The sequence below is a fragment of the Pongo abelii genome, chromosome 5, assembly GCF_028885655.2.
Source record: "Pongo abelii isolate AG06213 chromosome 5, NHGRI_mPonAbe1-v2.0_pri, whole genome shotgun sequence".
NCBI classification, from domain to species: Eukaryota; Metazoa; Chordata; class Mammalia; order Primates; family Hominidae; genus Pongo; species Pongo abelii.
The window spans coordinates 32,929,551-33,001,639 of NC_071990.2; the positions used below are offsets into that span (position 1 = coordinate 32,929,551).

At 39.3% G+C, this 72,089-nt stretch overlaps 2 protein-coding genes and 1 long non-coding RNA gene across 5 annotated transcripts; 2 read left to right on the forward strand and 1 right to left on the reverse strand.

Annotated features, from left to right (window-relative positions):
* The first annotated feature begins 14,894 nt into the window (after positions 1 to 14,894).
* LOC129059917 (uncharacterized) lies at positions 14,895 to 22,613 on the forward strand. Its single transcript, XR_008526124.1, has 3 exons — positions 14,895 to 15,071; positions 15,346 to 15,525; positions 22,404 to 22,613. It is a non-coding gene; the product is annotated as an uncharacterized LOC129059917 (long non-coding RNA).
* A 15,518-nt stretch (positions 22,614 to 38,131) lies between these two features.
* On the forward strand, positions 38,132 to 43,961 carry LOC100442956 (HLA class II histocompatibility antigen, DQ alpha 2 chain). Its single transcript, XM_002809117.6, has 5 exons — positions 38,132 to 38,266; positions 41,883 to 42,131; positions 42,545 to 42,826; positions 42,994 to 43,168; positions 43,336 to 43,961. Exons 1-4 carry the CDS (start codon positions 38,185 to 38,187, stop codon positions 43,146 to 43,148), a joined length of 768 nt encoding a protein of 255 aa, XP_002809163.3. The 5' UTR covers positions 38,132 to 38,184; the 3' UTR covers positions 43,149 to 43,168; positions 43,336 to 43,961.
* Positions 43,962 to 52,861: 8,900 nt separating this feature from the next.
* LOC100442586 (HLA class II histocompatibility antigen, DQ beta 2 chain) lies at positions 52,862 to 60,293 on the reverse strand. Of its 3 annotated transcripts, none has more exons than XM_009237098.3 (5): positions 60,135 to 60,293; positions 58,441 to 58,707; positions 55,636 to 55,917; positions 54,058 to 54,081; positions 52,862 to 53,232 (listed from the first exon to the last, which is right to left on the reverse strand). In XM_009237098.3, the coding sequence occupies exons 1-5, from the start codon at positions 60,241 to 60,243 to the stop codon at positions 53,219 to 53,221; spliced, it is 696 nt and encodes a 231-aa protein (XP_009235373.2). In that variant the 5' UTR covers positions 60,244 to 60,293; the 3' UTR covers positions 52,862 to 53,218. The 3 variants fall into 3 exon arrangements, with proteins under 3 accessions (XP_009235373.2, XP_054413343.1, XP_002809162.2); XM_054557368.2 differs by lacking the exon at positions 54,058 to 54,081 and adding an exon at positions 54,550 to 54,660 and having other exon boundaries at positions 52,863 to 53,232; XM_002809116.5 differs by lacking the exon at positions 52,862 to 53,232 and adding an exon at positions 54,550 to 54,660 and having other exon boundaries at positions 54,011 to 54,081; positions 60,135 to 60,246.
* Between the last annotated feature and the right edge of the window lie 11,796 nt (positions 60,294 to 72,089).

Genomic DNA, 72,089 nt, shown 5'->3' on the forward strand with positions numbered 1-72,089 from the left:
TCTTCCATCTCCCTGTACAAACCTCCTCTCTTACACTGCCTTTCCTGCCAACACCCTGCTTCCCCATGTGTTAAGTTGGCAGCCTTTTTTCCCTCTCATTGCCTTCTGGCTTCTGATATTTCAGATAAGAAACCTGATTCCAGTCTGGTTCTTGTCCTTTTATGTGTAAACTGCTTTGTTTCCTTCTTGGAAGCCATTAGATCATTTTTATTAACATTTTATTTTCTGATTGTGTAGTAAAAATTTTCATCCCTACAGCTACAGAACTATTTGTATATTTTCATGATTCCACTTGATTCCTTTAAATTGCATGAATCTTATCTAGCCAGAGACTAAAGTCTTTCTTTCCTTCAGAAAAACATAATCTTTGATTTTTTATTGTATCCTATATTCTTTCTATTTTTCTGGCACACCTATTATACAGCAGTTGGAGATGGCTGTATAGAACTTTCTCAACATATTTTCACAATTTTATGTGTTCCAAGGTAGTTAAAACAGGAATCCGATTTCTTTTATACTCTTTTCCACCCTCCTATTTTTTTTAACACTCAGAACCACTACTTGAACACTCTAATTGATAACTGCTTAGTTATTTTTCACCTGCCTTAAAGCATATTTCTTCATTATGCTCAAGAATGACAGCAATTTAAAATGAAATCATTTTAACCTGTCTCCTCAGAGACAAGTTCTGTTGGCTTCTTTTTTTCCTATGTATTATGTGTTGGTAAAATTTTCCAGTTTCTTTGAATGTCTTGTAATTTTTGTTTAATATTGATATTTTAGATAATGTAATGTATTAACTGAATTCTGATTCCCCAATCCCTAGGAGTAAGTGCTCTTGCTGTTTGTTGTTGGTGTTAGTGACTTGCTTGGGCTACTTCTTCGAAGTCTGTTTCCCCCTAGTATGCAGCTTACGGTGTCTCTGTTTGTTTGATAATTTTTGTTTTCATTATTAAGCCTGATTTCCTACACTCACCCCTGGTCATCATAGCTTAATGTCAGCCTGTGATTGATGAAAGATTCTGCTTAAACACATTGAGTCAGTAAGGCTTCCACACTTCGCCATTGAACTGAATGGGACTTGGGAAATGCTTTCAAAGTTCCTGGACTTTACAGGTATGTCCCAGTTTTTACTTTCTGCCTTCACATGTCCTTATATTCAGCCAGGTCTCTCCTGAGCAGGCTTAACCAAGCTGATGCAGACAGCTTTCCACGCCACTGGGGATAAATGAGATTTTAGCAAGGCTATTTTTTACTATCTCATTCTCTGGATCTCCCTGTTAAAATTCCTGACTGGCCTGCCATCATGACTTCAAGCTAGTTGAGATGTTAGCCTTCCATGATTATTTGCCCTGAGGTCTATGCTGTTTTCTACAAAAAACGCCAAGACATTATTTTGAGGGTGTGTGTGTGTGCGCGCATGCGCGCGCGTGTGTGTGTGTGCGTGCATATGCGCGAGCTCTTTTCCAAACAATGTGTGTGAGCTCCCTCTGGCAGGTTAAGAAGAGCTGTCCAATCCCATGGCCTGTCCTCCCACACAGGTAGAAATTCTGCACCATACGTTGGGGTGAAGGAAGTTGGTGAAAGCATACTCTGGCCAAAATAATACTGATTTTGCTGTTTTTATTAGGATTCAGTTTAGATTCTCTTAACTAAATGCTTCTCAATGTTCGTATCCTTTGGTCAATTTCCAGAGTCTTTAAATGATTGTTTTTGGCAACTTTGTCCAATGTTATCACTGCTTTTTAGATTCGTTGAAATGTTTTAATGTCAATATATGTGGTATATTTTTATGTATGTTCTATGTGAATTTGAAAATAATCTGTATATAGCATTTGGTATATACACACTTAGGATTATGTGTCTTTTTGATGTATTGACTCTTTTTCATTATGAGAAATTTATCTCCAGTAATATTCCTTATTTGTAAAGTTTTCTTTGTCTGATATTAATGTAGCCACTCCAGCTTTCTTGCCCAGTGTGTATTTTTTCATCCTTATATTTTTAACCTGTGTCTTCATACTTAAAATGCATTTCTTATGGACAGTGTATGGTCAAAAGTCTTGCTTATTTATCCAGTTTAGAAATATGCATTTAATGTAATTACTGAAGTACTGGATTTAAGTCTACCACCTTGCTTTTTGTTTTTGGCCCATCTGTTCTTTTTCTTTCATTCCTCTTTACTTGCCTTTCTTAGTACATTTTTCTCCCTCCTAATGGTAACTGAGTAGAGAGATGTCAGAACTTAGGTCTTTAAGATTTGTGGAACTTTAAAACAATTTTTATTTTATTTTATTTGAGACAGAGTCTTGCTCTGTTGCCCAAATTGGAGTGCAGTGGTTCACTATTTGTAGAACTTGAGTGGAAAATCCTAAATAAGAATACCACAAAGGAAAGCCCAAAATTCTGCATTTGAAAGAAATTTGCATGCAGAATAGGGGCCCCTCTTTGAGTTTTCATCTTTTCTGGGGATTTTTCTCCTCAATAGCAACTAATTCTTTCGGCACCAAACTCCAACTTCCGTCTTCTCTTCCTGGTAAGACTGCATCTTTCTGCTTGAGCTTTGTTCTACCATCTACTGCTTTAGACTGAAAAGCACTCTCAGGGGAAACTCACAATAAACATTGAACTCACCTAGTTACTTTCTTTTTCTCAATATTTATCTCCTCTTGTATTCTGCGTGCTTCAAAAGATCTCCAATGATTGCAAATTTTTAAGTCATTTTTATAGATTTCATAATTTTTGTTTCTAGAAAGGCTAGATGTAGGCATATGGTTTTTAATATAAGTAAGTAGCTATAGAAATAAATGTATAGATGTTTATGTGTATGTCCACAAATAGGATCTTAGATTTTTGACATTCCCATAGCAATGAGCACACTTAACACACAGATCTTGATCTAGCTTTTTAACCAGACTCTTCTAAAAGAAACCAGAGCTATGACAGATTCTAGAGCTTGAGAAAAAAATAAAAGAAGATCATAGAAAGTAAGGATATTTAATAATGGTGGATACGGCCGGGCGCAGTGGCTCATGCCTGTAATCCCAGCACTTTGGGAGGCCGAGGCAGGAGGATAACAAGGTCAGGAGATCGAGACCATCCTGGCTAACACGGTGAAACCCTGTCGCTACTAAAAAATACAAAAAAAAATTGCCGGGCTTGGTAGCGGGCGCCTGTAGTCCCAGGTACTTGGGAGGCTGAGGCAGGAGAATGGTGTGAACCCCGGAGGCGGAGTTTGCAGTGAGCCGAGATCGCGCCACTGCACTCCAGCCTGGGCAACAGAGCGAGACTCCGTCTCAAAAAAAAAAAAAAAAAGAATAGTGGATACGTGTCAGGTGTCAGAGATAAGAATATGTTCAAAGAATGGTAGATACGTGCTCTTTACACAGATAGGCAAAAAATAACCGGAAGAAAGAATGCACACCACAAATACCTAAATCACAATAAATTCAGTATGATCATATTAATAACAAACAAAATAATCCTCATTAAAAATATGTTTTACCAGGAATAAAAATAAAACGAGTCATAATGATGGAAAAACCATAAGAAGAACATAACTTTTCTAAATATGTATGCATCTAATAATATGACTTAAACATAAATGATGCAAAAATTGACAGAAATGAAAATATAGATAAATTTGCAATCATAATTAGAGATTTTTAAATGCTTCTTTCAATAATTGGTAAAAGAAATGAACAAAAGATCAGGAAAATATATTAAACAATGGAATAGCACTAATAATTAAATCAACCTAATTGACACTTATAAGACATTAGACTAGAATATGTGATGGCAAAATACATATTATTTCAGGTGTACATGAAATATCCATCAAGATGAACAACATAAGGGATCATAAATTTAGTCTCAAGAAATTCAACAGTATTCAAATTGGGTAGGGTATGTTCTCTGACCAAAAAAGATAAAAATAAAAATACCTCAACCAAATTAGAAAGCGGCACCAAACTGGTAACCTGGAAATCCCCTAAATATACAGAAATTAATCAACATACTAACAAATAAGCCATAGGTCTAAGAGGAAATTACAAAGAGAATTAGAGAATATTTTAAGTGACTGATCATGAAGTTCATTATATCAAAATGTATGAGATAAAGCTGAAAGAGTGCTTGAAGGGAAATTAGTTTCTTTAAATGTATACATCAGAACTGAAGAGAAGTTTAAAATCAATGGTGTGAGCTTCTACCTTAAGAAGGTAGAAAAAGGAAAGCAAACTAAATCTAAAGAAGATAGAAGGTAGAAAGAAGGAATTAAAAAGCGAAGACTTGGAACCAACCCAAATGCCCACCAATGATAGACTGGATAAAGAAAATGTGGCACATATTCACCATGGAATACTATGCAGCCATAAAAAAGAATGAGTTCATGTCCTTTGCAGGGACATGGACGAAGCTGGAAACCATCATCCTCAGCAAACAAACACAGGAACAGAAAATCAAACACCGCATGTTCTCACTCATAAGTGGGAGTTGAACAATGAGAATACATATCCAAGTCTCACATGTCTCAACAATGAGAACACACAAGGAGGGGAACATCACAAACCGGGGCCTGTTGGGGAGTGGAGGGAAAGAGAAGGGTGAGCATTGGACAAATACCTAATGCATGCAGGTCTTAAAACCCAGGTGATGGATTGATAGGTGCAACAAACCACCATAGTGCATATATACCTATGTAACAAACCTGCACGTTCAGCAGCTGTATCCCAGAACTTAAAGTAAAATAAATAAAAAAAAGAAATGATTAAATGTGGCAAAGACAAATAAAAGAAAGAAGGAATTAATAAAAATGAAACCAGACAACAATGAAACAGAAAACCAGCAAACAGAAAAATTAACAAAGCTGGGCTGGGTGTGGTGGCTCATACCTGTAATCCCAGCACTTTGGGAGGATGAAGAGGGACGATCATTTGAAGCAATTCTCCTGCCTCAGCCTTCCCGAGTAGCTGGGATTATAGGCATGCGCCACCATGCCCGGCTAATTTTGTATTTTTAGTAGAGACGGGGTTTCTCCATGTTGGTCAGGCTGGTCTCGAACTCCCAACTTCAGGTGATCTGCCCACCTTGGCCTCCCAAAGTGCTGGGATTACAGGGATGAGCCACCATGCGGGGCCTAAAATGAAATTTTAATTGGCGAGAAGGCAGATGGTGAGAATTGTTGATCCAATAATAACATGAAGTCCGTGAAAGCCTGTGGCTATAAAGAATGTTGAGCCATAGATTCCATCAGAGATAATAAAGGGGGCCTCAAAATATTCTGAGACTTGTAGAAGGGTGAAATAGACTCCTAAGAGGATCGTGGTAAGTACTGCTTGAATTATTTGTTTTTGGTTACCTTCTATTAGGCTGTGATGGGCTCAAGTAATTGAAACTCCGGATGCAAGTAATACGGACGTATTTAGGAGAGGTACTTCTAAAGGGTTCAGGGGAAGAATACCTGTTGGGGGTCAATGTCCTCCTAATTCTGGGGTTGGTGCTAAACTGGAGTGATAGAATGCCCAGAAAAAAACCAGTGAAGAAGAATACTTCTGAGATAATAAATAGGAGCATCCCGTATCAGAGGTCTTTTTGGACAATCGTTGTGTGGTGGCCTTGGAATATACTGTCTCGGACAGTATCACGTCATCATTGATGTATAGTCAGTGTGTTGGTTAGTAGGCCTAAAGTTAAAAGAGTGGTAGAATTAAAGTGAAATCATATGGCCAGGCCAGATGTTATTAGGAGACCCGAGAGAGCTCCTGTTAGTGGTCAAGGGCTAGGTACAGCTATATGGTAGGCATGAGTTTGGTGGGTCATTATGTATTATCATGCAAATAAAGACTTACTAATAGTGCGAAGACATAAGCTTGAATAAGAGCGACAGCGAACTCGAGAATAGTTAGTAGAATTAGAATAATAAGAGATACTGAAGTTGCGGAGACACTAATAATTGATAATATTAGCACTGCACTGCCACTGTGGTCGGCGATTATCCCACTTCCAGGGCCAATCAGGCTAACAAATTATTTCAAACCTATTACAACTCCCTACAATGCTTCAAGCCCCAAGGCCCCCCCGTTGGAGGGCCTATAACTAAACACACCCCCCTTTTACAATAAGCCTCACTTTGCTTTTCAGCCTCTGAAGGAAATTTCCCTGTAGGATCCTTCACACCTAACCACTGCAACCGCACTATCATTATTAAACACCCCTCTGACCATCAGACTAACCAAGCTGACTACCAAGTATCACCTGAAGCAAATGGAAAGTTTCTGCATCTGGCTTGTTTTACAGCCTCTCCCTTAACCAATGCATCTGAACTAACTTGTGCTGTCCTTGGTTCCCACCTTTTTCCATGGCTCAATATCAATAATGCAACATCCAATCACATTAAACGTGTAAAAAATAACTCTTGCTATATCTCTACTACAGTGGATGTCTCCCTGGCCTCCTCCTTGTCCATCTGGAGTAATGAACCGCAGGAAAGAAACAACATCCAATCGTTAACACACTTACTCTTTCCATATCTCTGCCTGTATTTACGACAAAGACTTGTTCTTTTTGTGTGGCACCAGCACATATCTTTGTCTCCCCACCAACCAGACCGGAACCTGTTCTCTGGTTTATCTTTCTCCTTCCATTGGACTAGTTCCTCCTAATCAACTTTTGTCTATCCCATCCATCCAATATGTTAGGAAAATGACAGCCATCCACATCATTCCTTAATGGCCACCTGGGGTATAACCTCTGGACTTAGAGAGGGAGCAGGTGGATTAGCCACATACTTTAAGATTCTTTCAACAGAACTACAGGGATCTCTAGAAGATATAGCCTGAAGCCTTGTAAGAGTCCAAGACCAACTAGGCTCCTTAGCTGGTGTAGTCCTCCAGAACAGACAGAGACTAGATCTTATAATGGTTGAAAAAGAGGGCATCTGCCTCTCACTGGGTGAGGAAAGTTGTTTCTGTCTCAACCAATCGGGCCTAGTAAAAGATGCTGCCGAAAAACTTAAAGAAAGGGCTAAAAAGCTTATATTCTCTTTTTTCCTTTTGAATAATAGCCATCCTAACATGTGTATGCACAACTACACATAAAAAAATGGTGAATCTTGTAAAAGCAATATTTGTCAAAGGAAAGAAACAAATCCAATAAATTATTTTATTTATATAAAATTTAAGACCATGCACACATTTTTAAAAAGTAAATAATTAGCACAAAATCAGAGTAATGTTTTCCTCCAAGGGAAAGATGGTAGGTAGAAGGTGCACACAGAGGGCTTCTGGGAAGCTGGATAAGCTTTTTAGTCTGTGTCATTAATTATTTATTAAACTCTATATACATGTTTATGCAACTCTATGCTTAAGTTATGTGTCAGTCTAAAAGAAATGCTACTATTAAATCCTCAATTATGAAAATCTTACTCTTCAGTCATGAGCTGAAGAATAGCAATACAAGTTGTTGATCGCTCTTCTGGATAGAAATCCAGGATAAGAAATACAAATTGAATTTACTCTGAGAAATGTATCTTTCAAGACATATGAAGTATTTAAATTTAAGAGAGGTGAAGATACTTTTTACTAATATAAATTTAAGATCCAATTCCCTTCAAAGATGTGGACTTTAGGGAAAAAATTAATTGTTATTAAGGATTATGGTGATTATGGTGATTCTGCTCCATAGCAGCTTCATTAAAGGACCTAGTCTAAGTTCAAGATTAAAAGGTTATATGAGGCATATGTGTATGAGCAGGATAGAGAAAAATAGCAAAAATATCTTCTTTTGAACCATGGGACTCTTTGTGAAGAAGTTTCATGGTGGCAAAACCTCAAGAAGAACATCACCAGTGATGTTTTGTGGCAAGTTATATATATCAAAGTTAGTAAAGATCGGAAATTGAATGTGGTAGGCCTCTTGTGTATGACACAAAGCAAGACAATGAGGAAGAAGTAGGTATTTCATGGAAAAATAAAATACCCTGAGAAGAAAAAAAGAGGGAGGGGAAGTGAATCATTGGTATAGTGAGTTACTGAAAATGGCAAAATAGAGAATTAAAAATAATAAATAAGGCTTTTGTATCCTGCAGCTCAGAAGGGTATGTTTGGTCCAGATTTCACCCCTGCAGATAAGCATTGAAAAAGGCATGAGTGTGAAAGTGCAGTTTTGAGTAGCTTAATCAAAATTGTTTTCTCTTGAATTTTACATTGACTAAAACAAATCTGGATCTAAGCAAATTGTTTTATATTGTGTTGTGAAATTGTCAAAGATAAAAACTCGTACACTTGTATAGGGCACTTGAATGGAGCTTGCAGGGCTGGAAGTTGCTCTGGGTGAATCAGCGAGTGAGTGGTGAGTGAATGAAGGTCTAGGCCTTTATTGTACACCATTAAGTATTTCGTAAACACTGTAGACGGCCTACACTAAACTTACAGAAAAAAAAGTCTTTCTTCAATGATGAATTAACCTTAGTTTAGTGTACCCTTTTTACTTTATAAACTTTCTGAATTATTATAAACTTTTTGACTCATGTAATAACACTTAGCTTAAAATACAAACACACTTAGAGTTATACAAATGTATTTTCTTTCTCTATATCTTTATTGTTTAAACTTTTTTCTAAACCTTTTACTTTTTATACTTTTTTTTTCTAAACAGTTAAGGTTCAAACACACACGTTAGCTCAGGCCTACACAGGGTCAGGATCATCAATATCATTGTCTTGCACTTTCCCATTTTGTCCCATTGGAAGGCCTTTAGGGGCAATAACACAAACACACATGGAGCTGTCACTTGCTATGATAACGTTTTCTTCAGGAATACCTCCTGAGGGATCTACCTGAGGCTGTTTTACGGTTAATTGTCTTTTTATAAGGAAGAGTACACTCTAAAATAACAATAGCTTATTTTAGCTTATTAGCTAGTGCAGTCCTCCAAAACAGACAAGGACTAGATCTTATAATGGTTGAAAAAAGAGGGCGTCTATATAGTGTATAGTATACTATATACATAGACCAGTACCGTAGTCATTTGTTGTCGTTATTGAGTATTGTGTACTGTACATAATTGTATCGCTATACTTTCATGTGACTGGCAGCACAGGAGATTTGTTTGCACCAGCGTCACCACAAACGTGTGAGTAATGCATTATGCTACAATGTTACAATGGCTATTATATAGGGATAGGATATTTTCAGCTCCATTATAATCTCGTGATGACCAACCTATATATGTTCCTTCTTTGACTGAACTGTCATTATGTGGTGCATGACTGTATTACACTGTAAGCTCTGGGTCCCATTAAAATTCTAGGAGAAGGTTGAATTTTTTGTTTTAGCAAGAACTAATCACATCAAGTTTAGAATGCAAGCTGTATCTCGCTTTCTGTGTAGTTCTAACGTCATTATAGTTTCCCAAGACTTTGCCATGCTGTTTGTGCCTGCCCTGTGCCTGGGCCTCTCAGCCACTAGTCTGGCACTAGGACTGTGATATTTGTATCATAGTTCAGCTCCTAATGGCTTTGATATGCTGGTGTGAAACTGTCCCCCTCATGTGCGGCTTGGGGAGCCAAAGACCCTGAGAGTTATGATGGTTCATGTATAGAATTAGGGATCCCTTTCTCTCACTCTCTCCTCTGAGATTTTTCCCATACTCTCCAGTTCCCATAGGTCCCTCTTACCAGTTCCTCTGGCCAAAAAGGTTGGTTTCTCTCAAAATATTGTCATGTGATTCTGCACAACTGGGGCTTCCCTTGAGGCAAAGTGGGAAGAGAAAATTGAGGAAAAATATAAAGGGAAATACCTCATATTCCTTAGGCCACAGGGTTCCTTTTCCCTAGTTCTTTTGGGATTTTTCTCTCAGAGTTTTTGATGGTTCCACCACAGCAGCCTTAGTACAGCTTCCTGATTCTGACCACACTAGGGAAGAACTAGAAGTGAAAAAAGAAGTAAAGTTCCAAAAAAGGAATATTGCCCCACACACTCTCTGGAGACCCCCTTTGCAATCTGTACAGAAAGAGGAGGTGTCTCTTGGAGTTTCTTCTGTCTGCTCTCACTGCACACTGCCATGTCTGGAGTTACCTTCAAGTCAAAGCCAGGAGACAAAAGAGGAAAAACCCTAGGAACTCACTCCCTTACTATTATTTCTCCAAGTTCTGACTTCCCTCCCCAATATTCATGCTATTGTGTACTTTTCAAGGTCCACAGATAGCTGCCTTTTATATTCTGCCTGATGTTTCCCATTGTAATTAGTGTAAGATACAGACTATAGTGGGCTTATTCCAACTTGGCCGTCACAGGAAGATCCTCTCAGCTTTGTTACTGAAGGATGTTTTTACTGATTTTAGAATTCTAGGTTTGTGTTGGGGTAGAAGTTTTCTCAGTGTATCTTAAGGTTTCATTCCAATTTCCTCCAGATTCCAAAGTTTCTATTGAAAGTCAGCCTTAACCTTTTTTGTTCTTTTTTTCCAAAGACAAGGCACTTTCGTCTCTGGCTGATTTAAACATTTTCTCTTTATCTTTGGTTTTGAGCAATTTATTATTATTTTTTTTTTACATATGGTTTTATTTCACTAGTCTATGATTGAGGTTGATAAGTTTCTTGAATCTGTGTTTGGACATCTTTAATCAGTTTTGGAAAATTTTCTGCCATTATCTTTTTGTTTTCTCTGCTGCACTCTTTATCCCTTATTTTTATGAACAATTGTAAGTATATTTGACCATTAGATAATGCCTGCATGTCTCTGATGCTGATATCTTTCTTCTTCATTTTATCTTGTGCTATGCTTCAGAGTAGATGCTTTCTATTAAACTGTCTTCAAGTTAACTACTACTGCATTTGCCTGTGACCAGTCTGCTGTGAAATTCACCCATTAAGTTTTAATTTTAGATGATGTACTCTGATTTCTTTTATTTAGATTCCATATCTAAAAGATTCCACATTCATATTCTTTTTTAGATTGTAAATCTTTTTCTTTACTATATATTATTTGATATTTATGAATATATGGTTAAATAGAGTTAATTTAAAGCTCTTTTGTGCTAAGAGATTAAGTCTAGAGAGAGCTTTGTGTCTCCCCAAAAATTGTGGGTTGAGGCTGTTGGCATTCAGAGTATCATGGGATCAAATATATAAAAAACTCACAACGTTTTTTATTCAACTGTATTGGTAAAACTGCCACCAGTCTGAACTGAAAGAGACTGAGGTGGTTTAAAATGTAAAAGGGCAATGTATCTGCAACTCTCTATGTAAAAGAAACAGGCTGAGAAAGTTGTTCAAAGTGCTGATCATCCTATGTGCTCTTTAAAGGTGGCCAAGGAGGGAAACAGAAAAGAAAGTACTTTTCAAAGGAAAGAGCATAGAATTCTGAGGACAGGTAGACTAATGAGAAACTCCCAAGGAAAGGAGTCAGGGGCTAATCAAGGAATATTGTCCACCTCTGGAGGGGATGTGCAAGGCAGCATTTGTTCAGTGGAATTTCAGAATTGCTAGGGATCAGTGACTGTTAAGTCCCCCATTCTTTCGGTTTTTGAATGGGCATGTTTAGTATCATTATCTTGACCCAGTTTCAGCACTGTGTGTTGAGTGCTGATGGAAAGACAACTTTGTTGCTATTGTTGTAGTTTGTATGTCTTAGATTAATGAAAGAGGAGGCCGGTCGCAGTGGCTCAGGCTTGTAATTCCAGCACTTTGGGAGGCTGAGGCAGGTGGATCATGAGGTCAGGAGATGGAGACCATCCTGGCTAACACGGTGAAACCGTGTGTCTCTACTAAAAATACAAAAAATAAGCCGGGTATGGTGGCACACGCCTGTAGTCCCAGCTATTCGGGAGGCTGAGGCAGGAGAATCGCTTGAACCCAGAAGGCAGAAGTTGTGGTGAGCTGAGGTGGCGCCACTGCACTTCAATCGACAGAGTGAGACTCCATCTCAAAACAAACAAACAAACAAACAAAAAAAAAAAAAAAAAAGAAAGGAAGAAAGAAAAAGAAAGAGGAAAGAAACATGAAAAGGTGGCTCACCAGTCACGGCACGCTTATTTTAGAGAAAACAAACCAGAGAGGCACCTTCTGGCCGAGTTAGGTCAGAGGCACGCTCTCTTATAGACTAAGTTTTTTAAGGATTCAGGGTGGGAGAGTTTATCCGAGGCTTGGACTGCATCTGTGTCTCTTTGTTGTGCTTATCTGGGAGGGAGAGTTGTGTGTCTGTTCCCATACATCTTTTTTGCAGCTGCAGGCATATCCCCAGAGTCTGCTTTTAGCTTCCCTATCTTAGTGCACCTGAAGGGAAAGGAATGTGCTTATTAAGGCCCACTGTTTTAGGGCCCGTTGTATGAGGGTGAAGTTTGGCAGTTAACGCAGGAGACCTTCCTCCCCCACCTTTCTCTGTGCCCGAACTGTCTTATCTGTGTTTTACTGTCTGCTCTTTCTGGCTACTTGTAGTTAGAAGAGAAGTGATTTCCTTGAAATGCATGAGGCTAGAAAGGGAGCTGGAATTTAAAGTGGTGGTGTTTGTCCCAGATGACAATGCTCCAGCTCTATCAGTATGTTTCTGGATTAAGGAGAACTGCACTCTGACCTGCATCCTGATTGTGAGATTTTGAACTTGATGGCTGATGCCATGATTGCATGAGACTTCTGGTGATCCCAGATTAGGGGTAAGCATATTTTTCATGTTGGAAGAATATGAAAAATTGTAGCAATAAAAGTGGACTGTAATAGATTATGATGATGATCCTAATTCATCATCCCTCCCTATACCCACGCCCTTTGCAATCTAACTTTACTATGCTTTCCCATTATGGATGGGTGACTTGAAGTGCCTCTCAACATTAGGCCTAACCATGTGTTGCTCTACAGCCAAGGAGTTATTAGCAAATGTCACACACTCTGGGCCTTGAAATTGACATATGTATTGGAGCTAACATTTTGCTTGCTTCTGCATTGCCATAAGGACATTTCTAGGCAAGTCCACCGGCCCTAAGAAGAGGATGAGAGGAATGTGAAGAAGAGTCCACCTTGGATACATAAGTGAGCTTGGCCAAGGTTAGCAGTGCCACCTAGCTTACCCAGACATAGAAGCATACTATTATCTGCCACTGGTGATTTGTGTTGTTTGTAATGCAGCATTGTTGTGACGACAGATGACTAATACACTAACTAATGTACCTTTTAAAAGATTGTCTATGATCTGTTCCTACACCACTAAAATATACGTCCCATGAGGACAGGAATAATTTTTTCTGCCTTATATCTGTTGCATCTTTAGTACCTCCAACACTTTCTGGCACAAAGCAGTTTTCTCAAATATATATACACACACATATGTATATGTATATACATATATACACACATATATGTATATGTATATACATATACACACACATATATGTATATACATATACACACATATATGTATATGTATATACATACACACACATATGTATATGTATATACATACATACACACATATATGTATATGTGTATACATATATGTATATATAGTATATATAGTATATACATATACATATATGTGTATATATACTATACATACACATATATATGTGTATATATACTATATATACACATATATGTGTATATATACTATATATACACATATATATGTGTATACACAATATATATACTATATATATAGAGTCTCATTCTGCTGCCCAGGCTGGAGTGCAGTGGTGCAATCTCATTTCACTGCGACCTCTGCCTCCCAGGTTCAAGTGATTCTCCTGCCTCAGCCTCCCAAGTAGCTGGGATTACAAGCGTACACCACAACACCTGGCTAATTGTTGTATTTTTAGTAGAGACAGGGTTTCACCATGTTGGCCAGGCTGGTCTCGAACTCCTGACCTCAGGTGATCTGCCCACCTGAGCCTCCCCAAGTGCTGGGATTACAGGTGTGAGCCACCACGCCCAGCCAAAAATACTTTTAATGAATAATGAATTTCAAATTTTAAAAATCTTCGTATGAAAAAACCTCTTGGAGAGTTTAATGTACATACATATTCCAGAGTTTGGACAATTCAGTAGATTGGTACCTGGGGTATGCTGAAGAATACTGAAGTCTGAGAGTCAACTTATCTATATGTTTTTGAAACAGAAAAAATTCCATTGTTCCCTTTGCAGGGAGTACGATGTGGCTCTCTTCTCCAGTGCCTGCTGCTGAGACCTCCAGGGGAGCATACAGATGGTCAGGCTGTGAGGCTCTGATCCCACAGCAGTGCCTAGGGGTGAATGTTTACAGCTCCTGAAGCCCCAGTGGGTATGTTCCTCTGCTGATGTGCTCTCTCTCAACGTTCAGCAGCTTCTGTCCCTGCCTTGCTAGGGTCTCAGGTTTTTATAGGCACAGGATGGGGCATGGCAGGCCAGAGTGGTCTTGGGAAATGCAACATTTGGACAGGAAATGCCTGTTCTCACCTAGGTCCGTGGGGGTGGAGCCCTAGCCAGGGACCATACCCTCCTCTACCCAGCACTTCTGTTTCCCGCTTCCCTATCATTTAAAGGGACCACACTCTTGCCTTCCTAGCACTCACGTACCATTTTCAAGCAGAGTAAAGAACAAGTAGCTACACTAGGATTTGCCTGACTTCCAGAAGGAAAGAGATTCATGTTTCCTTGGCAATCAACATAGACCAAAAGTAAGGGAAAGGTCTGGGGTCTGCTTGTCTTAGTATCTCAAGGCAGCCTCCAAGAGAAACAGATCATAGAAGAAAGAGGCTGCTAGTATTCCAGAGTGTCTAGTGACTGAGAATTCCATGAGAATGGAGATGCAGTAGCCCTAACTGGGCTCTGAACTAGAGGAGTGTGGATTCTCAAAGAATTCATGAAAATATTCACAATAGAGTCTTCTTATGCATCTGTTTTCCCTAGAATATTCAATCCAAGCACCTGAAATATCAGGCAAGTAAAAACTATCCTCTTCTGCTCTTCATGCCTCAACTCGCAGGGGTCTGAAACTACATCAAGTAAAAGAAAGAGAAGCACAAGCTGTAGAAACAAAAGAAGCTAATTTTCACCTTCACTGTTTGTGAGCTTCTCATCTGCAACACCCTTGAATAGGCAAGAGTGTGAGGCCTCAGTTTTGAATAAAATATAGAAATTTGACTATTGAATGGGGCTAATTGAATACCTTTCCTTTTTTACTTAAACATTATCAGAGAGGTTACGAAGCCTTCCTGAATGCTCATTCAAGGGAAGGAGTTGGCTAACCCCAAAGAACACATTGAAAAGAAAAAATGGTAATAGGATTAAATTAAATACGTTTTATTACATTGCATCAGTTTAGATGTTCAATATATTCTTTTTTAATAAAGAAAAGTTTATTTGGCTCATGATTTTCAGGTTGTACAAGAAGCATGGCACCAGCATCTGCATCTGATGAGGACCTCAGGGTGCTTCCACTTGTGGCGGAAGAAGGGGAGCCGGCATGTGCAGATATCACATGGAGAGAGATGAAGGAAGAGAAAGAGGAGGAAGCTTCCAGGCTCTTTTTAACAATCAGACCTCACAGGAACTAATAGTGTGAGAAGATGTTTAACATATTCTAATAAAAAAGATATTCATAATAAACTGCCGTGAGATAACTGCTGTATTAGTCTGCTCTCACGCTTCTAATAAAGACATATCCAATACTGGGTAATTTATAAAGGAAAGAGGTTTAATGGACGCATAGTTCCACATGGCTGGAGAGGCCTCACAATCATGGTGGGAGGCAAAAGAGAAACAAAAGCATGTCTTACATGACAGCAGGCAAGAGAGAGCTTGTTCAGCGGAACTCCCATTTACAAAACCATCAGATCTTGTGAGACTATTAAAAGAACAGCATGGGAAAGTCCCACTCCCCTGATTCAATTACTTCTGACTGGATCCCTCCCAAGTCATGTGGGAATTATGGAAACTACAGTTCAAGATGAGATTTGGGTGTGGACACAGCCAAACCATATAAACTGTAGGTTATTTTTTAATTATGACTCATATCATAAAGGAAAAGGGTTGCTCCAGTAATCTGTACCCCATTTCATATTCATAAGGAAAAGATTCTTTTATTGGCTAATTGTTCGTGTTTAAATAAAAATCTTATAATTTTACAAGGCTTTGCCTTTTACACTTGATACTGAAATCAAGAAGTCTTTTAAAAAATAATTTTCTTTTAAACTTTGAGTACAGGTTTTCACTAGGATTGCCAACATGATGAAACGAAGATTTCTCTTATTTAAAGAATATATTAAAGTGTTTATTATTCATTACTCTTTTAATGTGAAGATTTTTGTCTTTTATGGTAATTTGACTTGTTTTGGTTTGGTTTCCATTTGATACTGAGGATGAAGGGAAATTAGAGCAGAATTGCTTATTTACATTATTTCAAACTTCCAACCATGAAAGGAAAAGGTTTGGGATCTTGTTTGTAAAACCAAGTGTGTGTGTGTGTGTGTGTGTGTGTGTGTGTGTATGTGTTTGAAAAGGGCTTATTTACACTGGGTTTTACTTTGCTATGGAGGTAACTCTTATCCAAGTGTGGTTGGTTCAAAGGACAAGTAGGGATGATAAGAGGCTGCTTGGCACTAAGGATTAGGTAGAGTTGGGGCTGAGTCATGGTTGTGTGGAAAGCTAGGATCATGGTTGGGGATGGAAGGAGGCTAAATCTACACAATTTGAAACTAGGGCATGATAGTGTGGCAAAGAAGAGATAGAGCTTGAAATAGAAGTAGTTACTTATTTAGCATGTGTATTAATTACTATATGATTAGCTCAGTGTCATCTGACTAAAATGGAGATTAGTACTAATGATTAATTTATATGGGTTTTGTTTATATTATTATCTAATATAGGCTATGTAATAATCTAAGTTAGAGAGACAATGTTTTATGAGACAAATAAGGTTGCTGCTATCAAAGAAATCAAATAAGTGAAGAATGTTTATCATATAGCAATGAGTGCTCTCAGAGGAGAAAAACAAAAGTAATTGGGAGTGATTTGAGGGAACTTCTTTAGGTTGAGTGACTAGAAATAGTTATTCTAGAAATACTCTATTTGAAAAGAGACCTGAATGATAAGAAAAAGCCAGCTATTCAAAATCCATAGCAAACCACTCCACACAGCAAGAACATAAGTGAAAATTGCTAAGGAAGGAACAAATCTGCATGTTAGAGAAACAGATAGGGAGTTAGTGTACTTAAGTTTATTGAGAGACAAAAAGAATGTTATATTGTGGAATAAGTAAAACTGTAGAGAAAAACACATTGTAGAAGAGCTACTCGGATTGCCCTGTGATTTTCTGGAAACTTCCTGGCCACAGCCGACTGAAAGGGACATTGTGGTAATGCTGGCTTCTCTAGACTGAAACCAAAGCCTATGGCTTGAAAGATTAAGAAGAGATAATGAGCTTATCATTCATTAAAGAAAGCAAGCCATACAAATAGCTTAAAATATGGAATAAGAGACAGGCATGTCAATTATTTCTCCTTGGCACTGGATTAACAAAAAATTTGTTGTTGGTGTTGGTGGTATATTAAGTAGAAAAGGTCTATTGGTCCTAAAAATTATTGATATGCACATTATCTATTCTGTAATGACGCCATCCCTCCTAGTTTCCATTGCAGAGGATTGGATCTGGAAATTGTGTTACTAATACAAATGCAGAAGGTTTGAGTGTCCCTATTCCCATATGTAGTGGATTGTTATGAAACATACCTCTCAACCTCTTCTGGTGCATTTCTCCTGTACTGCAAAAGATGTACAACTGAAAAGAACATTTCCTGGAGAGCATTTGATGTCATTTAGATTTAGCCAATCAGAGGCATTCTGGTAAAGTTTGGACATGCTGAGGGGTTTTTTTTTTTTTTGACCTGAAAAGACACCAGTGTAGGGGTGCCTTATTTTCTGTGTCAGAATTAGGAGAGATTTTCATGTCTGATAACTGACTTCATGGATATAAAGAGGCAGCATGCAGGGTGTCTGTTACTGGTGCATATTGTAGCAGGTGATCGTGGGGGTTTACTGAATGGAGGAGCTTCCCAAATATGGCTGTTCTGGGCAGCATGAGTTCCTGATTGTAGAAGAGGAGGTGGTTTCCTTGGTTGCCTGATTCAGTTCCTTCTGTTGTCCTGATGATTCTCTAAGCTATATTAAGGTCTGTAATAAACTCCTTTCCGCTCAAAATCAACTAAGGTAAATTTTGTTCTCTGTAGCTATTCAATACTCCATGTCTACCACTTGAACAGACAGAATAAAAAACCTTTTTGATGGCAACTCAACACCCTCTTCTGTAATAAATAAATAAATTGTGACTTGAACTCCTACTCTAGTTGGCACTATATGTAGGAATATGGATTCTGGGGTCGTGTCTGTTTTCAGTGATCATTTATTACCTTGATCAGGGGGAGTCCTCAGCATCTTCACCCTCAAGGCCAAGACATGAAGACCCTCCTCCCAATTGCCCCTGAAATTGATCTTCTTCTTGGGAATTTTCGTTCAGCACACTGAGTCCCAGTGGGTAACTGATGGCCTCTTTATTTTTTCATGGAGAACCAGAACAGAATGGAAGACTTGAGCAACATCAAAGAGTTAGCTATATTCGAAATCCATATAAAACTTACATTTTGAGTAATGAATAGGATACCATAGAGAACCCATCTCTTCTTGACATGTTTTCTCTGGTTCATAGAAATTAGATAGTAATTATTTTCTCTTGTTTCTGGCATTAAAAACCTAAGACAAAGCCTTAGAATAAGAACTTCAATATAGGCATATCCGGTAGGCTGAAAAACAAAACAAGAATGGCAGCTATAACATCTACTAGGTGTTTATTTTATGTCCCTTCCAATGCAGTAGAGACAGAAAAAGAAGAAGCTATAAAGTTTGAAGAGAAAGAAAAGCTATCATTTTTAGCAGATGTTATAACTATGTACAAAGGAAATACACAAAATAATTTCAAAGGTGGACTATGCAATTGATAAGAGTGTGTAGCAAGATTGTTGATTTGAAGGTCTTGTATGATAAAGCATTGTATTTCTGTAGAAAATACAATATTGAAGATTTTTAAAATACCATTTTAAATAACATCATTTCATATTAATAAAAGGGAAATGTGGAAAACACAAAAGTTAATACTGAATAATAATGATGGAATTCTGCCTTATGAAAATATTACCACCACTACCACCATATATGTGTCAATGGACAAAAATAGCCAAGAAAATTTTGCGAAGGAAAATCAAGAATGAGGAAGAGGGCACCCTAGATATCAAAGTATATTATAAAATAATAATGTGTGATATTGGCACAGGAGTACCAAAACATTTCCAAGAAAGGAGGAAAGATTTGAGAGACAGGTGAATTCCTGAAGAAAAAGTCATCATGTAGTCAACCAGCAAATATTTATTAAGCACCTACTGTATACCAGGCGGTGTTCTAAATACTTAGAATATTGTTGAACAAAATAGACAAGGTCTCTCTTTTGATTTTATACTCTAAATAAATAGATGAATAAATGATAATGATAGATAATAATTGTAGATCAATAGATTGACAGAGACCAGAAAAATAAGAGATTATATGTTTATATTATGATCAATTAAGCAAAAACAAAATGACCAGGTAGAATATACAATTTCATTGAATTGATTTGTTGGTTTAACTGGCATATTTCATTTCTTCAGTAAACAAGCTGATGCCCGTGACATGCCAACAGCTCACAGCTGTTCTTTGGCCTTCCTGTATATTTCTGCTTCCATTAGTTGAGTTTAATGTTTACCAAAAGTTGCTGGCGTTTGCTAACAAACCTGTTCATCTCAATTGACTTGTTATTGTAATTATATATTTAAATAAAGTAAATATTTCATTATGAATTTTAAAAGGGAAATTTTAAGTTCTTAAATCATTAAATGCTTTGGAAATAAAGATAAGTTGTCTAATAAAATATTATTAAATTGGATATAGGTAAAATAACTTTTAAAATGGAGAAAATGAGGTGAAAATCTAAAGGGTTTCTAAATTCAGAATTCTTTGTAATGTTTCACTCTAAATTCTCATAAACTTTTTAAAAAACTAAAATTTGATACGATAGAAAGTTTGTTATGGGTGTTGTTTAGGCATTTAAGATAACCTAAAACTCTAAACAACAGACACATTCTCCAAGTGAAGGTTTGGTTCTATGTCAACATACTGCCAAACAAATATACATGTATACATGTATTTACTTAAGTTAAAATAAAATGTTTACCACATTATATATTTACAAATCATTCTAATTATTCTCAACTGCAATTGACTTTTAAAAATAATTGTTCAACTACCAGGTCTTACAATTGAATATATGGCTATCACAAATGTGATAACTGATATGAAGAAAATTAATATTTAATTAAGAGTAACTGAGTGGCAACTCCAAATTTGGTCATCAGGAAAATCTTTTCTTAGGTTATATTTAAGCTGAAACATAATAACATAAAGGAGCTAGAAATAAGACAATGTACATATAACCATCAGGAAAAGAAATATTCCGGGCAGAAGAAACCACCCTAACGTAGACCAAACCTGAAATGTTAAAAAAACAGAAATGAGGTCAGTGGCAGAGATGGTTGGATTTCCACCAAAATTTGTGCACTCCTCCTCCTGCTGCTTAGAGATATTGCTCAGAAATGGCAGTCCAAGTAAGAACTCCACTTTCACGCTTTTTCATCTAGGTGGGATCACATCACTAGTTCTCACCATGAAATGTGACTGAAAGTGAAGTGTGTTGCTGGCACACCAAGGAATTAAGTAATAAGTGTGCCTTCTCCACCCTCTCTCTTTTGCCTTTCATCATTGGAAGCAGAGGGCAAAAAGTCCAGTAAAAGAGCAGAATCACAACATGTGAAGGGCCTGGGTCCCTGAGTCACTATGTGGAAAAAAATATCTAGACTATTAGCAATCTGGCAATGGACTGTTACGTGAATAAGAAGAGAATGTCTATTTAGCTAGTCCCCTGATATTTTTCTCTTTATTCTGGATAGCAGCTGGTGTTACCCAAACTGATAAAACGAGACAGTTAAAAGGTAGACAATGAACTCAGTAGTATGGGCAAAGGGCAGATCACAGAAGATTTTATTAGCCAGGCAGAAGATTTTATTAGCCAGGTAATAAATCTAGGTTTAATTCTAGATGCCATAAGAAAACATTTGAGGTGTTTAATCATCATATAGATGTGATATAGTTTGAGTTTTATAAACATTTCTAGCAGTTGTGTGGAAAATGAACTTTAGGAATCAAGAAGGAAGTAGGGCGATGGGGTGGGAGGCTATTTCAACAATTCAGGAGGAAAATGGCAGTATCTTAAAGTCAACTGGTTACAAAGAAGATGAATAAAATGGACTAAGTTGAGAAATATTTTATCATTTAATTGATAGAATTCACCAACTGGCTGAATGTGGAAGTTGAGAATGTGACAAATCAAGGATAATTCCTCCTTGCCCTGATGCCTTTCTGTTATTTCTTTTATTAAATAAAACCAGTGATGTAAACTAAAAAGTGTGGAAGAAGCTAAAGGCAAAATATTCCCACACATCTGAAGTCATAGATAGGTAGGATCTAGTATTTCATAACTGTCCAATCTGATTATTTAAACCTGAAATAGGGGCAGGACTCCAAGAGCTAAGCTGCTATTGACTCCTCACTAGAAAACCTTAATAACAGAGCATCTTGGGGATCTATACCTGAAAACGTTCATAACCAAAGAGACTCACATGGACATGACAAATCTCAAATGATATTGATATCTGCCCTAATTTTGCCAACCGTATTTTCGTTGATGACTCCCTCCAAAATAGACAGTAGTAGCAGACACATGTTGGGGATGGTGTGTGAGGAGTGCCCTGTTACATAACTCCAGCTGCTTTTGCATTTGTGTCCTAGTGACTTGTTCTTTCTCCATAAGAGATTACATCCCCATGAAACAGCAGCGGGCAACAGATTTCACCTAGCCTTTCAATACCTCATCACATTGGGCAGAAGTGATCGTTGATTATGGTTTCATTGTGGTTATGTTATTATTTCCACCTGTATTGAAGGTAGATTCATCTATTATTTCATCATAGTTTGTAGGACCAATAAGAGCCATGTTCAAAGCAGTTAAGGAGAAATTCATATCACCAGAGTTCTTGGAGTTGGAGGTTTTTATAATTCGGGATTTTCTCATTTTAGAATGGGACAAATGAAGCTTCAGTTGTGTAAGAACTACATATATTATACTTAAAGGGAGCATCTTCTGAATTTTTTAATGTGAAAAGGAACAGAGAGAAACAGAGAGAGGGAGAGAGACTTCATATATAAGAGCTTTGTATGATGGATTATGATAGTTATTATTTTTATTGCCACTACTATTATTACCTATCCAGCCTTATTCTTTTTCCATCTTTGTTTAGGAAAAAGAAAATCTGTATTCCTGACACAGAAGTGGGTTCAAATCTAAGGCCTGGCTAATCAGAGTCCCACATCGCATGGCAAAAGTGATTGGTTGAGAAACTGGAATGCCACTCAAGCTAAGCTTTCTTCAGATTATCAAAATGGAGCTGACATATTTGATCTGTTGCTATTCAGATGATGAGCTCAAAATATAAGATGTCCATCTTCGTAGCCATGTAGGAAATGTTTGACTTTCATAGGAGAAAATAAGGGTAATCAATAGGAAAAAAGCTGAACTCAAAGAGACCACACAGAGAATACAAGCAAGAGACAAAGAAATACTTACACACAAGGAGAAACAGAAACTGAAATATGCAGGGAAATAAACAACATAAACATAAAATATAGACAAAGAAAAAGACAATGAACAGATGGAATGACAGGGAAAAAATGGCAGTGAGGCACACAGGCCAGTAAAGAGATGGAAGGGGGGAAAAGAGGTGGACAGAGAGACAACCCAAGAGGCAGATAATAAATTATATATATACACACACACACACATATATATATACACACACACACATATATATATATATGTAAGAGAGAGTCACAGAGAGGAAAAAGAAACAGCAATTCAGAGAAATGGATACAGGGGAAAATGCAAATCGAAGAAAGACAGAAAAGCTATTAGATATATTAATGGGGAGGAGGTCTTTCAGACAGAGATAGAAAAGAGATTTGAAGAGAAAGGAAGGGACAAACAGTCAGAGAGAAATATAGAATAGAATGAAACAGAAGTGCACTGAGAGAAGGGAATGAGGTCAGAAGGGGGAGAGAAGGGTCAGAGAGAGAGAAGGAGGGAACCGAAAGAGAAGAGAGAAAAAAGCCTCATTTGTGTCCAGTATCTAGGCATTTTTCAGAAGCTAAATTCACCTAGAAACTTTCTGATTGCATGAACCCCAAAATTAATTTTTCCCCTTAAGATGGTACTAATAGAGTTTCCATTATAAGCAACCAAAATGCTACTCTCTAATAAAACTTCCATTGGTAGTTATACAATTGGGTAGGTTGGATGGAATTAACAATCATTGTATTTTGCCCTGAAGAACACAGTGTACTCACCAGAAGATATTTGTGGTGCCATTTGGTTAAGTTAAGGCATTAGGTACCACGACTGGTGCAAAACAATTCTACTTGCACAAATAAGTGAAACTAATCAGACTATTGCAGAAGCCAGGAAAGACTGCTGCACACAATCCCAAATTCCAAACCCCACTGATGATGGAAAATTAAATTTATTTCATATCTCATTTCACATTCTTATGTAGCACCTGACTTAGACCAAGTATGGGGACTCATGATTTTTGAGTGTCCTTGCCTGGACATTGTCTTCTTTGGGGGTCATAACTGAACTAAAGTTCTAGAATCTGATCCCTTTCTTAGCTCAGTGTTTCCCACCAACACCACTACCCTACTCAATCAGAATTAGAAACATAAGTGACCCACAAATCTATTTAATTTTGAAAAAGTAATTATTGAATTATAAGAAGTTTGACATTTAGTTCATGATCAGTTTTCAGAAACAGAAGAAGGTAGTAAAAGCTTATGAAAGTATTTATGGTCCAAACAGGGACAGCAGACAGCAGAGAGCAGAGCTCTCATTATCATGGTAATGAGCAAATATTTAGGAAATTTCTTGCAGGCAGGAATTTAGGAAAGACAAGAACAAGTGACAACCTGGCAACCACTTCTCAGTCACCGTGGGAGTCATGTCCTGATGGGTGAGACAGCTGGCAGAAATGGCTTGCTCACAGGCCTGACAGAAGGGGGGCTGGGAATTACAGACAAGAGTAAAGCCAAGACAAGACAAGAAAGAGGTAACAGATCCCAGAAAGAAAAATATTTGCAGTCAATGCGTGAACCCTCTAGGAGACAGAAGAAACAATCACATGTCACACCAACCCCTGAAGAAACACAGCCCCTCCCTCCCTTGGGGCCTCTCTGCAGTTGTCAGGACACTAAGGTTGCGCTTATGTCAACACCTGCTCCTCGTTACCTTTCCTGATAACTGAGTAGAGATGGCAACAGGAATGCCTCATTTTATTGCGCTATGCTTTGTTGTGCTTCTCAAGTATTGTGGTTTTTTAAAAAATTGAAGGGTTGCATCAAGCAAGTCTATCAGCACCATTTCACCAATAGCATGTCCTCACTTTGTGTCTCTGTGTCATATTTTGGTAATTCTTGCAATATTTCACATTTTCATTACTATTACATGCTGATCTGTGATCAGTGATGTTTGATGTTACTGTCGTAATTGTTTTGGGGCACCGTGAACTGAACCCATATAAGATAATGAACTTTATTGTTAGATGTTGTGTATGTTCAGACTGCTCCACTGTCCAGTCATCCTCCCTCTCTTTCTTCCTCTTCTCAGGCCTCCCTATTCCCTGAGAACACAAGAACATTAAAATTGGGCCAATTAGTAAACCTACAATGGCCTCTAAATAAAGTCACTTGTCTCTCACTTTAAATCAAAAGCTAGACATGATTAAGCTTAGTGAAGAAGACATGTCAAAAGCCAAGATGGGCTAAAACCTAGGTCTCTTGCTTTCAACAATTAGTCAGGTTGTGAATGCAAAGGAAAAGATCTTGAAGGAAAGAAATTAAAAGTGCTACTCAAGTGAACATACAAATGATAAGAAAGTAACAGTTTTGTTGCTGATGTGGAAAAAGTTTGAGTGATCTGGATAGATCAAACCAGCCACAACATTCCCTTAAGCCAAAGTCTAATCTAGAGAAAGGCCCTCATTCTCTTTAGTTCTATGAAGGCCAAGAGATGTGAGGAAGCTGCAGGAAAAAAGTCTGAATCTAGCAGAGGTTGATTCATGAGGCTTAAGGAAAAAAGCCACCTTCATAATACCAAAGTACAAGATGATGTAGCAAGTGGTGATATAGAAGCTGTAGCAATTTATCCAGAAGATCTAGCTAAGATCACTGATAAAGGTGGCTACATTAAATCATAGATTTTCAATAGAGATGAAACAGCCTTCTATTGGAAGAAGGTGTCTCCTAGGATTTTCAGAGTTAGAGAGAAGTCAATGCTGGCTTCAAAACTTCAAAGATCAGGCTGACTCTCTTGCTAGGGACTAATGCAGCTGGTGCCTTTAAATTGAAGCCAGTGCTCATTTACCATTTCAAAAATACTAGGGCCCTTAAGAATTATGCTAAATCTACTCTGCCTGTGCTCAATAAATGAAACAACGAAGCCTGATAACAGCACACCTGTTTAAAATATAGTTGGCTGAATATTTTAAGCCTATTGTTGGGACCCATTGCCCAGACAGATATTCCTCTCAAAATACTACTGCTCATTGACAAGGTACCTAGTCATCCAAGAGCTCTGATGGATATGTACAAGGAGATGAATGTTGTTTTCATGCCTGCTAATGCAACATCCATTCTGCAACTCATGGATCAAGGGGTAATTTTAACTTTCAAGTCTTATTATTTAATACATTACATAAGGCTATTGCTGTCAGAGACAGTGATTCCTCTGATGGATCTGGGGAAAGCAAATTGAAAACCTTCTGAAAAGCCTTCACCATTCTAGATGTCATTGAGAACATTCATGATTCATGGGAGAAGGTCGAAATATCAACATTAACAGGAGATTGGGAGAAGCTGATTCCAGCCCTCATGGATGATTTGAGACGTTTAAGACTTCAGTGGAGGAAGGAACTATAGATGTCGTGGAAATAGCAAGAGAACTCGAATTAGAAGTGGAACCGGAAGATGTAACTAAATTGTTGCAATCTGATGATAAAACTTGAATGGATGAGGAACTGCTGCTTATGGATGAGCAAAGAAAGTGGTTTCTTGAGATGGAATCTACCCCTGGTGAAGATGCTATGAATGTTGTTGAAGTGGCAACAAAGGATTTAGAATATTACATAACTTAGTTGAGAAAGCAGCAGCAGGGTTTGAGAGGATTGACTACAATTTTGAAAGAAGGTCTACTGTGGGTAAAATGATATCAAACATCATCACATGCTACAAAAAATGTTTCATGAAAGAAAGTGTCAATCTATGTAGCAAACTTCATTGTTCTTTCATTTTAAGAAATTCTCACTGCCACCTCAAACTGCAGCAGCAGCCATCAACATCAAGGAAAGAACCTTCTATGAGCAAAAAGATTATAACTCACTAAAGGCTCAGAGGATTGTTAGTATTTTTATCCATAAAATATTTTAATTAAGATATGCACTTTTTTAGACATAATGCCATTTCACACTTAATAGACTACTGTATATTGTAAACATGACTTTTATATGAACTGGGAAACCAAAAGATATGTTCGACTTTCTTGCAGTGCTCTCTGGAACCAAAAATCGCAATATATCTGAAGTGCACTTTACTCTGTTAAAGTGAACACAAAACAACAGCTTGAAGGGGCCTGTGGAAGGCAGAAGAGGATGTCTAAATGCTTTGGTGATGCACAGGTCGTGGACTAACTGGAATGGTAACAACTGTAATTCCCTCTCATCTCACCTACCACCAAGTTCAGCAGCACTCTCTGCAATTTGGGGATATGGGGGCATCATCCAAGCCTCACTGAATGACTGATACCACAGGTTGGGTCTTATTCTGAGGAATAATCCCTGAAGTTTAGAGCAGAGACTTTTCAGAATATTCAAGAATTTTTCCAGAATTTTTTCCAGAATATTCCAGAATTTTGTTTCATGCCACATTCATTCAGTAACAGCAAAATAACTGAAGCATGTTCAAGTGTCCAGAAAAACCCACTCAACTCTTTTTTCCACCTTGTGTGTCATATTTCTGGGCAAGGAGAGCAGGGATCTTATCTGTGAGTGGAGCCCTGTCTATTTAAGAATAACCCTCCACCACTCACTTCTGTAATGATGCAGACATGACCCAGGCCAGGCAGCTCTCAGTGTTCCTAATTTCTGTGATCTATCTCCATCCCACCTTAGCTGCCTTTCCATTATAGAGTCAGACAGGACGAGTTACATCAAAAAGCCTCAGTCCCAGCACCAGTCTCTCCATCTTCTTCAAAGGTGCCTTACCTTTCTTATTCCAAAAATGGCTGGGCCACAAGGCCCAAACCGGGAGAGATCAGCCCCAGCACAAGACCCCGAAGGCCACTCAGCATCTTGCTCTGGGCAGATTCAGACAGGGTCCCTGGGAAGTGAAAGCCTGTGTGTCAGAGCCTGTCCCCACACCCCACAGTGTCCTCATCTGGAAACCTGGAATCCTATCCAGGATATAAGAGACAGAGGTAGTCTGTCACCAAGCAAAGGAGATGACAGGCAGGCAAAGACCCCAAGGGGCAGCATGGATGGATGAGGAGGAGGGGAAAAAGGGACAGCAACTCCTCAAGGATAGGTCCTTCTATAACCCCACAGACCATCTCCAAGACATCAGCCCTAAGGTCAAAACCCAGAACTTCAACACCTCAGAAGGCACACCAACAAGGCTGACCTGGAGTCTGGGAGTCAGGTGATACAAAGGGGCCACCATAATAACCTGGGAGAAAAGGAGGTCAGTTCTCAGCAAGTGCCTTTTGACTTGAGACAATGGGATCTCAGTCTTCCACGACTACTAGTCCAGAAATTATATCGGGATACAGTTGTGCAGGAGAGAAGGTATGAAAATGTATAACAAGCAGAGGTTAGTAGTGACCTCACCCCTGCAAGACCCAGAGTCCCTCCGCCCTTCCTTTTTTCCATTGAATTTATGATATCAATAAAGTGCTGCTTACGTCATCCTACTGTGATGGGGCTCTGGAGGCTGGGGTGCTCCAGATGGTAGGTATAGACATCTCCACCCTGGGGTATTATTTCTAGCATTGCAAGAATCTGGTAGGTCTAATCCCTATTCTGAATAGAAGGTGTGGACACAACTCCAGCAGTCTCCTCCTGTTTTTTCTGGAACTGTCTGACTTTTACTTGGCAAGGAAAGAAATTTTTCACCAAACAGACCAGCAAGTTGTGATGGTTGACCTCTGTCCTAGCAGAGGAGATGGTCACTGCAGGCTCCACTAGGAGGAATGACAACAGGAAAAGAAACTTAGAGGGTAAGGCAGCAAAGAAATCCTCAACATGGGCTTACATCCCTCCTTTGATACTAAAGTGGAGAAGACAGCAGATATTAATTAGTCTTCTACTCCAATCCCAGATCTAGGTTTTAATTAGCTAACTTGTTGGCCTACTCTTTAGAAAAGCAATACTTTTATTCAGTGGTCACTTGTTTATTAAACCAGATCATTCATGTGAAAGCTCTTTGTAACACAGACTGATAATATTTCAAATATGCGTATATACATATATGTGTAGGTATGTGTACTTGCCGTCTTATGTCTGGTAAAAATAATAATTAAAAAAGGTCTGACAATGTGTAACTATGTGTGATTTCTTACAAAACAAAGATCTTCATGTTTAAATAAGTCTTTAGCTCCATTATTCACAGGTTGTAGGGAAAACTGGCTAGCCATATGCAGAAAACTGAAACTGGACCCCTTCCTTACACCTTATACAAAACATTTTTGACTTTTCTATTTCTCCTTTCATTTCTATCGGCTTTTGTCTCATGTATTTCGAAGCTCTGCTGTTAGGTGCATACACACTTAAGATTGTTATATGTCTTTGGAGAAACAACCCCTTATCATTAAATAATATCCCTCTTTATCCCTGGTAATATTCCTTGTTCTGACATCTACTTTGTCTAGTATTGACATAATTATCTCATTGTGGTTTTGATTTGCATTTCTCTAATGACCAGTGATGATGAGCTTTTCTTCATATGTTTGTTAGCCACATAAATGTCTTCCTTTTGAGAAGGGTCTGTTCGTATATTTTGACCACTTTTTTATGGTTTTTTTTTCTTGTAAATTTGTTTAAATTCCTTGTAGATTCTGGATATTAGCCCTTTGTCAAATAGATAGATCACAAAATTTTTCTCCCATTCTGTAGGTTGCCTGTTCACTCTGATGATAGTTTCTTTTGCTGTGCAGAAGCTCTTTAGTCTAATTAGATACCATTTGTCAATTTTGGCTTCTGTTGCCATCATTTTTGATGTTTTAGTCATGAAGTCTTTGCCCATGCCTATATCCTGACTGGTATTGCCTAGGTTTTCTTCTAGGGTTTTTATGGTTTTAGGTTTTATGCATAAGTCTTTAATCCATCTTGAGTTAATCTTTGGATGAGGAGGAGGAGAAAAAGGGGACGGCAACTCCTCAGGAGTATGTCTTTCTATAACCCCACAGACCACCTCCAAGACATCAGCCCTAAGGTCAAAGCCCAGAACTTTAACACCTCAGAAGGCACACTGACAAGGCTGACCCGCAGCCTGGGAGTCAGGTGATGCAAAGGGGTCACCATAAAAACCTGGGAGAAAAGGAGGTCAGTTCTCAGCAAGTCCTTTTGACTTGCTTAAGAAAGTGGTCCAATTTCAGTTTCTGCATATGGCTAGCCAGTTTTCCCAACACCATTTATTAAATAGGGAATCCTTTCCCCATTGCTTGTTTTTGTCAGGTTTGTCAAAGATCAGATGGTTGTAGATGTGTGGCATTACTTCTGGGGCCTCTGTTATGTTCCATTGGTCTATATATCTGTTTTGGTGCCAGTACCATGCTGTTTTGGTTATTGCAGCCTTGTAATATAGTTCAAAGTCAGATAACGTGATGCCTCCAGATTTGTTCTTTTTGCTTAGGATTGTCTTGGCTATACGGACTGTTTTTTTGGTTCCACGTGAAATTTAAAGTAGTTTTTTCTAATTCTGTGAAGAAAGTCAATGGTAGCTTGATGAGGATAGCATTGAATCTGTAAATTACTTTGGCCAGTATGGCCATTATCACAATACTTATTCTTCCTATCCATGAGCATGGAATATTTTTCCACTTGTTTGTATCCTCTCTTATTTCCTTGAGCAGTGTTTTGTAGTTCCCCTTGAAGAGGTCCTTCACATCCCTTGTAAGTTGTATTCCTATGTATTTTATTCTCTTTGTAGCAATTATGAATGGGAGTTCACTCATGATTTGGTTCTTTGTTTGTCTGTTATTGGTGTATAAGAATGCTTGTGATTTTTGCACGTTAATTTTGTATTCTGAGACTTTGCTGAAATTGCTTGTCAGCTTAAGGAGATTTTGGGCTGAGATGATGGGGTTTTTTAAATATACAATCTCTTGCCAGTCAGAATGGTGATCATCAAAAAGTCAGGAAACAACAGATGCTGGAGAGGATGTGGAGAAGTAGGAATGCTGTACACTGTTGGTGGGAGTGTAAATTAGTTCAACCACTGTGGAAGACAGTGTGGTGATTCTTCAAGGATATAGAAACAGAAATATCATTTGACCCAGCAATTCCATTTTTGGTTATATACTCAAAGGATTATAAATCATTCTACTATAAAGATACATGCACATGTATGTTTATTGCAGCACTGTTCACAATAGAACAGACATGGAACCAACCCGAATGCCCATCAATGATAGATTGGATTAAGAAAATGTGGCACATATACACCATGGAATACTATGCAGCCATAAAAAAGAATGAGTTCATGTCCTTTGCAGGGAAATGAATGAAGCTGGAAACGATCATCCTCAGTAAACTAACACAGGAACAGAAAACCAAACACCACATGTTCTCACTCGTAAGTGGGAGTTGAACAATGAGAACACATGGACACAGGGAGGAGAACATCAAGAAAAAAACACAGAATATTATAACACTGAAACTGTGGTGTGTAAACTACTCTTATTCTAAGTGGTAAGACTAAGTGATGAACCAATAAAAAATAATAACTACAACAACTTTTCAAGACATAGTACAGTAAGATATAAATAGAAACAACAAAAAGTTAAAAAGTGGGGAGATGAAGTTAAGGCAAGTTTTTATCAATTTTCTTTTGATTTTGTTTTCATGGTATACAGTTTCATTCATTTTACTTTTAATGTAGGTATGCCTTTATATTTAAAATGGGTTTCTTGTAGACAGATTATAGTTCAATTGTGCCATTTTTACTGTCTGATCTTCTTTATCATTTAATTGGTGTGTCTAGGCCAATTATATTTATGAAATTATCAACATGGTTGGATTATTTTTGCTAGATTTTTTTATTAATTCTATTAAACATTTGTTCATTTTAAAATTGTTTTTCTGCCTTCTTTTGGATTAGATTTGCCCTAGGATTTTACATATATGTATAATATACTTTCAAATATACCTTAGCTCAGTATGCTCTAAATTTCTCTCTCTCTCATTCATTGTGCAATTGTTATCATATATTATACTTTTTTATATTCCATAAACACACAATACATTGCTACTAATTTTGCTCTAGACCCTCTGTTACCTATAAGGTAACCTTGCAAAGACAATTCCGTTTGTTATTTAATATCATCTCCACTAATTCTTTGTCAGTAACAACTCCTATATGAATGAACTAGTTGCTTTAAACAACTCTCTTAAATAAACTGCACAATAACAAAAAAAATAGTATGGGGAAAATGCTGCTCCCTAATAGTCTTCTGTGGGAAAACACGCAAAATTACTCCCATGTACAGATCTGCTTTCACCATAGCCCCAGGTTACTCTTCAGCTAAACAGAATAGGTTATTTGATAAAGACTTTGTGCAGAGACTATAGTATGTAATCAATAAATACTTGTTGAGTTGAACTGAAATTCTTAATTCATCTGAATCAGGTTGTAGAACTGACTACTGGGAAACAGATAATATTCCTCACGCCTAATAGTGATTGATTCTTTTCCTAGGAGCTCTCCAATGCTAATGTACATATTGTGAACATTCTTTGAATAGATCTTTTCATTTATTTATTTTTAGAGATGGGGTCTTTCTACTGAGACAGCCAGGTGGGAAGGGGTCCACAAATAAATTCCAGCCAACCTGAACACTGGGAGGAGTGCAAAATGGGATGGAGCCACAGAAGTTTGCACCATTTGTGGCAGGGAGGAGCCTGACCCCTCCTCTTTGAGTGAAACGTGGAATTCTGTCTGTGAGGTGGGAAGCCCACCAGCAGAAGAAAACACATTCTCTCACTTTGCTAGGAGCCTCTGTTTCCCCTTTTCTTCCTTTTCACCCAATACTCATCCTTCAAGTTGTCCTACTCACCCTTCAAGTTGTCTGTGAACCTAATTTCTTGTAGCTGTGTGGCAAGGACGCTGTCATTAGCTGAACTAAGGAAAAGTCCTGTAACACTATGTTTCCCAGGCTGGCCTCAAACTCCTTGGCTCAAGTGATCTTCCCACCTCAGTCACCTGAATTGCTGGGAGTATAGGCACACACCTCCACAGCCAGCTGTACAGTTATTTTTATTTAGCATTAGTGATTTTAAAATGGCAAATAATTTTAAATCGAAACTTTAAAAGCAAGTGTTTATATGAAATTATTCGTACGTATTTACCAAATGTCATCATGTATATGTAAAGCATTTTACCTAGAAGTTTTAAGTTGTGATTTAGCCAGAACATAGAAATAGAGTAATTATAGAGTAGAAAATAGAATAATATAAACACAGAAATAGAAATAATAACAAGAATAATTCAAATGTTTTAATAACTGACAATTTTAGGGAAAAATGAATCCAGATATGTGTGATGTTTGGGGATTTTGAAAAATACTTCAAACAAAAGAAATATTTTATAAAATTATTTACAATAATACAAGTTGAGTAAAAATTATTCTTGCTGTAGTATTTCTCTAAAAGTATCCCATTGACTAAAGAAGATTGGCAAGGACAATCTTGCACCTGAGAGATGGTGGAGCTTGAAAGGGCTTACAATGGGCACTAAAGAGAGAAGATGGGGGCAGGGGAATGCTTCCACTCTCATTTGTCCTTTTCTCCATGCCTATGCACTTCATATAGTCATGCATTCATTACTATCTTTGAGTCATGGGAATATTGGTGTCCATGGGATTTTTGCACCATAAGAAATGTAAAAGGAAGATCTTCACACGGTAGCCATATGATATCACACAGAAACCTGGATCTATACAAAGAAATAAACGCTGGAAATGAAACATTTTTTCACATTTAAAAAAATGGTCTAAAATGAGGCTTCTCAACCTCAGAACTACTGGCATTTTGTTTCAGGTGATTATTTTTTTGTAGGAGGCTGTCATGTGCATTGCAGGATGTGTAACAGCACCCCTGGCCTCTACCCAATATATGCCAGTAGCACCCTCCCCAGTAATGACAACAAAAGTATCTCCAGACATTGTCAAACATCACTTGCAGGAATTTTCTATTGGCCCCATTTTAGAATGTCTGTCTTACAGAGTCATATGAAGATACTAAATCGTTGTTGGAAGTCATTAAGTTTTGGAATCGTTTGTTACATAGAAAAATCTGACAGATAAAACCGTTTTCAAAGAAATTGTGTTTCCTAGAAATCTCTTAGAGTTTCTGTGGCTCACAGGCTCCCACATGCCTGAAGTGCCACAGGGAGAAGCTTAAATGAATGAAGAAAAAGCAATAGGCTGTCCCAGCCCAATGCGTGATGTTACTATCATTATCATTATTAACATTTGTCTTTATGTAGCAGCTCCTACCTGGGAATAGTTGCTAGGTGTCAGGCACTGGTCTGTATTTAACTGTATAATTTGTACTTATCTATCATTTCATCATATTAATTATCATCTAATAGTTTTCATCCCATATTATAGAAAATAAAGCTAAGGCTCAGATATTCTGAGTGGCTTGCCCAGAGTGATGGAGCTGATAAAATCAAAAGCTGCATGGAATACATATTTATTTTATTACAAAATGTATATTATTTTTATTTTGCTATCCTAGACTCTGTTATCATTGTGAAGCACCTTTAACTACTGCAAGATAGAAGTCTTGGCCTTCAGAGTAAAATTTCATCAATGCATAAAATTAGACCTAAAGAATAGGGTCTTAGAGAATGTTGTAACTGCTCCTTAGAACTAACATAACTTCTGCCTAATTTCTTAGAGGGCCCTTAATAATATCAATTATTAATGGCACATCCCATTGATATTTTAGTTATGAAATCAATGGCATGTCAATTAGTGCTTTCTAAGAAAATTATTAGACAAAGTAGTATTTTAAGCTTCAAATTTTATTCCCACTATTACTTTATGAAAAAGACTTTTTTTCTTTTCTTTTCTTTTTTTTTTTTTTTTTGAGACGGAGTCTCATTCTGTCGCCAGACTGGAGTGCATGAAGTGTAGTGGTGCGATCTTGGCTCACTTCAACCTCTGCCTCCCGGGTTCAAGTGATTCTCCTGCCTCAGCCTCCCGAGTAGTAGCTGGGACTACAGGTGTGTGCCACTACACCCAGCTAATTTTTGTTTTTGTTTTTGTTTTTTGTAGAGATGGGGTTTCACCATGTTGGCCAGGATGGTCTTGATCTCTTGACCTCGTGATTCGCCTGCCTCGGCCTCCTAAAGCACTGAGGACCTTTTCTATTTCTACTAGACAAAACTAAGAAATTGGTTTCTGTTAAAATGGTATACTGTTCTTCTGAGTCTAATTTACTGATTATTTTATCTTGCATTAAAATTATGACCTGAAAACAGAAGCAAATAGAACAAGGTTCACTGTATTCTGGCTGGATAAAGCAGGAGGAGAGGGACACAAAACCAGGTTAAAGATAGAAAGGGCATCTATTATCTTTTAGTCAATGACCTGGCCTTGCTTGGACTTTCCCTCCATCCCACAGGATGAGAGATCTGAGACTGAACCCACAACTTCCCTTCTAAGATACAATTCTGATCCCACATTTAACACCCTGACTTCCTAATTAGAGTTGAGTTTTTTAAACTGTAATATTAATAGGGGAAATTCTGGAGTACTATCAGAAAAGATTTAGTTCATTTGCCAAAATCTTAAGGAATTTCTGTGAGATACAAAGCAGGTAAGTCTGGATACAGGGCAAAAAACATAGAAATGTGTTATTTACTACACAGCAAAGAGGATGCAGCATGGTGAAGGGAGCACAGCTCAACTGCAACCTCAAAAACCCTCTTAGTTCACAATGGCAGTGGCTAGAAAGAGTGATAAGGCCACATACGGTGTCATATATCTCTCCTAATCGTATTAGGTCACTTACTCTGAATCCACACAGAAGGAGATACCTTTCACCCCTCATGAGGAATCATGGCTTGCCCCTGTAGCATCCCATCTCTACTACTTACCAGCCATGTGACCCTGGGAAAAGTCCTTTACCTCTCTGGGCTTTAATGTCCTCCCTGAAAAATGTGGATGATACTAAAGTATGACAAGTATTTATAAGGAGTAATTCATTCCAAGTGCAGTATATGCACATTCCTCACAACTGCCTAATGAGATACCATCAGTGCCTCCAGCCAAAGACCACCAGGAGCATACCCTTGAATGAACAAGTTGGCTTTATTGTTCATTGTAATGATGGAGAAAACTCACCATGGGGAATTATGCAGCAGTTCAGTAAGAGATTGTTGGAACCAAAGAAGTAGAACCAGGAGAACACATATATTAAGAGAATGACTGAAAGGAATTAATTTGTGCAACTGTGGGGGTGGACTAGGCAAGTCTAAGACCCACTGGGAAGCGGTCATCAGGAAAGGTCGATTGAAATTCTTGGCACAGGCTGACGCGCTCTCCACAGTGGAATTTCTGTTTCCTCAGAGAAGCCTCAGCTCTGCTCTTAAGACTTTTCCACTGCTTAGACTAAGCTCACCCAATTTATCTCAGATAAATTCTTACTTAAAGTTAACCGATTATGAACTTTAATGACATCTACAAAATATCTTCACAGCAACGCCTAGATTATTAGTGTGTGAATAACTGGGGACCACAGTCCAGTCAATACATAAAATTGACCATTAATCAATTGTAAGATTTGTGCTTGTGTTAGGTAATTTTGAGGAGGATTTAAGAAAGAGTGACTTCACTTTTAACTGGATTCTGACAGAAAGTAGGGAGTGGGGGTGGCAATGCTATGGTTGGCCTAGAGGGACAGAAGACTATCTTGAGGCTACGGCTGTGATTGGTAAAGAAGCAGCAATCACTCTCGAGAGATGTGCCTGGTTATTTTTGTGGTTTGGACAATATTCATGTTTTGTCTGGGTGCATCATGACTGAGTGGCCTTGGTTTCTGTCTTAATCCATTGCGCTCACAGAGTACCTGTCTGATTCTGATGTTATATGAAATTGATTATCTTCAACAGGAGAACCAAAACCAGCTGTGAATACCAGGCTAGATCCCAGCAACCCCAAGGCCTTGTTAATTGCATCTGGGCAGCCCCCAGGTATCAGGACACTTTTTTATTTTACCTTTTTTTAGTTTCTGCCGTTGGGAGGCAAGACAACATGCTGAGAATCTCAGAAGGCCATTTAACAAGGACAGAGTGATTCTAAACGAAACCTCCATTACTAACTTGTTGTTTCTATAACATACAGAAAATAGATTCATCTGAAAAAAGGTAAGTTTCCCTGTAATTAATACCTTTTAGCTCATTCCCTAGTCCCTTGCAAATATCTGAAATTTTAATGTGGTTGGATAACAAATATGAAAAGATCCAGTAGTTTAAGAAAAGTAAACCTATTTTCTAAGTTAAAGCAATTCTCCTTCTTTTACTCTCAGTATTTGACTTGACATTCTTAAATTTTAAAAAAATTACTGGCCGGGCGCGGTGGCTCATGCCTGTAATCCCAGCACTTTGGGAGGCCCAGGTGGGCGGATCACGAGGTCAGGAGATCGAGACCATCCTGGCTCACACGGTGAAACCCTGTCTCTACTAAAAATACAAAAAATTAGCCGTGTGCGGTGGCGGGCGACTATAGTCTCAGCTACTAGGGAGGTTGAGGCAGGAGAATGGTGTAAACCCGGGAGGCGGAGCTTGCAGTGAGCCGAGATAGTGCCACTGCAGTCCGGCCTGGGCGAAAGAAGGAGACTCCGTCTTAAAATAAATAAATAAATAAATAAATAAATAAAATTATTAGAGTAATGTAATCAATGTCCCTAAATTTCCTTTAAATATATTCAAGCAGCACCAAAACACAAGGCATAAAGATTACTCGAAGCAAAAGAAAAAACCGTGTAAAAGATCGGTTACTGTAGGCAGCACCGCATGACAGTCTAACCCCTTTAATTGCCTTGGTCAAAAACACCTGGAGCTTTTGAGAACTTGGGGACTTAACCAACTGGATTTATACAAGTAGAAAAGGCAAAGGTATTGCTTGGCTACCACCAGCAGAGATCCCTAGAAAGGTGGGGTCAAGTCAAAATTTGGGGAATACCATATACACTATGGAAGCAAAAAGAAAAACAGCTAACCCACATACAGAAGCCAGAGAAAGGGGAGTGCACGGGGACTGCCAGGGAGGAAAATCACTTCAGGGAAGAATTCCTGGAGAATGTAACCCAGAAAACCCTGAAGGATGCCATATTATTGATGACCTTACCTATCCAAGAGGCTGCTCAGAAATTCCCGCCCCTCTTGACACTAGCAGACATGCACACATGAGAGAAGATTCAGATTTAGTATCTTCCCTTTATTTATAGAAAATTTCCTCAAGACCATGCTGTGTGGAGGATGTATCAGAACCAGAGGATGTCCCTGTCTTCTTCCAGGGCTCTTAATGTAAACTCTGCAACTGGCAAACAGGATTGTCACCATAGGGGATTTTTCTGATTGGCCAAAACCTGACCTGGCAGGGTTTGGTTTGGGTGTCTTTAGATTTGCTTGTCTCGAGGTCCTCACAATTGCTCTACAACTCAGTACAGCAATTGCTGAGGCTGCCTTGGGAAGAAGATGATTCTAAACAAAGCTCTGATGCTGGGGGCCCTCACCCTGACCACCGTGATGAGCCCCTGTGGAGGTGAAGACATTGTGGGTGAGTGCATGAGTGAGGGATGTTCTCTGGAGCTGAAAAACAGTAAACTGAAGGAAAAGAAAGAGTGCAATTTGCTAAGAAATAGTAGAAATTTCCCAAGGGTCTTTTCAGTATTAAGAAATTTTAAAATTATGGCTGTTCCTCCTTCAGGAAACCAGAGCTCCAACCGACTCTCTTTGCTACCTGTGCTATTAGAGTTTACCAAGGACATTGTTCTGTTTATATTATATCCAGAGACTATAGCCTGGAGGTCTGTATGGCATTCCATCATGATTGCCTCAAAGATCAGGAATGTTTCCGTCAATGGCGTATTTTTTGCTATTAAAAATTTCTGAACTATTACTCCCAAATTTCTCTGAACAACTTTTGAAGCTTTTCATTTGCCTCCTATAGCATATGTTGGGGTAGATAGTTCCATGAAGTATGTATACTCTATAGATATAAAGAAAGAGGTTCTTTTCTTTCTCTCAGACTTACTCACATTTCCACATGGGAATTGGCACAGGTGGGGAGTAGGTGAAAGAGCCCAGCAGGCTGAATGCCTTCAACAATCATTTTACTACGTGGTAAATGTGGTACTTACTCTCTGCTACCTCATATGTGTCACCTTGCTTATAATCAAATAAAATGGGCATGTAGATGTGCTTTATAAATAGTAAAAACATGAATGTCAACTTTTTTAAACTTATTCCTATTATAGGTATAACTTCATATTTTTTCTTTAGCGAAGTAAAGACTATATTTTAAAATTGAGAACTTTATGATAAAATGCTTGGTAAATTAAATTATTTTATTCTCAAATTGTCAACCCAAATTACTTGTTCTTCACCTTATCTAATGAAGTCTTATAAAGAGAAAAATGGGCAGGCACAGATTCATTATTTGGTCCCTTAGTCCCCTCTGCCTTTGTCGTCCATCTCTTTCTACCTCTCTTCATGCATCCCTTTCTCCCTCTTCTCTTTTAGGATCCATCTCTGACTCCCTGCTCGTTTATAGACATGGGCAGTGGGTTTGTAAAACAAAAGTTAGAAAGTCAAATAGTTAAAAGGGGAAGTGAACTGGAAAGTACTCCAAACTTCCACAACCTTATTAACCATAGCTGCTCCCATTCTGATTTTGTTTGGCAGTGGAAGTTTCACCTGCTTCTCCAGAGCACTTGGCTTTTTTGTTTCAAATTTCCTTTCTTCAGCCTCACACCAGAGTGCCCTGGTCAGGCTCGACTTATCCATTAGGAAGAGTGTGGGCAGTGCAGGGGACCCTCCAAACTGTAAAGCTACAAGAGAAAGTTTTAACTCCTTTTAAAATTAGAAGAAAAATGAAGTTTTAGAGCCTATGAAAATGTTTTAACTTTTTTTTTTTTTTTTGACGGAGTCTCGCTCTGTTGCCCAGGCTGGAGTGCAGTGGCACAATCTCGGCTCACTGCAAGCTCCACCTCCCGGGTTCACGCCATTCTCCTGCCTCAGCCTCCCGAGTAGCTGGGACTACAGGCGCCCGCCACCACGCCTGGCTAATTTTTTGTATTTTTAGTAGAGACGGGGTTTCACCGTGTTAGCCAGGATGGTCTCGACCTCCTGACCTCGTGATCCGCCCGTCTCAACCTCCCAAAGTGCTGGGGTTACAGGCGTGATCCACCGCGCCCAGCCTTAACTTTTAATTTAGCCTAGATTGTATTTGTCTTTATACCAATACAATCAGAAGCTGTAATTTTCTGTATTTTTATGGAGGAAGGTGCCCACAAAAGCAACAGTGCTCGGGGCTCACAAGTCAAAATTCAGCCCTGGGCATCCCTCATCCTGGGCTTTGCGTGGTTCTGCTACCTGTGTGCCTGTCAGTCTTCCCCAAAATCTATGTAATTGTCAAAAATTGCAATTGTCATTCGATACACGTTTGAGCACATGATGAGCTAACTTTTGGGAATTCAAAGATAAAAAATCATGCTGTCTGCCTTGCAGAGGGTGCACAAACCAGTGATGGAAACAGTATGGGGCACAGGAAAGCAGAAGGCCCTGCTGAGCAGGACAGTGGCCCAGCAGAGGCTGAAACTATAAAAATGACTTGGTTCCAGCTGGGCCAGTAGAGTGACGTCCTCCAGCAACACTCAGCGCCCAGGACAAGTACCAGATGAAAAGAAGGATTGCATGTATTCCACATATATTCATGTTTGAACAAGGAGTCAAGGTTTATTGTAAGGATAAGGAGTCTTTGTTGGTGGCCTGTTAAGTAACCAACCAGGGTAGTCATGCTGGGTAGGGAAGAAGGTGAGCTGGAAGAGGAACAGACAAACTTGGAGAGCCAGACATTGAGTTGGAGGCGTTGGAGGTCACAACGCGGTCAAAAACATGTTAACTTAGTTAACTTAGTTGTTAACTAAGTAGAAACCTCAAGGATAAATTTTAAGATTTCTCCAGGAAATCCTAAAAGATAACTTCTTTCAGGGAGAAAAAACAGACCCTTGCAAAGACATGAAAGGAAATGTAGTTTGGTTTGATTGGCAGATAGTTGTGAAGAATGTTGGACTGTAAGGCTGTCAATATCCTCCTCACACAACTCCCCAAAGTACACTGTATTTGCTCCCTTACCTACCTGACTCTCCCACCATTCAGTTCATTCCTTGATGCTGTTTTAAGCAACCCCTGCTCTGTCTGACACTTTTGGATGCTCAGTAAATGAGGAAGGAAGGAAAGATAAAATGGTAAAGGGCTCACACATGTCTTGACAAAAATGTCCAATTCGGCTCGTTTGGCTGTACTTCATGGCTGCTGCTCTGCCCTGGCATCCTCGCACAAGCTCACTGCCCATTAGAGGAAAAAGGGTTTAATTTACCTGAGTCCTCGAGTGAATGCAAGTGTTGAATCAGAACACTATAGACATTTAGTAACCTCCTTCAGAGGGGAAAAAAGTGGGGGGAATGACAGAAATTCAAAAACCAGTAGAGCTTCCACTTTTCATTTCAGAAGAAATCAGCTGCTCTCCTCTAAGGACCACTACTATTAACAAAACAGAGACCTTAGAATAATTGTTTATTTGTTATAAATGTATAATGTTGCTATTCTTGTAATAGTCTTTCTTATACCCTATTTTGTTAGAAGAAATTCTTTTAAGTTAATACGTTCCTACATGCTTTTCTTTGGTTTAAAAAAAAAAAAAAGGAAACTGTGTAGAAAGTGTCCTGTTCTGATCTAGTCCTGACAGGAAAGGAAGTATAATCAACTTGTTATTAACTGAGAGATAAAACTTAGGAAGTAGAGGGAAATAAACTGAATCTCTGAGTAAGAAAACTAAATCCTATGATAACTCATTCATTCCTTCTTTTGTTTATTGCAATATTCGTCATAAGCTTATGATGTGCCAGGCACTAGGTAGGCACTCAGGAAATAACAGACATGTGACGTTCTGCCTTTGTGGAGCATATGCTATAGTGGGAAAGACAGAATCAGTTCTAACCTGACGACTACCAACGTTAGGCAAGGAGGAAGCAGGTGCTGGGAATATTGTTCAGGGACTGTGCCAAAGATGAAGCCCATAATATTTGAAAGTGAGTTTCTTCAATCACTTTCTGTATTAAGGTTCTTTCTCCCTGTGTTCCACCCTCCTGCTTGTCACCTTCACTCATCAGCTGACCATGTTGCCTCCTATGGTGTGAACTTCTACCAGTCTTACGGTCCCTCTGGCCAGTACACCCATGAATTTGATGGAGACGAGGAGTTCTACGTGGACCTGGAGACGAAGGAGACCGTCTGGCAGTTGCCTATGTTTAGCAAATTTATAAGTTTTGACCCGCAGAGTGCACTGAGAAATATGGCTGTGGGAAAACACACCTTGGAATTCATGATTAAACAGTCCAACTCTACTGCTGCCACCAATGGTATGTGTCCACCATTCCACCTCTCTTTACTGAAACTAATCCTTCATACCAAGTTTTACTCCCTTCTTCTCAAGAGATTTCCAGATCTTCTCATGGTAATTGCTGAAATCGTATCATCTCCCATCTCTAAAATCACATATTCCCATGTAATACAAGGGTCTTTCCATTATGCATTCATTAAATCCTTCTAGGAGAGATCTCATCAACCTCCTACTTTATTAAACATGCCCACAGAGAGAAGGGCGCAGGAATAAAGCAGAAGCAATGTGTCGTTGCTCCCAAGCAAAAGGGAAATAAGACCTCTTTGACTATCAGGTGGTGAAATGCTGGTAGGAGGGCTCTTCCAGGATGTAATGCAGAAGCTCATGGCAGAGCTATTCACACTTCACATCAGTTCTGTTTCCTCACCACAGAGGTTCCTGAGGTCACAGTGTTTTCCAAGTTTCCCGTGACGCTGGGTCAGCCCAACACCCTCATCTGTCTTGTGGACAACATCTTTCCTCCTGTGGTCAACATCACATGGCTGAGCAATGGGCACTCAGTCACAGAAGGTGTTTCTGAGACCAGCTTCCTCTCCAAGAGTGATCATTCCTTCTTCAAGATCAGTTACCTCACCTTCCTCCCTTCTGCTGATGAGATTTATGACTGCAAGGTGGAGCACTGGGGCCTGGAAGAGCCTCTTCTGAAACACTGGGGTAAGGATGAGTTCCACCACTTCATGAGTTTCTAATAATAGATTTCATTCTTCTCCCTAAGCCTGGGGCCTTGAGTCTTGCAGAGCCAACCCTCCACCCCATCCCATCCCACACACATGCACATGAGCACACTGCACATTCTGACCTCAACAGCTCCACTTTCACAGAGCCTGAGATTCCAGCCCCTATGTCAGAGCTCACAGAGACCGTGGTCTGCGCCCTGGGGTTGTCTGCGGGCCTCATGGGCATTGTGGTGGGCACTGTCTTCATCATCCAAGGCCTGTGTTCAGTTGGTGCTTCCAGACACCAAGGGCTCTTGTGAATCCCATCCTGAAAAGGAAGGTAAGATTGAGATTTGTTAGAGCTGAAACCTCAGTATGAGAGGGAAGAAAGTGGGAGGGGGTTGTGGACACGAATGTGGTTGAAAGTTGTAGGCGAATTGGGAAGTGGCATGATGATGACACAGGAGGCCCCTCAGACCCATTGATCTCATGTCTGTCCTATTGCAGGTGCATTGCCATCTACAGGAGCAGAAGAATGGACTTGCCAAATGACCTAGCACTATTCTCTGGCCTGATTTATCATATCCCTTTTCTCCTCCAAATATTTCTCCTCCCACCTCTTCTCTGGGGCTTAAGGTGCTATATTCCCTCAGAGCTCACAAATACCTTTCAATTCTTTCCCTGACCTCCTTTCCTGAATTTTTTTATTTTCTCAAATGTTACCTACTAAGGGATGCCTGGGTAAGCCACTCAGCTACCTAATTCCTCAATGACCTTTATCTAAAATCTCCATGGAAGCAATAAATTCCCTTTTATGAGGCCTCTATTGAATTTTTCCCATCTTTCATCTCAGGGCTGACTGGGAGCATAACTAAGAATGGGCGACTCTTATGTTTCAGGCCAATTTAATATCATTCCCCAGATAATATTTCGTGTCCAGTAACACAGGAGCAACCAAGTACAGTGTATCCTGATAATTTGTTGATTTCTTAACTGGGGTTAATATTTCTTTCTTCCTTTTGTTCCTACCCTTGGCCACTGCCACCCACCCCTCAATTCAGGTACCAACGAAGATGGTAATAGATAGCCTCTGCCCTTGGCTCAGAATGGTTATAGCAGAAATACAAAAAAAAGTAAAAATGTCTGTACTAATTTCAATATGGCTCTTAAAAGGAATGACAGAGAAATAGGATAAAAGAATTTTGAATCTCAAAAGTTATCGAAACTAAAAAATATTGTTACCAAAAGTCAAACTGCATTCTCAAAACTTTAAATTTGTGAAGAATGACAACAGTAGAAGCTTTCCTCTCCCCTTTTCACCTTGAGGAGATAAAAATTCTCTAGGAAGGAAAAGAAATGGAAGCCAGTTAGAAAAACATTGAAATAAGGCCAGGCACGGTGGCTCACGCCTATAATCCCAACACTTTGGGAGGCCAAAGTGGGCAGATCACTTGTGGTCAGGACTTCGAGACCAGCCTAACCAACATGGTTACACCCTGTCTCTACTAAAAATACAAAAATTAGCTGGGCATTGTGGTGGGCACCTGTAATCCCAGCTACTCAGGAGCTGAAGCAGGAGAATCACTTGAACCTGGGAGGTGGAGGTTGCAATGAGATTGTGCCACTGCACTCCAGCCTGGGTGACAGAATGAAACTCTGTCTCAAAAATAAATAAATACATATAAATAAATTTTTTAAAAAAGAAAAATATTAAAATAAGGCAATAATATAAGTGGGTATCTGAAAAGGAACAAATGCTTGCTCCTTACTTAGGGTTAGTGACAATGGAAAATGGATAGAAGTAGAAGCTACAGACCTATTTAGGGGCCCCAGCCCCCTGCTCCTCACCCCTCCTGGCTAAGGAAAGCATGAGCCTATGAGAGAGAAATCCTAGGAAGAACAAGACAGTTAAGACAATGTAGCAGCAGTAGTGGGTGCTATGTCCTACACTGGATTCGTGGTCTCCTAATAGAAACTCTCTCAGAGGAAATGGGTCCACAGGGACCTCACGGCTCTAAACAGCTATGAAATCTGCCAGGATATGCTATCTGCATCAGTGAGTTTAAAATGTAATAGGAGGAAAAAAGACAAAACATTAACATAATAATTGATACGACATAGTTTTGTACAAAGAAACCTAAATCCAAATCCATGACCCAATATTTTGAAGCTAATATTTCGAACTTTACTGGGTAAAGTATCTGATTGACATTTCTGAACCTTATTTTTCTCATCCACAATGTGGGAGTGATAATACTTTCCTTGCAGAGTTATTAACGGAATTTGAATAATCTTGGTATATAGACAGTGCCTTACACATAGTATATAAATACATAAGAAAGCACTGCAGTTATGTTTATAATGGATTTATTAAAAAGAATGGATCATATTATATGAAAAGTACATTTGTTTTCCTTAGCCCTTTAATGATTGAGGAGATTCAAATGTAGACGTAAAAGTGAGTTTCTTTTCATATGTTAACTGGAGGACTTTTTCTTTCTTGAGAGGCTGAGATTGGGTTGCTAAGAGAACTCTTAGGACAAGAAGTTGTAATATTTGACTTCGGTTTTTAACTCTCTAAGGGGTATATTCCCTCCTTATGGCCCATAAATTTTAAGTCAAGGTGAATTATATGCAACAGCAGTTTATCCATATTTACTTTGGGGAGGAGGTGGGGAGACTCTGGGAGAAAATAATTATAAATGCAGACTGGGAATTAGTAAGTGCAGGGAACCTGAACCAGTGGTGATCATGATAATGTCCATTACAGAACATGGAGGATTTTTAGGGCAATGAAACTACTCTAGTTTTCTTTAGGGCTTGAAACCACAATGGTGAATAAATATCATTATGCATTTGCCCAAATCCATAGAATGTACAACACCAAGAGTGAGCCTTAATATAAACTGTGGACTTTGGGTGATAATGATGTGTCAGTGTAAGTTCATAGGTTGTAGCAAATGTACCTCTGTCGTGGAGGATGTTACTAGTGGGGGAGGCTATGCGTGTGTGGGAACAGAGAGCATGTGGGATACATCTGTACTCTACAATTTTTCTGGGAACCTAAAACTTCTCTAAAATAAACACTATTAAAAAAAAAAGAAAAGAAAAGGTCAACAATAATGATCCCAAATATATAAAATTAAAACTGTAGTATAAAAATTGTCACATGAAAATGCATGAATGTGCTAAGAACTTTTCTGCAGTAGGATTTAAAATAAATTTTATATAAATTTCAATGATTCATGAGCCAAGAACCCAGCATTCTGGAGGTGTGTGCGTTTGTATGTGTGTGCGTGTATGTGAGTGTGTGTGTGTAATATAAGGCTTACATTGAATGGCATTATGACCAGAGTCATACAGAAATATACAAATGCTCCCCTATTTAGAATCCCTCCCCAAGAAATACCGAGGAAAGCAAATATAATGGTGGTTGGATTTTACTGAAAGAATGTATTCAAAAAGTATTTATATAATGTTAAAATAGCATAATTAAAATTAGTTTTATAAAATAGAGCAAATGTATATTTTTACCAGCTAAAAGTTAAAAGTGAAATCATTATTATATTATTATAATATTATTATAAGCAAAGTTATGAATCAGGCTGCATGATTTTAAATCAAATGATTCTTAAAAATTATTTGTTATCTGAATTATTTCAGATTACATACATAAAGTATGACTTCATTAATAGGTAATATCACATTGCTTAAATTTTACAAAATTTCCAGTCACAATGGTTCATGCCTGTAATCTCAGCACAAGGTTAGGGTCCCTTAAAGCCCAGGAGATGGAGACCAGCCTGTAGTCCCAGCTAGTAGGGAGGCTGAGGCAGGAAGATTGCTGCTTGAGCCCAGGAGTTCGAGGCTGCAGTGAGCTAGGATCGATTGCACCACTGCACTCGCTCCAGCCTGGGCAACACAGCGAGACCCTGTCTCTAAAAATAAATAAATAAATGAATGAATAAATAAAAATTACGAAATGTAAAAATCACTTAAACTATTTCAGGTTTGTACTTACCACATACAAACTAGAGATATAAAGAATTAAACATTACAAATAAAGCACTTCACACACAGACTGGCCCATAGTAAGCAGTTTATAGATGACAACAAATTTGTGTTATAGTGATTTTCTGGAGTCCAAGTCAAAATCCCATGATGAATGACACCACAAGGATGTAACCAACAAAATTCAGAATATGAGAAGTTCTACTAGATTAAAAAAAAAGTCTCCAGCAAACAATTTGCAAAAAAAAGTAAAAATAGAGAAAAAAGCTATACACTTGAAAAAGACTGAAGAAATATAGTAACCAAATGCTGAGCTTTGTTTAGATTCATATTCAAACAAAACATCTGTTAAAAAATTTATATGAGGCAATCAGAAAAATTGACACTGAGTGTATCAAGGAATTATTTATCTCATTTTAAGTGTGTTAGTGGCATTGCTATTATGTTTCTAAAAAGCCATTATATTTTAGATTTTCATAATAAAAATATATAAATGAAATATGATATCTAAAAATATCTTCAAAATAATCCAGTATGTGCCTGTACGGTAATTGGGTGGGTTTACAAAATTGCTCATGAATGGATTATTGTTAAAGCGAGGCTGTTGATACATGGAATTCTTCTCTCTACTACTGCACACAGTTGAAATTTTCTGTAATACAAAGGTTTTTTAAAAAAAAAATGTATTCAGGAAAGCCCCATAAACATAGGCAGAGAAGCATTCTGTTTGAAGTTATGTTAGTTTTTCAGTTTTTCTCATTTTTATCACATTTAGGAAACCCTGTACAAATCCTGCCCAAGACTGTAAGAACCTCTCAGGAATGCAACTCTAAAGAATGTGTATGCAGGAACTGATAATAACAAAGGAAAGCAAGTAATGCTTGCTTTATTATTGGCTGGACTAAGCCCCCAGACTTGTTGATACATTCACTAATTCATCAAAAATGCAAAAATGGTCATTGATTACCAGTGCTGTAATAAGTACTCACAATTTGTTGAATGTTATTAAAATAATGTGAAAACAATTACAATCATTATCTTCATAGAACTTACACTCCAGTGGGAGGAAAATACATATATTACATAATTCCACAAACATAGTTGCAAGGTCTGAAACATTTATAAAGAAAAAGAATGAGGTAAAATGAGCGAGTGTTGCACAGGAACCAGGTATAATTTGGGGGAGTTTAGAGGTGGCTTGGAGAAATGTATCTTGAGATGAAATAAGATGGTATACAGTAGGTAAAGGACAAGGTTGAAGAGGGCAGAGCAAATGTTTGAGAAACTCTTACAATATGAAAGAGAAGATGAGAATAAAATAACATGAAAATTATCACATTTAACAGAAAGTTCATGTAACAGCAAGTAAGTTTAAAGTCATTCTAATTAGAATTCTTGATCTGTAAAAGTAATAACAGAATGCTAAAAACAATTGAAAAATTTAATAGAAGGATTGGAAAATTAAATAAGAAAATCTCACAGTAATTTAAAAGGCAAAAAAATGTAACACATGGTAGAAAAAATAAGATGGAGAACAGACCAAGGAAGTCCAACATTGAGTGACAGAGCTAGAGAGGCCAACAGGGAAGATGAAGGGAGAAAATGATCAGAACAAATAATAAGGGAAAATTTTCCAGAGATAAAGGATTTAATTCTTCCATAGAATAGTCTTGTAAGGTATTTAGCAAAATTAACAGACTCACTTCTGAATATCTCATTTTCAAAATTTCAGAACTTCAGGTGTTAAAGAAAGATCATAAAATATTCCAGTGGGGGAAATCAAAATGAAACAAACTGACAACAAACAAAATACTTCTATTATTAAGATAATGAGAAAGTCTTTGAAGTTCTAAAGGAAAATTATTTTTTTATTAATAAATGTAGACCTTTTCAAAGTCACAATCAGGCATGGAGAAAGAATAAAAATACCTGTGAATGTAAAAGGACATAAAATTTACCTACCACGCAGAGTTTTACTAGAAGTTGACTAAGGATATGACCAATTGAGATTGTTAATCAGGATATGGGAAGGTAAGGAATCCCGGAAACTGGGTTTAACCTGGGATCTCACTGAAAAGGGATCCTACTACAGCAGTTTCTTGGCAAGCAAAGAATACCTGACTACATAAGTGATATTTAGAAAGTGATAAACGTTTTTTTCAAATTTAGAATGAAGCTGTGAGCAAAGCCTAAGGAATCTTATTGCTACAGCAGAATGTCAATATTTTCAGCTTTGACAATATTGAAAAAAAAAAGATGTAGATACCTCATTTTGGCAATTGGAAGCATAAAGGAGAGGGGAAAGGGAGGGTAACAATGCCAACAACTTCATCTTCCAAGAAGGAGGGGACGAGACATTGCCCATACTTACAGAAGTCACAAAGATCAGTATATTTAAATTACAATCGCAACTGAAAAAAGTATGTAAAATGACTCATGAATTAGAGCAAGGTTTTGGAAATTGGACTATTATTTCAGTTACAAAAAAAAATGGACTGTTATCCTTCGGCCTAACTAAGCTATTCGGAAGCTGCAAGAGCCCCTCAGAGTTGGTCCAAATTAGAGCAGGGTTTAAGGCTTTTATACCCCTACACTGACCAGTCATTATAGGTGGGTTCCTCCTGGGAAGTGGAGTAAAATCCGATGAGGCAGCTTTCATCACCTAAGGCAATTCCGAGGCATGACTGACAGCTGAGGGCAGTCAGCCAGCAACATTCCCAGCAATGAGAGAATAAATCGTTCAGTCTCAAAGGGAGGAGTTTAGGTACAATGGAACAGCACTGACGACAGAAACACTGTTCTAGTTCCTGGGAGTACATATACATTCATGTGGAAGAAAACAAACAGATAAAATTCAGCATCTATTTAAAAATTAAAAATACAACTACCACATGATCCAGCAGTTCCACTTCTGGGTACATATGCAAAGAAAATGAAATCTGTGTCAAAGAGATATCTGCACTCCCGTGTTTATTGCAGCACTATTCACAATGGCCAAGAGATGGAATCAACCTAACTATCCATCAGCAGATGAATGGATAAAAAAAATGTGGTGCATATACACAATGGGATACTATTCAGCCTTATAAAACAAGAAAATCTTGTCATTTATAGCACGGATGAACCCATTGGACATTATGCTAAGTGAAATAAGCCAGGCACAGAAAGACAAATATGACATGACCTCACTTATATGCAGAATCTTAAAAAGTCAAAGTCATGGAGGGGGTGGGGTGTGGGGAGAGGGAGAAAAAGGAATGAGATGTTGGTCAAAAGGTACAAGTTTCAGTTAGAGAGGAGGAATAAGTACTGAAGATCAATTGTGCAGCATGGTGACTAGTTAATAATATCATACAGTTGTCCCTTGGCATCCATGAGGGATTGGTTCTAGGACCCTTCCTGGATACCAAAATATAAGAATGCTCAAGTCTCTTATTAAAAATGGCTTAGTTTTTGTACATCACCTAAGCATATTTTCCCATATACTTTAAATCATCTTTAGATTACTTATATTACTTAATGCAATGTAAATGCTGTGTAAATAGTTGTTATACTGTATTGTCTTTTAAGTTGTATTATTTTTATGTTGTATTGTTGTATTTTATCATTTTTTCCAAATATTTTCAATCCATGGTTGGCTGAATCAGAGGATGCAAAACCCACAAATACAGAGGGCTAGCTGTATTGTATATTTGAAAATTGCTAAGACAGATTTTAAATATTCACACCACATAAAAAAATAAGTATGTGAAGTGATGGATATGTTAATTAGCTTGATTTAATCATTTCATAGTGTATACATATATCGAAATGTCACATTGTACCTTATAAGTACTCATAATTATTTGTAAATTAAAAATAATTTAAATTTTTTGAAATGTAACATTCTTAACTTTTTCTTGTTCAAATAAAGTTTTCTGTTCTTTATTTTCAAAAACTTTTTTGTTTAAAAATATCACCTCAATCATCTCAATTTCTATTAACTCAATTGATTCACCCTATTAACTTATGAACTCTCCTCTGAAGTTAAACATTCCATGATTTATCGAGAATGGTAAAGTTAATGTGCAGTAAGATCTTAGCCCACAGTAAAAAGCAAATCTCAGTGATGTCACTCAATAAAGAGACCTAATTCCACAGTTTCTCAAGTGACTCAGGTTACATGGAGTTTCCAACGTCTCATCGTGCATCTACTTGCAAGTTCCATTGGCTAGTATTAGTCAAATGATCCCAACCTAACAGCAGAAAAGACTGGGAGATGTAAAGAACCTTATGGCATATTGGCGAGCACCATTGTCTCTGAAAGATATACTGATATTTCCTAAGGTAAGGACAAATGCTCACAACTGGCAGGTTGTTCTCTAGAACACCCATGCACTTTCCTCCAAGTTATATGCCTACTAAGACTCAATTCTTCTTGTTAGCAAACTTATTTATAAAAAATGTACTTGTTACTTTAATTATCAATTAAAGATTATACTACCCAATGAAATCTGGGTGCAAAAAATAATTGTTTCTATGAAACTGTCAGTGGAAGAAAGGGAAAAAGACTTTGATCCTCTCATAACCAGGATGTGTTCAGTGTGACAATGTTGAACTGAATGTTCTAAAATCTGTGTTGGACTGCATTAAATACGGTCATAGGCTACATGCAGCCCGCGGGCTGAGGATTGGAAAAGCTTGTCTGCCTTAATGACAAACCCAGAGACTGAGATGTAGACCATCTTCAGGGCTGAGCCCACATCAAAGGGGTCACAGTGTGTAGTGACATCCCTCATAACCGGGAAGAGGGTGTCATCAGGAATCAACAGGTTACGATGTCAATGACAAAGGGAGCTCAGACAAGGAATGAGATGGCTGTGAACAGGTATCCCCACTGAGGGACCCTAGAACCAAAGGAAGCTCTGCTGTTTGACCTGTGTGCTCCACAAGAAACAAACTCCCCCCTACACCACTCCACTGTGAGGAGGCTCTGGAGGCTGAGGTGCTCCACATGGCTGGTGTAGACATCTGCACACTGGAAGTCATTTCCAGCATCAGAAGGATCTGGAAAACCCAGTCCTCCTTCCTAATAAGAGGGATGAGCACGCTGGCTGGCAGCATCCCGTGCACAGGATGGTGTGTTTGGGAGGTGTACATGTTACCCAGGCTTGGACAATCAGAATCCTTCCCCAAATTATTAAAACTCTGGTAGACACTTCAGAAACATATACAACAAAGACAGACACACACACACGCACACACACTCACACGAAGAGAGAGACGAGATAAGGTGTGAGGTGATAAGAGAGATGCAGAAAATAAAGAGATGCAAAAAGAAAAAGAGAAAGAAATGCAGATAAATAGTGACAAAGGATTACAAAAATAGAGAAAGGCAACAATGCAGTGAAAGAGACACAAGAAGGGAACAAAGACAAAACTGGAGAGAGACATACAGAAAGAACTACACAGGGACAAAGAGACACACGGAGAGAAGAGGAGGATGCACAGATGGAACTATAACGAAAGAGAAGAGAGAGATGAAGATCTCATTGAATATCTGGAACTAGTCACTTCTGAAACCAACTTTCCTTGTAACATGAATCAAATATCTTTGGGTTGGGTGTCTATCATCTGGAACCAAAAATAGTACTTTCATTGCTGGTTATGCTTTCTTAAAAATAAAAATTAGTCTTGATTGATGTGACTTGCCAGCCAGAATATATTTGAAACATCAATCACTATAGTTGTCCCCAAACAATTCCACCATGCTTACTTAGACAACACTTGCCAAACCAGAAGAGAGGCTGGGATGTCCTATTGCACTGAACATCATTATTAAAGAACCATGAATGATGTGATGACTGAATTGATTTTCTACCTTCTCTGCCTACCCTTACTTTGCATCCCAAGATGCTTTCAGTGTCTTTTCAAAGTACAACCCTCTTTCTAGCCACAGTTTGGCTGGGTCACCTCAAGGTATGTTCTTTCACTTGGCAGTGATTTCCTACCTCTGTTCAGTTAAGGAAGTTCCAAATACAGATAACTCAGAATCATGTTTAATTATGGGAAAAAGCACTAAAGTCAGGTAAATGATTTTGTTTGTCGTGCTTCTCTTGACAGGTCTGTTGGGGGAGAATGGAAACAGAGAAGCCCCTTGGGTCCTGAGTAGACACAGCTTGCAGTGCATAGGTGGAGGCTCTGGGTCAATGCAGGAAGCAGAGTCACAGCCAGTGCCTTGGGGTGGGGATCACAGAAGGTGACCTGGTGGCTGTGTGAGAGCCACTGTAGGACTCTGACCTCAGTGGGACAGGGTGACACAGGCAGCTAGGAATTCTGGGCAGGGGCAGGTGGGCATTACAGAAGAGTGATGACCAATCCAGACAAAAGTCCTCAGGAGTCAGTGCAGGAGCCCTGGAGAAGAGAGACGAGGCATGATCAGCACAGGGTACCCTGAGGGACACACCCTCTCCCCCACTCCTCAGTTTCCTCTGCAGCATCAAACAGAGGATGCTGAGGTCCGGGGCATATCGTCATCACGTTCCCCAATATCTGTGTAAAGGTAAAATCAGCTCATGAGGACACAGAACTTCAGCTTGATGCAGATATGTGGAGGTGGGGAAACAGCAGTTACCCTTCTGGGTAATATGAAGGGTTTGATTTTTTTAGTAAATTCGATGACACTTCATCTCCACCACTAGCAGCCTCTTTTAGTCACTGAAAATGCCTACAGGCCATAGCTAACAAAATGTGGCACAAAGTGGGCATCACCCTACTATCTGACATTCAAGATGTGGCTCTGTCCCCACATTTCACAAAAAGATGCCACCAGAGTTAAGGCCTGGTTCTGGGAAACAATCTCTGGAGATTCCTAGAAACTGGCAAACTTCTCCCCTAAGTCTTAACCCTCATAGCAGCAAATAGGCCATGAACAGAGACCACTGTGCCCTGGAACACTCCGCTCATGCTCTTCTTTTTTTTTTTTTTTTTTTTTTTGAGACAGAGTCTAGCTCTGTCGCCCAGACTGGAGTGCAGTGGTGCGATCTTGGCTCACTGCAACCTCTGCCTCCCGGGTTCAAGTGATTCTCTTGCCTCAACCTCCCAAGTGGCCAGGATTACAGATGCACACCACCACGTCCAGCTAATTTTTGTATTTTTAGTAGAGATGGGGTTTCACCATGGCTCTTCCCTCTTATGCCTGTGCCCTCTCCCCCAACTGGATCACGGCTGAAATATTACCCGCTGGTGGAAGCCCTCGAGGTCCTACAAAAGGAAGTTATACAGAGGAAGTTCTTGTTAAACAAACAACCACTATCTCACCCCAAAGGAAAATGACACATGTAGTTTAATTGGGGTTATATCCTCTTCCCTCCCATGTTCTTTAAGTCCTTAAGCACCCTAAGTTAAAATCCCCCAAAACAAAGGAAATCGTCACTAGAAGGCAAGGAGGCCAAGGCTCTGACCCTCTTAATGGAGGAAGCTTTTAGAAAGGAGCCAGTGAGACAATGATGAATGGTAAGGACACCCTGGAATAAGCTCTATCAGTCAGCTCTGGCAGCGCAACCATTCACCCAGTAAAATCAGATTCCAATGCCTCCTCCAATCTTGTCCTGTCTCCTCGTAATTCCTCTCAGGGTCAGGAGGAAAGAGCTACATCTAGAAACAGAACCTCTCTGAACAGAGGGTCTGGGTCACAGCCCATCTTCCCCATTTCCCCCTGGGGTTCCTCACCTTTCTGACCCCTGTGACGGATGATAAGGCCCAACCCGAGGAAGATCAGCCCCAGCACGAAGCCTCCAGCGCCACTCAGCATCTTGCTCTGGGCAGATTCAGACTGAGCCCCTAAAGAGCAGAGCCTGAGTGTCAATGTTTGTCCCCATACCCCATAATGTCCTTGGTACAGGAGGTGGAGGTGTCAGGGGACACTAGTTCTCCAGTCTGACCACCCTAGGGAAGGGAAAGACCAGCCAATAGGTCTTTGGACACAATGGGTGGGTGAGGGAGAGGAGGAAGCACACCCCTGCCCCTCAGGACTTCATCCATAACCTTAAACCCTAAGGCCCCAGTCACCAGCCCTAACAGTCAGTCTCTCATAGCTGTCAGAGCTGGGTTCTGGGGCTTTAGCAGTGTTGATATGGTTTGAATCTATGGCCCCACCCAAATTTCATGTTCAATTGTAATTAACAATGTTGGAGGTAGAGGCTGGTGGGAGGTGACTGGATCATTAGACCAGATTCTTGTCACCATCTTCCTTAGTACTGTGATTACAATAGTGGGTTTTCATGAGATCTGGTTATGTAAAACTGCGTAGCACCAACCCCCTCTCTCTCATGTTCCTGCTCCTGCCATGTGAGACACCTCACTCCCTCTTTTCCTTCTGCCATGATTATGTCATGAGCTTCCTTATGCCTCCCCATAAGCAGAAGCCACTATGCTTCCCCTACAGCCACAGAACCATAAGCCAATTAAACCTCTTCTCTTTATAAATTACCCATTCTCAGGTATTTCTTTATAGTGGAGTGAGAAGAGGCAATTAAACCTCTTTTCTTTATAAACTACTCAGTCTCAGAGATTTCTTTGTAGCAGTACAAGAATGGACTAATACAAATGTGTAGAGTGATCTCCCTGGTATCTGGAAAGACAATGAGATCAGGATTCATCTGATGTGCTCGCCATGGGGCAACAGGTGCTCTAGTCTCCTGTGATTCCCAGCTCAGTAGTGATGTCAGGGACAAGAGATGGGATGGGAAGGATCAGCGGGAGCTCTGCCATTTGTCTTGTGGGGCCCACAGTAAAAGGAAATCAGTTTCCCCTCACGCCACTCCACAGTGATGGGGCTCTGGAGGCTGGGGTGCTCCACGTGGCAGGTATAGACGTCTCCACGCTGGGGAGTCATTTCCAGCATCACCAGGATCTGGAAGGTCCAGTCACCGTTCCTAATGAGGGAGGTGGACACAACGCCAGCTGTCTCCTCCTGGTCATTCCGAAACCACTGGACTTTGATCTGGGCTGGATAGAAATCTGTCACCGAGCAGACCAGCAGGTTGTGGTGGTTGAGGGCCTCTGTCCTGGATGGGGAGATGGTCACTGTGGGCTCCACTGAGGGCAGTAACAGACAGGGAAAGATACAGGAGTGAGACGTGAGACCACACAGCACACCTGCCATGAGGAAGGGTCCCTCCTTGGAACCAGAATGGAAAGATACCTGGAGTCCAAGTCTTGGATTAAGGTTCCTTCAACAAATATAAATTTGACAATCACTGAGAATCCAAAAACAAACAACAGACCCTGGTTCCTGCCTTTATAGAACTTGCAATCTAGTAACAGAGACCAAAAAATTGAATGTTATTTCAAAAGTTTGTAATATTTGAAGGAAAAGTAGGCGGACCTTGAAAAAAACTAACACTGATCAAACATCATGTTTGCCCATAACTCAGTTCCTTTATCTTCTCAGAGTGCTGCTCATGGTCAAAAATGACACATCTTTCCCTGCATATTTTATACATCTTAACCTTTACCTCTCTGGCCATTTTACTGCGTTTCCTTTATTTCTTTAGTGTAAAATTATAGTAAATATTTAATGTATGCTTTATTTACTTGGTAATATGTTCTCTCATTTTCCTGCTTTTTCTTAATTTCCTTTTAACACTCAAGATAGTTTAATCACTAGCTGCCTACCCTACTCCATCCCCTTGCTATTGAGAATTACTTTCTTGTTCTGAAATCAAACATGATCATGTATGTTCTCCATAGGAAATATTCTGAGATCTGTGAGAGGTTGGCCTGGGTGAATGTGCCTGTAATGCGAACATATACATATAGCTGGGATTGCTGAGGTCAGTAGGTGGCACCTCAATTAAACAGCACTCATGAGCCATTGTCTGGAAGGAATCATGGTTCCTGCTTGGACTTGAACTTTTCTTTAGGTCCTCCTTCCTGGAGTCTGACGAAATAACAGTCAGCTATGTGAGGACTTATAAGATTTGCTCATCTTCAAAAGATTGAAAGTAAAAATAGAGGGCACAAATTCATGAGAAAAAAATAATAGAATAACTTTTATTGAAATAGACTTGAAATGGCAAAAGTATAGGTACTTGACAGCATTAGGATGTGGGTCAGAAGAAGGCAAGAAAGTTTTGTGAACCTGTATAGATAACACTGGGGTCAGACTAGGGATTGATTAATCAGTGAATTTTCAATGCCTTGAAAGTATCACTTTGTCCCATTAACAGTGAAAACAGGCAGGAATAGACTCACTGCTGTTTCTTATCAAAATTGGCTTTAACAAGGCTTTACTTCCCTTAGGCTGTGTCGACAAGTAGTGAAGAACATAAAGAATGCTGTGCATTTTGGAGGAGGCTTCAGGTCCTGGTGCATAATTGTGGGTTGATTACTTAAAGTGTTTATCATGTACCAATATTAGGATATATAAAGTGGTGAAGCTAATCTCTAATGCACAGGTAACTGTGCTATTAAATGACATAACATAGATGGTGTTCGCTAAGGCAATTGTCTAGAAATAAGTGCTCACTAAGTGGGTAAAATTGACGTTCAGAATGTTTATCCCTGAAGTGGATAGTGATGGGGGGAGGGAGAAAATCTACTCCAAAAGCAACCTGAAACTATTTTTATTCAATAATTTAGTGGCTTCAATCTATTTATTTCAAAGCTTCTGCTCTTTTCATTGTGCCATTTGTTCAGCTTTTCTAAGAAATTAAAACTGCCTTATAACACGATTCAAGCGTTGTTTTTATTTTCAGCAAACACCTTTTTCCCTAGACTGCATTCACAAACCTTATTAAGATCCAAGTCAATAAGAGTTTAAAGCATTAAGCAAAATAATAGACAATAATTGATAAAGTCCATCTTTAAGGCTCTATTTATCCTCTGCTTTCTCTTGAGCCTAAGTGGAAGGCCAGCTGAGCACATTTATTCATTAAACAGAAGATCATTGAGCTCATACCACATGCCAGTCCACGAGTCAGGTACCAGGCATGAAATGATTAAAATACTCTCACCTCAAAGAGCTCCGCCATGAATGACAGCCATTTAAGAAAACAGAATTACGATGAATAATAATTTGAAGCCAAAAGTTAAAATATCTTATTTCACAACTGTAATTGTTGGATGCCCTGCGCGCAGTTGTGGAGCAGCCCTAACTCCACCAGGCCAAGCCTGAAGCTTCCTGCGGCGCGAGCTGTGCAAGTGGGCCTTGCTGGGTGGGGCAGTGCTAGTGGGGCTGGCGGGCAGGGGAAGACGGCGGGCATTCGGGGCAGAAAGAACTGCTTAGCGAAGGTAAGGCACGAGGAGGCAAACGCATAAGGCACGAGGCAAGAACATGCAGAGCAGAGGACAAGGCCGATGGACGGGGAGGCTGGGGACACACTGGGCAGCCTAACCCAACCCTGCAGGGAACTAAGGGCTGCGTTTGTGCATCCCCCTGCTCTGCCCTAGATCCCCGCCCCTCCGATACTACCCCCAGCCTCCATACCCCCGCCACCTTTCTGTACGCTGGGATGGACCAGGGCTCGGTCCTTGAGGCCGCGCCGTCCTCGCCCCTCTGTGCGCAGAGACTCGGGCCCCGGCCAAAGGTGAGCCCCGCGGAAGGACGATGACGCTCACCTCGCCGCTGCAAGGTCGTGCGTAGCTCCGCCTCGTAGTTGTGTCTGCACACCTTATCCACCGCGGCCCGCTCCTGCTCCAAGAAGTCCTTATAGTTGTTCCAGTCCTCGATGCTCCGCCCCAGCTCGGTCACCGCCCGGAACTCCCCAACGTCGCTGTCGAAGCGCCCGTACTCCTCGCGGTTATAGATGTATCTGGCCACACCCCGCACGCGCTCTGTCCCGTTGGTGAAGTAGCACATGCCCTTAAACTGGACCAAGAAATCCTCTGCGGGGAATCACGGCGGGTCAGTCAGGCCCCAGCCCGGCCCTAGCCCCAGCCCCCAGCCGGACCGCACCCTGCAGCCGCCGCCCTGACCCGGCCAGCAGCTGCGAAACCCGTCCACGCGAAATTGAGTTCTTGGCTGGGCCCGTGCCTCGTGCTCTGGACCTGGGATCCTCGAGGCGTCTCTGCCCCAGCCCTGCCCGCCCTCTCTGAGGGCCTCGGGAATCTGCCTTCCTTTAGGGAGGTAAGAGGGAAAGCCCAGTCCCTGGCCTGAGCCTGTGAACCAAGTGAAGAGGGCAGTCGGACCGATTCTACACTGACCTCTGCTCTTAGATCAGGGCGCTGTCGCATGAAATCCCATTTTCCATGGAGCTCCTGGGAATCTCAGAGTTATCCACATAAATTTGAGAGTTCAAGGGAATAACGAGAAAGGTTCAGGAATTAAGCTTGTTCTCGTCCTGATGTAAGTATTCTCTTGGTCCCTGGGCAACAGACCAAGTAAACCCATGCCTGGATTTACTCCCTTTCTGCTATACCCGCCCAAGTGCCCTGTGAGGTTCACTCACTTCTGTGTTAGAAAGGACTTACACCTCCGGAGTCCTAGAAGGAAACATTTATTCATGGAAAGAGCCCAAGCTTTTGAATTCTATAGAGTCCAATTAAACTGAGTCAATCACCAGCTTGGGCAGGTTACTTAACAGAATATCCATATCACAAGTATAATTACGTAAAAGGAAAATCATGATACCTACACATAGGATGTTAGCAGGAGTGAGAGAGAATTTATAGAAAGTATTGTCCTGTGTCTGAATGGAGTGGTTTCTCAATATGCATTATTTTCCTTCTTTACCTCCTCCTTTCTGTCATACTAAATTCAGTCCACCATCAACTCAGGTCCCTGAATCCCACTCAAGTCATCTTTTGCCCATAAATCAGTGAAACCCGAAGTAAGACTCCCTGTTTGTGGTCATCCAGTCACCTTCCCTCAGCACTAAGAGTTTGCCTCCACAAACTCTCCACTCGAGTCAGTAGTATAGACTCCTTTACCTCCAATACAGACACTACAGACACCATTGCTGCCTTACATTTCCCAGTGCAGAAAAATCCTACTGTGTCTTTGGGGAAATGCACATCTTCAAAAATCGCTCCACGGTCACTTTGTCCTGTCACGGGTAGTAAATGCACATTTTGTCTCCTCTTTCCTCTCTCCTCCTTCAGGCTTAAGCCTGTGGGATTGGGGTTGGATTATCCTCACCTCACCCATTATAAGGTGGAAATAAAAATGCAACATAGCTCTATTTCCCAAAAAGAATAAATGGTGATAAAAGACTGTGTTCTGAGATCATGGAGATCACCATCCCCCATGCCCCGACCCAAGGAGAGCCTGTTCCCAGAGTGGTGGCTCTCGAGAGCAGCTGCCCTGCACTTACTGGGAAAGTCTCTGGCCTCAGCCACTGGGGTGCTCAGCATCACCAGCATCGCGGTCACAGCTGCTGCCCAAAAGCCTCCAGGGATCTGCAGAGCCATCTTCCAAGACATAATTGAGACCAAGGAAAAAGCAGTGGTAGTCAACACAGCTCAAACCTAATGGATCTTATGTACCTGCCAGAAAGAATAAAAACCTCTGGATGTTTCCATGTGTGGTAGGACTGGGGAGTCCCTAGGAAGGGAACCAATCAGCACTGGAGCTGAAGGACCTCATCTGCCTCTGGGCAGACGTTTTTCTGTGAAGATTCTCACTCCAATGCCTGGCACTGTTTCTTCTTCAAATTGCACTAGATGAACATTTGAGGGGAAGATTTCTGAATAGCTGAAGATTGAATGGCTTAGGGGTTTTAAGAAGCAAAAGACAAATGTGATTCAAGAGTAGACATCTTACAACCTATTGTTCTTATACTTGGGATTTTTAGTAGGGCAAATTAAGTGAGGATCATATTTCAGGGAAAGGAAATTGTTGTCACAGAAATATTCACTTCTATTAGACACTCTGAGGAGCCTTAAGTTTTGGTGAGAAGAGCAAAGTTCTTAGAAGGAAGTGATGGTGAGTTGCAGTTCTACCACTAATGTGCTTTATGAGAGTCAACAAATTACTGAACTCCTTTTCACCCCCAGGCTTCTCTTTGCAAAATGTGGATCATGTTTTATGCATTTTACATCTAGATCTTCACATATACAAATTTAACATTAATATGACTAGTTTAATATTAGAAAAGGCTCCTCCACTGTTATGTGTATCTATCAGGTTAATAGGAGGAATAAGAAAAAAAAAAAGTTGACACCCAGCCCTACTGGCAAGTGATTCTTTATTATGCAAGAATGTATTGCATTCATGCTCTTTGAGTGAAAGTATTTGTTGACTTTTCTCTTTTAAGTTCTTCAGCTGCTTAAATCCTCCCTGAACCACGAAACAGGTGCATCCGATATGAGCAAAGGCACAATACACAAATTTTACAGTATTCAGACACAGTCACATTTAGTTTTGAGGATAGAGAGCAAAAGCTGTGAAGAAGAATTTCCTGGGGGCTGAATCGTATTAATGATGGAGCAAATGTTTAGAGTTACGGGTCGTATTGGGCCAGCCCTAAACATCAAATCCAAAATGGCAGAGATACCAATGTGTTTTTATAAATAAATTTCTTACTTATCAGGCTCATGTTGCCCATGGCTAGGGGCAGTACTAATGGTTATAAAGCAATTAAAACAATGCCTGACAAACATTACTGGTAATCCTAACCAAGACAATCAATATCTCCACCTCTCTTCTTGTCTCCCTTCCTCCCACTGTTCCCTGTATATTAGTAAAGTAGAAGATAGATGGGATCTAAAAGCAGAATATGTTTACCAGGTAAAAAGAAACAGGGAAGAGACAGTAGCAAGAGGTTTGCAATAGTGGCACATGAAAGCATTGAGCCACTCTAATATTCTATATTATTCTGTGCATAGGTTTAGATCACCTGAGCCTGGGAATGTTGTTACCGGGCTTCCAGCAGCAGTAGTGTACTCAGGATCAGGGTAACCCCCGTCTAAGGAGGGTCTCCACTGGTGCGATGGAAGCATAAAGGAGGAACATCAAACTCAGACCTAGAACGGAATTGGGGGCAAGAAAGAATAGGCAGAGAGGGACCTGAAGATGCCCTCAGTGTCCTCTCAGTCCCCACCTCAGCGTCCCTCGGAATAGAGGCCTCTGGCCCATCCCTCCTTCCTGTTCAAAGGGAGAAACTTCCCTTAGGTTTATTCTGGGGCTGTGAGGCAAAGTCTACGTCAAACCTAGGGACTCCCCAGTTCATGGGCCTCTTCAAACAGACTTTTTTCTTTTCTTTTCCTTTCTTTTTTTTTTTTTCTTTTCCTTTTTTCTTTTGTTTTCTTTTTCAGGGACAGGGTCTGGCTCTATCACCTAGGCTGGAGTACACTGGCATGATCGTGGCGCACTGCAGCCTCAACCTCTTGGGCTCAAGTGATCCTCCCGTCTCAGCCTCCCAAGTAGCTGGGAGTACAGGCATATACCACCATTTTGTCTAATTTAAAAAAAATTTTTTTATAGAAACAGGGTTTTGCTATGTTGCCCAGGTTGGTTTCAAAGTCCTGGCCTCAAGCAATCCTCCCACCTCAGCCTACCAAAGCACTGGGATTATAGGTGTGAGCCACCACACCTGGCCACACAGACTTTTCAGCTAGCAACGAAAGTGTCAGCTTAGAGCCATTTTCTGACTGGCTGAAACCTCATCTGAGGCCGGGTGCGGTGGCTCACACCTGTAATTTTCTAGAGCTTCAGGAGGCCAAGGCAGGCAGATTACTTGAGGTCAGGAGTTTGAGACCAGCCTGGCCAACATGGTGAAACCTGTCTCACCAAAAATTAAAAAAATTAGTCAGGTGTGGTGGTGCATGCCTGTAATCTCAATTACTCAGTAGACTGAGGCAGGCGAATCGCTTGAACCCAGGAGGCAGAGGTTGCAGTGAGCTGAGTTAGCACCATTGCACTCCAGCCTGGGGGACAAGAGCAAAACTCTGTCTCAAAAAAAACAAAAACAAAAAAACCCAAAAAACACCTCATCTGAAAGGCTTTGGTTTGGGGGTTCTGCCGGCTGTGTCCCCCTGACCCAGCCTTCTCTATAGTTCTTTGAAATGTTCCTATCCCTGCTCCATTACTCAGGGCAGCCACTATTGACCTGGCCAGAGGAAGGCAACTCAGACAAGCATCCTGATTCTGAATGCCTCACCCAAATCACCAGCCTGGCCTCTGTGGGGACAGAGCGCTTAGGATAAGGCCACATACACCCCATGTGGGAAGATGGGATAAAGACACTGCTGTTATTATGGGTCAAGGTTACAGTAAGGAGACTCTCCCCAGGGCACATCGTCTCTTCTTTCAGGGCAAAAAAAGTTTGTAGACTCCTTCTTTGTGGAATCAAGGGAGAAATCATCTTCCCTGGTCAGCATCTCTTAGAATCTGTGCCTGGTCAATGCGGTTGAATGTAAACACGGGAGTCATCCTGTCACCAGAAGGATTATCCAGGACTCTATCCTGCAATTACTTCCAGAATCAAGAAACACTGTATAGTCAGAAAGGTTCTGTGACCTCCTTAATGCCAGTGGTAACATAATTAGAAATACGGCCCCAGAATATCATTTTCCTTTAATAAAAATTTATCAAGTAATTATCTCCAAATTTTTTAAAACCTTGTGAAGCTACTTACATATTTCTCTTATATAAACTTTTAGGTAACCAGTTACATGAATTTTTCATGACACATATAAGGTAGGCCTTTTCTCTTTAAACAGTTATCTCTTTAAAATGACAATTTAGAAAATCTGAAGAGAGAGTCTGTAGCATTCAGAGGCTGTGCTCAAACAGTGCCTCCTTCAAGCAAGTAACCATGGGGAAACTCCACAGTGGAAGTCAGGTGAGGACTTGGAGGATACCGCAGGGTGAAGGACTAGGAGTGTAGGAAAAGCTTTAGCAGGAAGATAGAAAATCAGATGATACAAGGCATTTTGGACACTTGAGGGAAATGGGGAAGGTGAGTGATCTCTGGCACAGGAGTCCAGAGCCCACCAGTCTCATGGCTTCTCATGCAGTATGGAAATGGCCCTTGAAAACAAGAAGACAGGGATGAAAACCCAGGCTGCCTGCTATGGATGTGCTGTACAATGGAACTTTGTTTCCTGATCTGTTTCTACAGGTTTCTTCTTCCAGTCAATCTCATCCATGCATCACCTCAGCTGGACCACTGATGATTTCATCACCCAGAGCTAACCTACACATGTCACTCTTTGCAACATACCTGTTTGTCTCTACTTCTGGTTCCCTAGTAAAGCCTGGGATATTTCCAGAGACAACTCTTCCCCGGCTTCTAGATTTGTAGTCATCATGTTCCTTCATTCCCAGACAAACCTTAAATATCTCTCTATGAGATCTTTATAATGTCTTCTTCTTCTACAAGTTCTTATCAGTAGAGAGAAGAACTAATATTCAGGTATGTAAAAAATATTTCAGTCTTATTTAAGCTCATGTCCAAGTACTCAAGAATTCAAGTGTCCAGCTCAGCTCAAGTTCATGGTTCATGCAAAAAAGCAACATTAGCAGTAATATTTTGGGGAGACTACTCATATCCTCAAATAGGAAAACTTAAGATATTCAATTTAAACCTCAATGACATATCAATCCATGCCTTTCAGGATGACTATTATCAAAAAGACAAAAAATAACAAGTATTAACAAGGACGTGGAGATAAGGGAACATTTGCACACTGTTGGTGGGAATGTAAATTAGTATGGCCACTAGGGAAAACATTATGAAGGTTCTTCAAAAAGTTAAACTACACAAGGCTGGCCTGTCAGTTTGGGCCTTTACCAACAAAGACCAAGCATTTTAGAGTCAATAAACAAGGATTTATAACAGGCAGTGCCATTCTGATTTCTAGTAGAACCCAAAACCCTCTCTGTATTTCCATGCCAGATAACACATTTTACTAATATAGATTGTACCAACATTTCCGATGGCCAATATTAAAAATTTAAATGTGTGTATAAAAAAAAAGTGTGTATAAAAAAAGTTAAACTAGAACTGCCATATGATGTAGCAATCCCACTTCCAAGATACAGACGAAGGATTTTAAATCAGTATGTTGAAAATATATCTACACTCCCATGTTCATTGCAGCATTATTCACAATATTCAAGGTATGAAATCAACCTGTGTCATTCAGCAGATGAATGGATAAAGATAATGTATGTATACACAATGGAATTCTATTCAGGCTTTAAAAAGAAAGAAATCCTGTTGTAAGCCAAAAAGTGACTGAGGCAGGTCTCAATGAATTAGAGGTTTATTTTGCCAAGGTTCAGGATGCATCTGGGAAAAACACAAATCACAGGATCATCTGTGATCCATGCTTTTTCCCAAGAGGGTTTGAGAACTTCAATATTGAAAAAGAAAGAGTAAGCAGGAAGGGAAAGAGAGAGAAAAGAAAAAAAGGAGGGAGGGTAGGCAATGACACAAGTGGTTACATTCTTGTGAGTCTGATTAGCCTCAGTAATTCTACATTTTACATGTGAAAAGAGGGAGTAGAGGAAAAAGTCACTTATGCAAAAACAATAACATTGTAGAATCTTCCCAAAAGATTCACTTTCTATTCTCACAGACCAACAATTCCACTCAAGTTAATTACTGCAAAAGCATCCTAACTGATCTTCCTGCCTCTACTTTATAATGTTGACATTGCTCATAAATCCAAGTTAATCTCTCTGAGTATTAGTTTCTTTAACTGCAAAATGAGGATATTATCTATTCCATAGAGTAATGCCAAGGATTAAATGAAGTGGCAAATATATAGCATCTAAAATAGTTTTGAACACATAGTAGATGCTCAATAATTTTTTTTACATTTTTAATATAATTTTAATTCAATAGCTTTTAGGATACAAGTGTTTTTTTGTTACGTGGATGAATTGTATAGTGGTGAAGCCTGGGATTTCAGTGAACCTGTTACCTGAGTAGTGTACATTGTACTCAATATGTAGTTTTTTATCCTTCACCCTCCTTCCCACCCTCCCCTTTCTTACTCTCCATTGTCCTTTATACCATTCTGTATGCCTTTGAGTACCCATAGCTTAGTACCCACTTAGCTCCTACTTACAAATCAGAGCATATCGTATTTAGTTTTCCATGCCTCAATTAGAAGTTGTAAATTTTGATGGAGTCCAATTTATATATTTTTTTCATTTCTTGCCTATGCCCTTAGTGTTATGTCCAAGAAATCATTGCCTAATCAAATGTCATGAAGATTTTCCTTATTTTTTTTTCTAAGAGTTTTATGGTTTTAGGTTTCACATTTAGGTCTTTGATTCATTTTGAGTTCATTTTGTCTATAATGTAAGGTGAGAGTCCAATTTCATTCTTTTGTATGTGGACTTCCAGTTTTCCCAGCACCATTGTTTAAAAGGCTGTCCTTTCCCCATTTAATGGCCCTGGCACATCTGTTGAAAATCTTTTGACCATATATGTCAGGATAATTCCCTGATTTTGATATTGCACTTTAGTTATGTAAGATGTTACAATTGGGGAAAACTGGATGAAGGCTATACAGAATCTTATTGTACTATCTTGGTAACTCCTTTTGAATCTACAATTATTTCAAAATATAATGTTAAAAAAGCAAAGGCAACTGAAATAATGTTTATCTTTTAACAAACTAATTCAATAAGATACCTAATAAAAATTACCCAATGTGAAATACAAAGAGAAAAGAAGAGTGAGGGAAAACAGAACAGAGCATCCAAGAGCTGCAGTGCTGTATTGAATGGTTACATCATCTTTATTTGTTTGTTTGTTTGTTTTGAGACAGGGTGTCACTCTGTTGCCCAGGCTGGAATGCAGTGGTGCGATCACAGCTCACTGCATCCCCCACCAGCGCCCCCAACTCAGGCAGTCCTCCTGTCTTAGCCTCTTGAGTAGCTGGGAATACCAGCACCATGCTTGCCCACTTAATTTTTCTCTTTTTGTAGACAAGGTCTTCTTATGTTGCCCAGGCTGCTCTTTAACTCTTAGGTGCAAGCATTCCTCCCACCTCAGCCTCCCAAAGTTTTGAGATTACAGATGTGAAACACTGTGCCAGGCTTATTTTTAATGTACTTTTACTCTCTTTCTCTCTTTGTGTTTCACTCTGGGTAATTTTTATTGTTCTATTTCAAACTCATTGATTCTTCCCAGGGCTATACCACATTTGCTGATGAGTTTGTCAAATGCATTCTTTATTTTTGTTAATGTATTTTTATTTTATTTCCATTTCGTTCATCCTTAAAGCTTTCATATCTCTGCTGAAACTATCTAATCTTGCATGTTGTCTACCTTTTCCATTAGAGATTTTAGTATATTAATCACAGTTTATGAAGCAGGTTTACTAATTACCAATACCAAGGGAGGAAAGGGAGGACTTCCACTGCATGGAGAATAGAAAAGATCATCACTATGCCAACCACCAGGAAAAGAGGTCCAGATACTTCTTCCCACTGCATTCTGAGCTACTGTTTATGTCCACCATGCACTGGTTACCTATTTATCTGAGTCTGGTGAAACAGAACACACTCACACACAAATTATGTGAAGCAGTTTTATTACTTACAGATCAGTAGCAAGGGAGAGAAGAAGCCTCAGCTCCATTGTGTGTCAGTCTCCTAAAGCTCAAGAAAGCTGCCTAGGACAGATGAAGTCTTAACCGCACCAATTACTCTATTATAGCCTAAAGTGTAAGTCACAGCTCAAACTCTTGATCACTTCATTCATATTACATGTTCCAAAATATAACCACAGGAAAACTTCTCCAACAGTAACTTTGCATGAACTCATGTGTTCTGTCAGTCGAGAAAAATGGCAAGTCTCAATCATTTTAGGAGGTTTATTTGCCAAAGTTAAGAATGAGCACCCAGGAGACAGGTCTATACCTTTCTCTGAAGATAATTTTGAGGGCTCCAAATTTAAGGGGAAAGGGTAGGGATATTGAGAAGTACACAATTTTCATGTAAGAGAAGGGTAGGGAAAAATAGTCATTCATGCCTTTGTCTGGCTCAGTTAATCTGCATTTTTTTTACATAAGATGACATAGACAAAATGGGGGAAGGGGAACAATTCGATATGCATTTGTGGCTGGGCGCGGTGGCTCATGCCCGCAATCCTAGCATTTGGGGATGCTGAGGCAGGTGGATCACTTGAGGTCAGGAGTTTGAAACAGGCCTGGCCAACACGGTGAAACCCCATCTCTATTAAAAATACAAAAAATATATATATATTAGCCAGGCATGGTGGCAGATGCCTGTAATCTCAACTATTTGGGAGGCTGAGGCAGGAGAATCGCTTGAACCTGGGAGGCGCAGGTTGCAGTGAGCCAAGATCATGCCACTGCACTCCAGCCAGGGTGACAAAGTGAGGCTCCGTCTCAAAAAAAAAAAAAAAGATATGCATTTTTGTCTTCTGGGCAGGGAGTGACTGCACCTGTAAAGATAAGCTACCAATTTACATTGCCATGGTAAAATTTTAACAGAAACACCTTAGAGTAAAGATCTTGAAGCTCACAAGGACTTTCCTTGTAGACAAAATATGAGGAAGGCATGTAGCTTTTCATTTTGTAGCCATCTTATTTAGGAACCAAAAAGGGGGAGGCGGGTTTTCGTAACCTCCTTCCCAGATTAACTTTTCCCTTAGGCTTAATGAGTTGGGGTCCCAAGATTTAATTTCCTTTCATAGTTCTAAAACTAGAACCAAGTGTTCATTTCTTCCTGATAGGCACTTAGCACACTGACCTTGTGCCTTAAATTGTCCATATGATGCTAAGAGCTATAAGATCCATGGAGTCCTAAGTTTGGGGATACCAACCACAATCCATCTGCAACTGAAGTGGTGCCTTTGGAACCAAGCTTGAACAGCTCTAAAAACTAGGTTGTTCTTCTGGTTTAGTGACAGAGACTACTATCACAGATGAAAATACAATAATCTTTTAGTACTTCTATGCATGGTCATGTCTGTCAGTAGACACTAAAACATCATAATTCAAGAACAGAGTAAATAGTAACATAGACTCTTCTGGAATAGTTGTCTCTGTCACCAAAACAGAAAAACAAACTCGACTAAATTCAGAGGATGAGGGGAATCAAGAATAGCTTGTGAAGGAGGGAAACAAATACTAGTTATAGTCATAATGACAACTACAATAGTAGACACTGTAGCAAATTTCACTAACTTTCTTGCCTTAATCTTCTAGGAGATCACAATTGGTCCCTCTTCTACCTCCCTTCTTGAAGAAAAATTAAAATGTGTTAATTTTCTCAGGAAAAAAAAATGAAAGGCACCATATTGGACTATGGGAGCTTGGATTCTGAATCACCACCTGGAGAAAAGCGACTCACAAATCTTCAGTATCCTCCTTCTGCTACATTAGTGAGTTATAAACTTCTACTATATTTCAGCCATAATACACTTTTGAGTCTATTTGTTGCAGCAGTTTGGCCTATTCTAATTAGTATAAAAAGAAGAAAAAATAATCATAGAAAAAAATTAAATGAAGAATATAACAATTTTAATGGTTTCTCCTTACCTAGACTCACCCGAAATGATCCTCATTCTTTGTTTTAGGATTAGCAGAGATGTAAGACAGAATTTCATGAAAATATTCAACCTGGTGGATGATGCCAAATTAGCAGTTAGCGTGTGTGCCTGGAATTCAAACCATACAAATCCTCCCTGCCCACCTCTCATCCTATCCTTTAGAGCAGAGCCTGTTTCTCATATATTGCCCCCAAGTCTGTATCAATCAAATTAATTTTTACTATCCTGAAAACACCTATAGAAAGACTAACATGTTGAAAGTTTTAAATATGGGCACTCTGCTTCATACTCTTTTGCCAATATTACTTCAAAACTGTACAAACCTATATTCTTTGCATTTGTGGGAAATTATTATATTGTAGATAAGACTAAAATATTTTGTGAATCAAAACATACTATAAAAAGTTGGAAAGAAAGACTTCATTTGGATGTAAATACATGAAAATAGCAGCCCAGACACTCAAGACAAGAGGAATAATAACTAAGTGACCACAGAGGAAATTTTTTATCACATGCCTGGCTGTTCCAGACAGGGAAGGTTGCTTTACCTGAAGGAAGTGGTCACTAGACCAGAATGTAACCAAATACAGGATTCTGCTTTAAAAAAAAAAAAAAAAAAAAAAGATTCACAGAAGTCATGTTTAAGTTAAACCATTAAATACTTTACTCTCCAACCAATGAGAAGATGTGGGGCCGCATTACTTCTCTCTGGCAGATTAGGTCAATGAATCCATTCCAGAAAAAAAAAATATTGAAAAGAGCAATAAATATACAAAATATCAAAGCAGTCATGTGTGCAATCCACAGAAAAGAACAGAAATTTACCCAAGGACAGAAAGAAGTTTAGTAAACAATGATACCACTTTCTTGGACAGGGCAATTTGTGTCACTTTTCCAGACAAAATACATAGATTTGGTGATGCTTTAATCTAAATAGTAATAAGACAGTTTTATTAACAAAATGTTTCTAACTTTCAAGAGCAGTAAATATACAAAAACAACTATTGATAAAAATAAGGGGAGGTGCTCTAATAGATGTTTACAATGATTATAAAGCTAAACAATTAAAACATGTTCATAGTGCCCCAGAAAAAGGACAACTGTGGAATGATATTGGCTGCACATAAACAGAACCTAATTTATGTTACAATTAATGAAATTGAAAATTTTGTTTACAGTGGCCCTCTCTTATCCATGGGAGACATGTTACAAGGCACCCCAATGGATGCCTGAAGGCATGGATGGTACCAAACTCTATATATGCTATGTTTTTCTACACGTACATACATATGATAAAGTTTAATTTACAACTTGCGCAGTCATAGGTTAACAACAATAACTAATAATAAAATAGAACAATTATAACAATATATTGTAATAAAAGTTATGTAAATGAGGTCTGTCTCTCTCTCTCTCTCTCTTTCTGTCTCTTTCTCTCTCCCCCACTTCTCAAATTATCTTACTGTACTAAACACCTATATTTTCACACTGTGATTGATTGACCACCAGTAACTGAAACTGTGGAAAGTGAAACCATCGATAAGGGAGGGCCACTCTATTACATTTCTAGGAAGTCGCAAACCCTTTGAGAAAATTTTGGGATGGGAGAAAAACATATTTCTAAGAAGCCTTCAATGTTACAGGTTATATTCTTCACTTCTTCAAGGTACAGAAGGGCCCACTCTACTCTTCTGGAGTCAATCCAGATTTGTAGGGTAAAGGGCTGTAGCTAATCAGGAATGGAACTCAGTGGCATGTCAGGGGTCCGGAAACAAGTTTTTTGAAATATACTTGATTGTCATGACACCAATATGGAATGAAAGAGAAAGCAGCATAGTGATGAGGAAATTATGGTGAGATTTTTAGGACAAGAAGCTATTTTAAAAGAATTTTAAATCATTTTTCTTGGTGTTAGAAATACAATCCTAATTCGATATTTTTCAAGAGGTTGCAATAATAATTTGAAGTGTTTGAAATGCAGTACCGGGAAATTTGCTCTGGTCTCTTTAAAGAACATCACACTGGGACTGCTTTCAAGGATAGAACAAGTTATCCTGCATTTATGTTGGATAAATTAAGAATGTAGTGCATAATAAAAGCAAACTTTTAATCCAGTGGAATAGGAAAAATTACTAAAAATAGTGTTGAGTCAATTAGTGAGTTAGTGGGATAGTAAAAAAAGCCCATACATACACACATGCAGAGATTATATTGAGGCAGATTAAAAGTTTAAATGAGAAGGAACTCAGAACTGAGGAGGAACCACCCAGAACATGCTTGTGAGTAACACCTCTTCCCACCTCCTTATGAATAGTCATGTAAGACTCCTATATAGGGAATTTCCCCAGTAACATTCAACACTGTCTCACCTGCACAAGCAATCTGCCCTGAATTGTCTCTCCAGGTGTACTGTTGATTCTGCACCTAACTTTCAGAGTATCATTTCTCCTTTGCAATAAATTGCTCTATGGTGCATCTCCTTTGCTGTGTGTCTCTTGTTTAAATTCTTTTAAACTAAGAAGACAAGAACCGAAGTTTCATGAAAGCTATCAACAAAAATATAGAAAAAAATAAGTAAATATTTATTTATTAAAAAGTGATGAGATGACTTTAAATAACAAAACAAAGAAAGAAATTGTATGGGAAAGTATTCTTAGACTATATTAAGAAAAACTAAAGAATTAATATGTGAAAGGTATATCAATTTTAAGCATTCTGTTTATGTCAAAAGGTGCTTCTGGTGCAGTATGTAAAACTTAAATAAGCAAAGCATATTGCATTAATTTT

Bases quoted from the DNA above. Each gene is read 5' to 3' on its own strand.
- LOC100442586 (XM_002809116.5), bottom strand. From the start codon at position 60,243: ATGTCTTGGAAGATGGCTCTGCAGATCCCTGGAGGCTTTTGGGCAGCA. The intron at 55,918-58,440 runs GTGAGCGTCATC...TACTGCCCTCAG, and splicing joins CACGACCTTGCAGCGGCGAG to TGGAGCCCACAGTGACCATC. The intron at 54,661-55,635 runs GTGAGGGGAAAC...TCTGCTCTTTAG, and splicing joins CCCCATCACTGTGGAGTGGC to GGGCTCAGTCTGAATCTGCC.
- LOC100442956 (XM_002809117.6), top strand. From the start codon at position 38,185: ATGATTCTAAACAAAGCTCTGATGCTGGGGGCCCTCACCCTGACCACC. The intron at 38,267-41,882 runs GTGAGTGCATGA...TTCACTCATCAG, and splicing joins TGGAGGTGAAGACATTGTGG to CTGACCATGTTGCCTCCTAT. The intron at 42,132-42,544 runs GTATGTGTCCAC...TCCTCACCACAG, and splicing joins CTCTACTGCTGCCACCAATG to AGGTTCCTGAGGTCACAGTG.